The following is a 70,882-nucleotide window of genomic DNA, read 5'->3' on the forward strand; positions in this document are numbered from 1 at the left end:
AATAATATAAGGTTATACTGCGTATTTAATTTATTTTTTATCAGACACTGGTTTTTTTTGTAATGTAATGTAAAAAATAAATTAAATACGCAGTATAATCTTATAGACACAATGAACCTCTTTGAATCAATATAAGGTTAATTTTGGATTTATTAGACTACTCAGAATACATTGATTCTGAAGCACTCATTCTTTTTTTAGACTTTTACAAAGCCTTTGACACTGTAGAACATCCCTTTCTCTATAATGCATTGAAATTATTTGGCTTTGGGGAAAATTTCATATCTATCGCTAAAATGTTTTATAAAGACATTAGCAGCTCTATTCTTCTTTATCCTAATACATCCCAAAGATTCTCCATAAATAGATCAGTACGCCAGTGTTGTCCAATTTCTCCATTTTTCTTTTTAATTGTTGCAGAACTACTTTCATTTAGAATAAAAAATTGTCCAAACTTATAAGGTTTATCTATATTTCAGAAAGAAATCAAAATAACACAACTAGCAGATGATACTGCATTATTCTGAAAAGGCAGAAACCAAATTGACCTTGCTATAAGCACAATTAACTCCTTTTCAAATGCTTCCGGATTACATCTTAACTTAGGAAAATGTGAAATATTAAGTATTAAAAACGTAAAATATGAAAAAAATCATATTATCCTGATTAAAGATTTAGTTAGGTATTAGTATAACTAAAGACATTAAATCTAGACAAAAACAAAACTTCTTGAGGATTAAAAAAATGCAGGATGTTATGAATATGTGGCTTCAAAGAGATCTATCTAGGATCCTCTTGACTAAAGCAGAAGGGATCTCAAGAGTAGTTTATCCTGCCTTATCTTTATTTGTTCCTGATTCAACTTCCAAAGAAATAAACAACATCTGAGTTAACTTTGCATGGAAAAATAAATGTAAATATCTCCAGAAAGAACAACTTTATGCCCCCTCATGTAAAGGAGGAAATGATCTCATAAATTTTTCTGATTTGAATTATACATTTAAATTTAACTGGATTAAAAAATGCCTTCAACACTCGAATTCAATTTGGTACGTCATCCCTTTCAATATTTATAATAAAATTGGTGGCCTTCAATTTCTATTAAAATGTAACTATAACATCAAAAAGATTCCCGTCAATCTCTCAAATTTTTTATCAGCAGGCTCTTCTTGCTTGGAAGTTATGTTATAGTCACAATTACTCACCACACAAAAGTGTAATTTGGAACAATGAAGACATAACAATACAGAATAAATCTTTGTTTAAACAAAACTGGATTGACAAAAAAATAATTTATGTTTCGGATCTTTTTGATGAGAATGGTACGATTTTGGATTAGGGCAGGTTTCTAAATAAAATCTGGTTTCCAGTAACTACCAAAGAATTTAACATGTAATGAAAGCTCTCCCCTCAGGATTAATGTAGCTAATGACCTCTCACCTTAAATATCAACAAGCCTCTAAAATTGACTCTCCTTTCATAATTAATGGCATTGATATTATCAATAAAAAGTGCAACAACATATATATTCGTAATACTTTAAGTGAAAAATAAACATTACACAGAAAGGAGAAATCTTTTGGAACAATATTCTAAATCATATAAATTGGAAAAAAGCATGGCTACTGCCAGATACATTTAGTATGAATAACAAAGTTAAAGAAATACACAAAAAAATTCTACATAACATTTACCCCACAAATATGGTTATATCCAAATTCTCAAATATAGAAAATAATTTTAGTTTTTTGTATTGATTTCCCTGAATAAGTTCTTCACCTTTTCTACTTTTGTAAATTTTCCCGTGAATTTTGGAACCAATTAGAACGCTTTGTAAACATCAAATTTAACTGTAACATTATTTTAAATTTGAAACAAATCGTCACATATTTTCATTCGGACAATAAAAAAGTAGAAAAAAGTATTAATTTGTTACTTCTCCAATCCAAATTTTACATGCATAAGTGCAGAATAAAAAAAACAACTCCCAATTTTACTGTATTTAAGATCGAGATGCTTCAGTTTTATGAATGTATTAAAAAAAATTAACACACCCAAAGCAAGTAACACTGGAACAATTTGTGCTTTTTTGTTTGATAGGTAATTCCCTCCTCTAAGAAAATTTTGTATTGTAAACATTATTATTATTATTTTGTAATCCCCTTTTATATATTTTAAGAGACTTTATTTTCCTATCAGCAAGTTCTATTTTTGATATATTTCTGATAATTTTTTTACTCGAGATGATTTAATAAGCTTGGAATGATGGCATTGATTACCACTGCTGATGATCTGTCTGATTCCTTGATGTTGGAATTTGTATGTTCAATAAAGCTATGTTCAAAAAAAAAAAAAGTAAAAAAAAATTCAGACTATGAGTTTCTCCTTTTTCTTTTTGTTTTTTGGAGGCCTGTGTGCCGCAGGATTTTTTTCAAGGTTAAAGTGTGCCTTGGCTCAAAAAAGGTTGAAAAACACTGCCGTAACTCAAGTTTAAGACTTCATTTTCTCTCATTAAATTTAAAAACATGGTGTATGCCACAGAAACCTCCTCCACACCTCCTGCATGCACGTGAGCAGGAGGAGAAGCGCATTTCCATGGCTTTTTCAGACTCAGTGTGAGATTCTGTTCGCCTCTGTGATCCGGTTTCCAAAAAGAAATAAGCAGAAATCTGAAGTTCCGGGGCCTGTTTCAGAAAGGAGGTTAAGTGTAAAGTCTGAGTGCGTTAACCCTGGAATCAGGGAAACCCTGGGTTTTCCGTTTCAGAATGGGAGGTTTGTTAAACCAGAGAAAGCAGAATAAATCAAACCCGTTTCTGAAAGAGAGGTAACTTATACTCGGAGTCATTATCCATGGTTACTTATGCTGTGAACCTAACCTGGTCGGGAGCAGGTTTTATTCTCTAAACTCAAAGTTTTTGCCGGTCCCCTCCCCTTTTTAAAGACGAAGCGGTATTTTTCGCTTTAACCTTCATTGTCCAGATTTCCGTCACACAGAGACAAGTGACAAGAATGGCTTGTCCTTTTTTGGAGGACCCAATAGACGAGGAGGCTGCATTAATTCCTAGAGAATTATATTTACCTCGTGCGAGGATTTTGAGAAGACTCTATTTCTTGTCATTTCCCCATACGTTTTTATTTGAGCGTTACCGTTTTTCGTTGCAGTCAATTACATATATACAATGAAAACAACATTAGATATGTATTGCTATGTAGATGTTTCATATGTCAAATATTGTCAACAAAGCCGACATCCATGACATGCTCACATTTGACCTGATTGAATTATGTTTTTATATTTCATTTTTAGCTGCTGCCGTTCTTTTAATTCCTGCAGGATTGCATCTAAATGAAAATGAAATCAGGGACATTGAATAAGATTAATGTAACAATTACTTTTTGGAAACACAATTTGCTAGCACTGCTTACTTTCTTAATCCCACATACACCTATACCACTTGATCAATACAAGGGTAGTGTTGCAGTGTGTGTGTGCTCAGCGGGGTGCGATCCACGAGAGAGAAGGGGAGGGGCGAGTGCAGGTGCAGATGGGGGGGGGGGGGGTAGAGCGTGGTATATATTGTGTGTTCGGAGGACGGAGCACTTAGTTAAATAAAGAGAAGGTGTCATTCCCAGAATAATTGCTTTGGAGTCATTCTTAATCCGCTCTGGAGGTTAAGGGTTTCCAACGGGAAGTGAACCCCGAAGGAGAATTCCCTTCGGCCCTGAAGGAAATCTCCCCTGCGCTTCTGACCACGGTCGGTCGGAAAGACGAGAGAAAAGAAAGGAGAAGTCATCGCGCAGCGAAAGGTTCAACAGTAGACAAAAGTTCACTTTTAAAAACACAATTGCATGTATTAATATTAAACTGACCAACGTTTGCAAGAGGGGAAGGTTAACAAAAAAGTCCTCTAAACATTACCGACGTTAAATGCATTTTCCCCCAGATTGGTTCTGTACACTATGCAGCATTTCATGCATTTACACCAGGAATAACTCTTCAAAAGTACACCTAAATATCACCATTTATTTATTTCACACCTTACGCTATTTAAAAATTTATTACAGCCAATATTTTATAACAATGATTTAAATGCAAACTTAGGCATTAACTTGAGCAGCTATGTTTTTCCACGCTAACTGTCTCTGTTTTGCAGATGCAGCGGTGTTGCTTTTCTTCCTGAACATGTGCTCAAATTCACTGTAACTCTGCAGCAGCACGTCAAGTTCAGCTGGAGAAAAATACGCAGACCTCTTTGTTTTCACGGTTGCCATGGTGACTCGTGATATCTGCGCTCCTTTGATAATGGCTTCTTATAGTCGCGGTGCGCACGCTTACCTCCGAATCAGTCCACTCAGAGTTGATTGATCTAACTCGGATCAGCTTCTCTGAAACAGAAAACTCAGAGTTGTTAATCTCCCGATTGACCAACTCAGAGTTCAAGTTTAACCTCAGAGTTGGTTGAACCTCCTTTCTGAAACAGGCCCCAGAACTCACCTGTGGTGAGCGGACCCAATCACAGCCACCCCTCTCCTCCCCCTCAGCATTAATTGAGATTGAATGATGATCGACACAACCTTTGGCCAATCAGCACGCGCTCTGAGACACTTTCTGTGATTCCAGCTCACCTGGACCAATCACAGCACGAGCTGAGAGAACGTTCCCTTTTATGGAGAAGGCAAGCAGCCGCGTGCGCACATAAAGAGGCGCGCGGCGCGTTCAGCAGTGTCAGTGATCAGCACAGCTGGGCAGAGTAACTGTTAGACACACCGGAACTCACCTGCAACAGGTAAACGTTTGTCCGCGGCTCACTTTGTTTTGACTTATCAGATATGATTTTAAAGTATGAGCCCTTGCAGACCCTCATGTCCTCTGATACAAACCTCTTGTTTTTCCCAAAAGTTAGAACATACGGCGAGGTGTCATTGATTCAGTTATTACGGATCTCGCCTGTGGAACCGCCTCCCAGAGAGCCTCAGGGCCGCAGACTGTTGATGTTTTAGAGGAAGGCTTGAGCCCTACCTTTTTAATGTAGCTTTTAGTGGGTTTTAGGAATTTATTTGACATTTAATTATCTATGTTGTCTTTTTACTTGTATGTGTTTGCATAGACATTTAATTATTTGTATTTTTTATATTTTTACTTTTAGTCACCCTTACCATTTCATGTCTAAGGTTTATTTAATTTTGGCTGGCATTGTTTGCCATTTTGTTTTTAGATTTGATTGTAATTTTGTCATTTATGCAAAGCACTTTGAGTGATATGTGTTGGGAAAGTGCTGTATAAATAAAGTTTGATTTGATTTATCTCACATGGAAGACGACGATGATGCCCCAGGGCTGATGATGTTGGCATCACGTGCCTTTTTGGCATTAGTAATGCCCACACTGTGCCCTCCAAACACTTTTCTCCTCTTTTCCACCTCGCCAACGATAACTTCTACTTCACATTGAGTGAAGTTACGTTTTTTTGATTTCCTCTCTGTGTTTTCCATGGTTTCCCAATCAATGAATATTCATTTGTGGGCGTTTCACGGACTATTTATGGGCAACTATGGGCGTGTCATGAAGCCGCAAAAGCTGCGCTGCATTTAGAATTGGTTGTGATTTATTAAGAGAAAGATGCGTAGGATGTGCGTGCGCACGGTTTTATAAATCCGAATATTTCTGTGCGTACGCACGTCCTATGTTTCATCCGTACGCCATTTCTGACGCAAATCCTACGCAAAGTTTTATAAATGAGGCCCCTGGTCTTTGCTCTAAAGTGCTCTCCATTCCTCAGATCTGGCATCACACATTCTACAATGAGCTGAGAGTCGCACCTGAAGAGCATCCAGTCCTGCTGACCGAGGCTCCCCTCAACCCCAAAGCCAACAGGAAGAATCATTCATTGATGCACACAGATGTCCGTGGAGGGTTTCGGCCAACGAGGTCTTTGCATGAATTCCGTTTTGAGCTGTTTGTTTTTTTGGTGGGTTGAAAATTAAGCAGTTCATGCGTATTTAACATAGTTTATGTGCAACTATACATAAATCTTATGCAGATGAGCGTAATTTTTACAAGATGCATAAACAAATTTGTGTCTTTCCCCGACTGTTCCATGCATGTTTAACAGACTCTTCATGCATGAACCACCGATGTTTAACTTTTTATATCACATATACGGTGCATATATCACACAAGTACATGATTCACGGACAAACCACTAATGAATTGCACATAAAAACAGCGCAGTAATCACGGACCGTTTATGTTCTACGTTGGTTTACATGTTCTTTGCGTGGTTTATTCGTACTCCTTCTGTGGTTTTAACATGGTTCTTATTTGATAAATCTCTGAAAATGTAACATATAGTCCACACACATTTGTTTTTTTCTAGGAATATTCACATATGACCAATTCTCATCAGTGCACTGTGCGCAAAATGTTACAGGCTATGTGACACGGCCTTAATATGCATTTACCTGCAGGGTGACAGCTACTCTCACCACCATGAAGTTCCTCAAAATTCAAAAGGCTTTATTTTTTTAAATGGAAGCCTTTTATAAACATTTACGCTAAAAATCAATTAGCTTCCGAGCTTGAAATCAGCATTCCTCCTTGCAGAAATGACGCCTCAGTGTGACGTGGATTCTTGTTTTTCTGACCTACTTAAGGTCTGTGATTCTGTGATTCCAGCTCACCTGGACCAATCACAGCACGAACTGAGAGAACGCTCCCTTTTATGGAGAAGGCAAGCAGCCGCGTGCACAGATGAAAAAGCGCGTTCAGCAGTGTCAGTGATCAGCACAGCTGGGGCAGAGTAACTGTTAGACACACCGGAACTCACCTGCAACAGGTAAATGTTTGTCCGCGGCTCACCCGAGTTTGACACGGTTTGTCACGTTTATGACCTTTTTTTTTTTTTTTTTTTTTTAGTTCAATTTATTCTTATTGGCTGCTGTGTTTACCTCAAGGGAAATGTCTGTGATAGTTGCATCTGAGCTGTGGTGCGGTGTCTGTCTGTCATTGGGTGTGGCTTCATATGTCATACAGTGGGGTCAAGTGTTTGATCACCCTGTGATTTATCAAGTTCTCCCACTTAGAAAACATGGAGGGTCTAAATTTTTCATTCTAGGTGCATTTCCACAGTGAGAGACAGAATCTGAAGAAACATTCAGAAATCGAGTTGTTTTTTTTATTTATTTTTTTAAAACTATATATTAATGTGACAAATTTGATCACTTGAGTTAAACAACTTTAATATTTGGTATAGAAGCTTTTGTTATCAATTACAGAGGTCAAACGGTTCCTTTAGTTCTTCCCTAGGTTTCTGCACACTGCAACAGGGATTTTGGCCCACTCCTCCATACAGATCTTTAGATCTGTCATGGTTCGGGGCTGTTGCTCAGCAACAGAGTTTCAGCTCCCTCCAAAGATTCTCTATTGGATTTAGATCTGGAGACTGGCTAGGCCACTCCAGAACCTTGATATGCTTCTTACAGAGCCACTCCTTTTCTTTTTTTCTTGGTTTTCTTGGCTGTGTGCTTCGGGTCATTGTCATGCTGAAAGACCAGCCACGACCCATCTTCAACGCTCTGACAGAGGTAAGGAGGTTTTTGCCCAATATCTCACAATACAGAGCCCCGTTCATCCTCTCCTTAATACAGTGCAGTCGTCCTGTCCCCTGTGCAGGAAAAACACCCCCAGCGCATGATGCTTCCACCCCCGTGCTTCACTGTAGGTATGGTGTTCTTGGGATGATGCTCCTCCTCCTTCTTCCTCCAAACACGCCAAATGGATTGAAGACAAAAAAGTTCTATTCTGGTCTCATCTGACCATGACTCCTCTGGATCATCAAGATACTCATTGGCAAACTTCAGACAGGCCTTGACATGGGCTGACCTCAGCAGGGGAACCTTCCCTGTGATACATGATTTTAAACCATGACGTTTTAATGTATTACTTATAGTAGCCTTGGAAACGGTGGTCCCAGCTCTCTTCAGGTCATTGATCAGCTCCTTCCGTGTAGTCCTGGGCTGATTCTTCACCTTCCTTAGAGATCTTGCGAGGGGCCCCAGTCCGAGGGACATTGAAAGTCATCAATTGTTCCAACAGTTGTTCTTTTCTCACCAAGCTGCTTGGCAATTGCCCCATAGCCACTTCCAGCTTTGTGAATGTCGACAATTTTGTCTTTTGTGTCTTTTGACAGCTCTTTGGTTTTGCCCATGTTGGTAGTTAGACTTCTGACTGATTGGGGGGGGGGCACAGGTGCTTTTATGCAAGCTAACCACCTCAAACAGGTGCCACTAATTTAGAATCATGAGCAGAGTGGAGTTTAATATTTAAAAGCAGAACAGCAGGTCTTTGCTGGTCAGAAATCTATCTGATAATCAAGTGATTAAATACTAATTTGTCACAGTAATATACAAATAAATTGTTTAAAAAAAAAAAGTACATGATTTCTGAATGTTTATTCAGATTCTGTCTCTCACTGTGGAAATGCACCTATGATGAAAATGTTAGACCCCTCCATGTTTTCTAAGGGGGAGAACTTGCTAAATCACAGGGTGATCAAATACTTATTGACTTCACTGTAACTCGCTCTTCCTCATTTACTGAAATCCCTGACTCGTTTATCTGCATGCCTGCTTGTTCCTGATGCTGAGAGTTGGTGGTTTGATTCCTTTCAGACATGGAAGACGGCGTCTCTGCCCTCGTTGTTGATATTGGATCTGGCATGTGCAAGGCTGGCTTTGCTGGGGATTTTGCCCCCCGGGCTGTCTTCCCCTCCATCGTGGGCTGCCCCAGACAGGTACGGTCACCCCTGAGGACTTCACCTGTCGTGGTAGACGGTGCAGCCTGTGGCCCATGGTGTTTGTGTGCAGAGTGGGATGGTGGGAATGAGGGATAGCTACGTTGGAGATGAGGCTCAGAGCAAGAGGGGCATCCTGACCCTGAAGTACCCCATCGAGCACGGCATCGTCACCAACTGGGATGACATGGAGAAGGTGCTCTCTCATAGACCTGCATAGTTGAAGGGAAAGGTCCTGGTCTTTGCTCTAAAGTGCTCTCCATTCCTCAGATCTGGCATCATACCTTCTACAATGAGCTGAGAGTCGCACCTGAAGAGCATCCAGTCCTGCTGACCGAGGCTCCCCTCAACCCCAAAGCCAACAGGGAGAAGATGGCACAGGTGAGTTCAGCCGGATCACCTCAGTTGTAGTTAATTGGTTTTCGAACTCCAGATCTCAACTTGACCACCCATCTTTCTCCAATTTTAGATCATGTTTGAAACTTTCAACTCTCCTGCCATGTATGTGGCCATCCAGGCTGTGCTGTCCCTGTATGCCTCTGGTCGTATCACAGGTGAGAACCTGAAACTGGAGTTTGGGATGGATGGATCACATTTTCACCTCCTTCTTCATGAAGGCTCCACATGATGACTGTGAAAGTTTCTTCTTTTCGTGGTCTCCACAGTGAGGACGCTCCACCTCCATCCACTCCTCTCCTCTACATCCTCATCACTAACACCATCCATCCTTGTGTTCTCCTTCTATCAATATGGAATTACATGTCTGCCATAAATTGAAAGGGCGTAAAGACAACTGAGCGGGCGTATTTAGGAACTGAGTGAGTGAACCTTACAACCTCGCTGGCGCAATTCTAACTAAGAGACCCCGTATTTTACAATTGCACAGCTGCAATCCTAACTGAGCAGTGATCCTGCGCTGTCAGATCCTTTTTGCGCGCTCACCTGGGTTTACGCTCAGTGTTAAGGGGGCGTTTTTGTCACTTGGGGGGGGGGGGGGGGGGTGTTCAGGGGTGTGTAACTTTTCTGGTTGATTGGCCAAAATCTGCATGTCTTATCGGCGAGGCAGTGGGGCGGGACTTTTATTTTTCAGAGCGGGGGGGGGGCTAACAGGCGGCTCTTTAGCTGAATGCGGCTCTCTGCATTTTATCATATTTTCTATGACCAGGGTCTCTTGGGAATAGAAAGAGGTTGCAGAAGTCCCGCTGGGCGTGGATGGGATGGCTTATGTTGGCAACAGACAGGGCAGGCAGACACAAATTCCCGTACATCTTTTGCCAGTGTGGGCCACCAGAACCTGTGTTGAAGGAACTTGAGGGTGCGGTGAACGCCTGGGTGACATGTGAGCCGAGAGAAGTGAGCCCACTGGAGAACCTCTGAACAGAGGTGAGCAGGCACAAATAGCAACCCGTCAGGGAAAGAACTCTGACCTGGATGTGCTTGTGAGGCAGCCTTCACACCTTCCTCTATGAGCCAGGAAACAGCTCCAACCAGACAACATGAGGAAAGAATAGACTCAGATCTTGTAAAGTTCCCATCTCCGACTCCTGAAACTGTTGTGAGAGTGTCTGGTTTTGTGATCCAGGACGGTATGAAAGGGTGAAATTGAAACATGTGAAGAACAAGGACCAGTGGGCTTGACGAGAGTTCAGGTGTCTCGCGGAGCAAATATGCTGCAGGTTTTTATGGTCAGTCCATACCAGAAAAGGTTGGTATGCTCCTTCTAACCAGTGATGCCACTCTTGCAAGGCCAGCTTGTTTCCTAGTAGTTCTTGGTTGCCGATATCATAATTCCTTTCTGCTGGAGAAAGGCGACGGGAGAAGAAGGTGCAGGGGAGTAACTTCGGGTCAGACGATGAACGCTGAGAAACTCCAGCTACGACCCCAACCTCTGAAGCATATACTTCCACCACGAATTGTCTTGAGGTACCTGGGATGGTAAGAACCGGAGCCGAAGCAAACTTGGTCTTTAGGTCAGTGAAAGCGATCGCGATCCTTGTTTAAGCTGTAGAAGAGTTTGTGCTGCCTCTGAGTCACTGTTGGTAGCATTGAATATGTGCCACAGTTCAACAAAGACTGAGAGGTGGAGCAGGCTGGTGTTCTCCTTTCCCACTCTGCAGTTCCCCAAAAATGAGCCCGGCCAGTGAGATGATTGCTTGTAAAAGATACATTGGCAGCCTAGTGGAAACTTTGCTAGGTTGAAGCGCAAAAGAAAATCAAGCAGTTGATTAAGTATGGGTTGCAACCACCAGGTTCTCCACCATAGCGTTCTGGGGCACCTAATCTGGGCTCCAGAGGAGGTAGGTTACGTTGGACCATCGGTTCCCATGGAACAGGAGCTGCAGAAGAGGCAGTAGGTGGGAGGAGTCTGGATAATCGTTCAGACAGGAACTGGATCTGCTCACTCATGGACTTGAAGGCGGAGTCCTGCTGGGTAGCGAATCGGCGTGCGTCAGATGAGACTGAATCCATCCAGGCATCATGACACTGCAATCTGTCCTCAATAGAAGCAGAGCTTGGCTTGAGAGCTGGAGCAGAAATGGGACTGAGAGCAGAGCTGAAGCTGAATGTGGCCAGTGAGCAGGATCCGATCTGAAACAGAAGATTGTCTGGCAGAGGAGTTTTGGATAGGCAGCAGCAGCAAAGGGTCTCGCATTGGGACCTACATTAGATTAATTTTTTGCTCGTTGCACGCCCTGGTTTCCTGCACAGCAGCCCTACATCCAGCAACTAACAAACTTGCTTTAACTAACCCACCTAATTGAAAACAAAAGGGCAACAGGCATAGTTGCTGATCAGACCACCAGACCCAAATAGTTAAAAATAAATTATAATAGAAATATATAGGAAAAATTATTAAGACCAGTACCAGCTACTAAACTCTTGAAACGCACAAAACGTACATGTTTACTTCATAGTACTTTAATGAGAAAAAATGTACTTGAAATTAAAGGAAAATCAATTTTCAAAACTGAGTACACCCCTCACCCCCTGTCCCCGGGCAGTGGTAAAATCTGGAAGGTTTTGTGTAACTAACATTAATGGACTCTCAACCTGATCATGATACTTGCAGGAATAGTGATGGAGTCTGGTGACGGTGTCAGCCAGATTGTGCCCATCTATGAGGGCTATGCTCTGACTCATGCCATACTCCGTCTGAATCTGGCTGGCAGAGATTTGACAGATTACCTGATGAAGATCCTGATGGAGAGGGGCTACAGCTTCACCACCACAGGTATGACAGAAATGTTGAACTTCTCATCAAGCTGGTTGTTGAAGTTTTTAACTGACTCTGATCTCTGTAGCTGAGCATGAAATCGTGCATGACATCAAGGAGAAGCTCTGCTATGTGGCGCTGGACTTTGAGCAGGAGATGCAGACCGCTGCCTCCTCTTCCTCCCTGGAGAAGAGCTACGAGCTTCCTGATGGGCAGGTCATCACAATCGGCAACGAGAGGTTCCGCTGTCCTGAGGCGCTCTTCCAGCCCTCATTCCTCGGTTTGTATGCTCTTCTCCATCGCATTCACACATTACTGGACAAAAAAGATGAATCAATCCATCTGCACTCACACACAAAAAGGTGATTCAAGCCCCTCTTTCATGTAATCAAATTCTGTTTGTTTTATTTAAATATGTATTTTAAAATGAGGTATCTACATTTAATTGACCTAACACAAAATGTATTAATAGTTTCACCTATAAACTCCAGTAATCCAAAATAAATGATTTCAAGTAAGGGGCATGCTGGCGCATGTTGTATGCTGTTTTCCTGTTTCTCTATTTATTCTTTTTATAGTATCTTCTGCCGTTTTACGGCTACAATTTTTCACTTATTTTAACCATTCAACTATTAAAATGTTCAGCTTTTTCGTCTAATGCCTGCTATGACTGCTGGTCCTTCAAATCCTTCGACTTTTCGAAGAGAAAACTTTCGTTCTTGTTTTTCCACGTAAAAAACGTACTGTGGCTTGGAATTGTTTCAACTCGGCTTTGGCACAACAAACCTCATTTATAGAAAAAATGATTCTGTTTCTACTGGCGGCTGTAAATTGCCACAAAAGTGTTAGCTCAGTGGATCAGTCAGCGGGATTAGCATGCTGAGGTTCAAGACCGGCAAAAGACTGGTCTCCGATAACTTTGTTTTTTTTTTGGCCTTGCCTTTCTTGATAAAATTGAGTTCGACTAACTCAATTATATCTCGTTACATGGAAGAATTTTCTTTTAAGGTGGGGCTACTCATATATATTGGATGGTAATCCTTCACACAATTAAATTGAGTTCATTCAATGAGTTATATTTTTTGAGTTCACACGGCCTTAAAATTTGCTCTCTTTCAAATAAATATTTTATTCTGAATGAGTTCATTTTAGATTGCCTTTTTTTTTTGTAACTGAGATCTGGCTTGGTCCTGATGCTCCTGTTGTTCTCACTGAGGCTTCCCCACTAAATTTTAAGTTTCTAGGGGGAAATAAAAAAAGGCGGTAGCACTGCATCGATTGCTTGTGACTCATTTGCAACAAAAACAATTGCGCTAACTAGCTACTCCTCTGAGCATCATGCATTTTCTTTTAACAGCCTGCCTAATTTGTTACTGTTTACAGACCGCCAAAGCCTCCCTCCTGTTTTAGTCAAGAATTTTCACACTGTAAATGTAGTAGAATTCTAATAACTGGTGATTTTAACCTACATGTGGATGAAGATAGTGATGCACATGGATATGAGTTTCTTAACCTTTTGCACTGCATGGATTTTACACAGCATGTCATACAGTCTACCCACAGCAGGCGGCGCAATCTAGACCTGGTCATAACCCATGGTCTGTCTTGCACTGTGTCCTCTGTTGTTAACATGGCTGTGTCAGATCACTATTGCGTATTTTTTAATATCACCAGTTTTGCTCGACAGGAAGCTCCAGCAAGAACTGTGAGGAAACGATACATAACTCCTGACATGGCCGCAAATTTTATCAACATTTAACATCAAACTCCCGCTCAGATTTTACCTGCAGCATGTGATTTTATGGTAGAACATTTTAATAACTAACTTCAGTCAGCCATTGATGCTCTAGCTCCAAATAAAACCAAAATGGTGAAAACTAAAGCTACAGGACCCTGGAGAAACGAATCGAACATAGCCGTGATACTCGAAGGCAGGAGAGTGGAGAGGAGGTGGAGAGAAAAGGAAATTAACTGTACATCACAAAATTTTCAAAGAAATCAAATCAAATTTATAAAATAGCGCTTCTCATGCATTTTGTGCAGCTCGAAGCACTTCAATATTAAAAAAAGAAAACACACAATATTACAGTAAAAACCCAACCCACCCTTCACCCTTCCCACTCCCCTCCGTTAAAACGTATGACCCATGGCCCCCACGTACAAAAAATAGTGACTATGTAGCTTAAATAAATACATAAATAAGCAAACAAGCATGGCTTGGTTCTGCTGTGAGAAAACTATTTGGGAATCCTTTCATACCAGGAGCCAGCCCGGCCATGGGAGCATCGCCACAGCGCCCACCCAAACCGGGACAACACTGGGGTCCACTTCACAGCCGTGAAGCTGCAAAATTAGACCCCAGCTGCCCCAGCAAGGGCAACAACTGCAGCAACAACCGCTGACCAAGCCGGCAAGCCCTGGCAGAAAAGATCCCCACAAGAAACACTGGGGCTAAAATCATAAGATACTAAAATTAAAAACATGAGATGTATATAAAAACACAAAATTGAGAATAAGATGCATACAATAAAAATAAATACCTAAAATAGCCTATACTAAAACTAATATAATAAATTAGCAGTTAAAATCAACTAAAAGCTAAATTAAAAAGGTGGGTCTTGAGTTTCTTCTTAAAAACCTCTACAGTCTCTGCGGCCCTGAGGTTCTCCGGCAGGCTTTTCCACAGGCGAGGACCATAATGGCAGAACGAAGCCTCACCATAAGTTTTGGGCCTCACCTTCGGAACAACTAAGAGGCCAGCACCAGATTTTAAAATATCATTTAAATAAAAAGGCCCAAGACCATTAAAACATTTATAAACCATTAAAAGAATTTTAAAATCAATCCTGAAACGCACAGGGAGCCAATGCAGCGATTTTAAAACCAGTGTAATGTGTTCCCGCCTCCTGGTCCTCGTCAGAACTCGTGCCGCTGAGTTCTGCAATAGTTGTAGATTTGAAATAGACTTTTTGGCTAAACCAGAGAGCAGGGCATTACAATAATCTAAATGACTGAAAATAAAAGCATGCATCAGCACCTCTGTGCTGGCAAGAGAGAGGAACAGGCGGACTCTGGCAATGTTTTTAAGATGATAAAATCCTGTCGTTACGTCATTTTTAATGTGTGGGATAAAATTTGGCTCGGAGTCAAAAAGTACGCCCAGGTTTCTCACACATTGAGAAGGTTTAAAAATATGAAAATGTGGTAAAATCATCTCTCGTCTTCAGAACCGATGATTAGAACTTCAGTTTTGTCCTGGTTGAGCTTTAAGAAATTTTCTGCCATCCACAACTTTATATCTAAAATACAGTTTAAAAGAGTGTTGACAGGTTCAAGGTCATCAGGAGACATGGGGATGTAAAGCTGTGTATCATCAGCATAGCTGTGAAAGTCAACGCCATGTTTCCTGATGACCTCCCCAAGAGGCAACATATATAAATTAAACAGTATTGGCCCTAAAATTGACCCTTGGGGAACCCCACAGCTTATTTCGTGGATTCCTGAAGAGCACGTATCCATACTTGCATAAAAGTGTCAATCTGTAAGGTAAGAGTAAAACCACTTAAGAACATTTCCAGAGAGGCCCACCAGACTCCTAAGTCTGTCTAATAAAATCTGGTGATCTACTGTATCAAAAGCGGCACTAAGATCCAGCAGCACCAGAACAGAAAGTTTCTGTGAGTCATAGTTTATTCTAAGAACATTAACGATCTTTAAAAGAGCCGTCTCTGTACTATGGTTTGTCCTAAAACCAGACTGATATTTTTCTAAAATTTTTGGGGCATTTAAAAACTCATGCAGTTGAGTGGCAGCACTTTTCTTTAATTTTACTTAAAAATGGTAAGTTGGATACAGGTCTATAGTTATCCAGATTTTTTGGATCTAATTGACTCTTCTTCAGAAGGGGCCTCACCCCCGCCGTCTTGCAGGCAGAGGGGAAGACCCCCGTCTGAAGAGAGCAGTTAACTATGTTTAAAGCTCTGACTCAAAGAATCCATAAAATGTTTTAAAAAGTGAAGTGGGAATGGGATCTAAAAGGCAGGTTGTAATGATTACTTGGGATACAACTCGACCAAGGATCTCCGCATCAACCAGGACAAAACTCCCCAGTGTTTCTTCTGGTAAAAACAATGCTGGTGGTCTGTTAAGATCAGTGTACTGCATGGCTGAAATGTTTGATCTTATAGCATTGATTTTACCCATGAAGTGGTCTGCAAAGTCCTCACATGCAGCATTAGATGATGGCATGGAGGACTTGTTGAAGTCTTTGTTTATTAAAATATCCATTGTTTTAAAAAGAAATTTGGGTTTTTTTATTTTCTGAAATGATTTTTGAAAAATAGGAGGTTCTGGCCTGTTTAACTGAGTTATTGTAGATTTTGAGTTGTTCTTGTAAAATGTCTTTATGAATTATTATTTTCGTCTTCCTGTATCTTCTCTCTGCTCTCCTGCAGTTCTGCTTCAGACCCTTAATGATATCAGTCTTCCATGGGATTTTAGGAGCGGTTCTTAATGTTTTTGTCTTGAATGGAGCCACTGCATCTATGGAAGACTGCAGTCTGTTATTAAAATTATCAACAATAAAATCACAGGGTGCAGGTAAAATCTGAGCTGGAGTTTGCGTAAAAATATCAATAAAACTTGCAGCCACTTCAGGAGTTAAATACCGTTTCCTCACAGTTCTCACTGAGGCTTCCTGCTGGATTTCACTGGTGACATTAAAAAACACACAATAATGGTCTGATATGGCCAAGTCAACAACAGAGGACACCCCGGTGGACAGACGGTAGGTAATGACAAGGTCCAGGCTGTGTCCTGTATTGTGAGTTGGCTGTGTGACATGCTGCTGAAAATCCATGCTGTTTAGAAGATTTAAAAACTCACAGGCACAGATATCGTCATTCTTATCAACATGCAGATTAAAATCACCAGTAATTAAAACCATATTGTCCCTAATATGAAGGGATGATAAAAATTCAGAAAATTATTCGATAAAACGGGCAGGAGGGGTTGGTGGTCTGTATACTGGGACAGTTAAAACAGGTGGGTCTCCAAAGAGAAAAGTATGATGCTCAAATGAAAAATACTTACTAAGTAAAATATTTTCTGATAATATTGTTTTGTGAGCAATCGATGCTGTACCTCCACCTTTCTTTCCTCCCCTGATTGAAAATAAAAAGTTAAAATTATAGGTGGAGAAGCCTCAGTGAGAATAGCTCACAGTGCCAAGCCAGGTTTCAGTTAAAAACAAACAGGTTAAATCAGGGTCTAAATCAGATCATTAATGATGAAAGACTTATTTAAAAGTGATCTGACACTTAAAAGAGCCATCTTCATGGTTGTGGGTACAATCTGATGTGTGCATGTCATGGGTTTTGTGACTGATGTTTGAATTGGGTGGCCATATCTAACATGCGAGGCACGTGGATATGAATGGAAATGATTTGAATGTCTATTGGTGATGCGAACTGGAATATGATGCTGTGTGGCAGAGAATGATGAGTCAGGGGTGTGGGTGTCCTGGTTCCACCGTCAGCTGGGAATGGTTTTGAAAGAACGGAGGGTAAGATCAGTATTCATGCTGAGAAGACGGAAACCACTATTGTAGGGGTGTAAACCGTCTGATTTGAAGAGGTATGGTCTATTGTAAAAAGTTGTGAAATTATCAACGTATGGAATGACAGTATGTTTTTAACCAAATGTGAAGCTGACGGACGCGTGAGAACATGATGTCTCCATAACGGAGTGCAGGCAGTGCTCCAGATATGATGCAGTTTATGTTTAACTGTTGGATAGTATAAATCGGATGGATGAAGTCCATTTTCAGAGTCTCTGATTGCTGCAGTTTCAGGTTGTTTGTGCCTGGATTTATGAAGAAAGTCCCCGCAGAGGGGCAGGGCTCCAGACGGCGACCATCTGGTCGCATTTTGCGACCAAAATTTGAGAGCGTGCGACTGAATTTTACATCCAGTCGCACATGTGCGACCAGTAAATTTGCCTCCCCCACCCTTCGTATTTTTTATATATTAAACGTGGAAGGGGCACATCAATGATCAATGAAAAAATCAATGAGACGCGAGCAAACACACGCAAACTCGCACACATACTCATGAGACGAAAGCACACACTCGTGTAAGTGGCTTAAATGCGTGGAAGGGGAGGGGCCTAGAGATAATCGAGCGTGCGTGAACATCTGTGGGAAGGAAACGGAGACAAATATCATCACAACCTGATATGTGCATCTGAGCTATGAGGAAGCGAACCATTGATTCGTTCTTCCGACCTGCGGCTAGTGTACCAGTGCCAGAGTGTACAGCAGGCGTCTCAAACTCGTGGCCCGCGGGCTATTTGTGGCCCCCACCTTGAAAAGAAAGTTTCATTTTAAAGCGTCCTGCCAGTTTGTATGAATGACACCTTTTCATTGTCGTGTGCGGAGCTGACAAACCAACCAATCACAGTGGAGTAAATACTATTAGGGGCGTGACAATGACCGGGCTTGAAAGCAGGAAACCTGACAGCCCCCTCCCCAGACCACATGAAGGAGTTCCTTACTTTCCTTTAGAACGTATCTATTCGCTAGTAATTTTCTAAATGCATGCAGTCCGTGCTGAACTTTTCTCTGGGCCGCACAGACCCGGAGGTTACGGGGGTTACGGTTAAGCGCGCGGCGTCGCATCCCCCCAACCAAACGGTTTATGCACGACTGTTACGGCAGCACACCGCTCCCGCGGGAGTCGGGTCAGCTGAGGAGAATAAATTTCCCACACCTACATGCGTGACAGCTAACAGGGCTTGAACATTAAACACGTGTGAGCGACAACACGATTTAGTCCGAGACGCACTTAAAACACGTGGTGAAAATGCAAGGATAGAAGTGTTTGAGATGAACCAGCAGTTGGGGAGACCAGGCCCTACGGGGGGGGGGGGGGGGGGGGGGGGGTGATGGCGAATCTGCAGCGACACTGAAGGAGAACAGGAAGTTGAAGTTCAATTCAGTTCAATTTAGTTTTAATATTCCTCTCCCCCTTAGTATGATCCAGTGACATGCGGTGAAGTTAATGGCTGGTGAGGCACTGACGTCATCAGTCAGATTTACAAACATATGAACCATACTGAGTAACTTATTCACCATTTGACAACAGTTAACCTGTTTTGTTTAAAATATCATTTCAACGTGTTTTTTTTCATATACAAACTGCAGCATAGAAAAAAGCACAAACCTTATTATCGTCTTACCTTTACTTGTAAATAAAGTCCATACGCCGCTCCTTCTGAAGAAATTGTCTTGCCGCTTGCTATCACTTCTTCTATTATTTTTTAGCGTCATAATCTCAGGGCTCACCGGCGCCCCCTAACATGAGGCATGAGAACTGCTGGCCTCACCCAGCGGCTTTTTTGCCGGCGTTTAGTGCTCAGCACAAGAAACACGTCCCTCACGTACAGTTATTTATAAAAACAAACACTGTACATCATATACATCTGCTAAATTATGTAAACTCAGCTCATATGTTACAAGTGATTGACCCCACATACAGAGAGACAGCAGTACCGTCTGACTGCATAGGTATTGCGCAATCCAAGGTGAGGCTCAGCGGGCTGGTGCCTCATCGCACGTAACTTCTTATTATCTGAACGGCAAATGCGGAAATTCAGCGATTTAAAAAAAAAAAAACACCCATAAATGGTACATTTAAATGGAAAATGACTGCAAAGCACAAATTACTGATTATATATAATAATTGAATTTATTTTTTCTCTTTTCTTCCCATAATGACAGGTGAGGCACAGCCTCACCTGCCTCTCCTGACTGCACGTCACTGGTGTGATCTGTGTTATTATATATTTTATATTTATTTGAATGTTTTGTAATGGATGTAGCCTATTTTTAATCAATTGGTAGTTTAAATTGTTTCACTTTCTCACTTAACTACAAAAACCATCAGGACACATGCCCCATAATGCATTGTTTTGTAGTCATAGGGCAGCTTTCAGTCAGTTCAGTAGTAAATTTCCAGCTGCGTTCGGTAGGTTGGGGCCTTGCTGCTCCCCCCTCTTTCTCCTGATATTTTTGTGATGATTGACAGGTCATGTTGGAGCAAAAACATATGTCTCACACCAGGTGATCAGCGCAGCGTTGCGTCCACCTGGGTGATCTCAAACACGCTTATTGTGCGTCTTGGCTGCACTTATTTGGTGTCACCAAGATAAATTTCCATCAGTTTTGAGCCTCTCTCTGATCTCAGGTATCTGTATCGATTGTTCTGATCTCCAGTGAACATCGCCCATTCTTTTACAGTTTACCTTCTTCGGTCAGTTTACCTGTTGTTGCATCTTCAAAAGTGCAGATTAAAATGTGACACTGCATTTGAAACAGCACATTGTAATTTCTGCATCTATTATTAAAGTATTTATTAGTAATACAGTGGAAATTAGTAGATTTGGTTGGCATGTTGATTTACGGTATGCGCCCCTAAATTTTCTGGTTGTGCCCCTAAAATTTTCAGTTGGGGGCCACTGTGCTCCTAGTGAAAAAGTTAGTCTGGAGCCCTGAGGGGTGTTTAACAGAGAGTTGGTGGGCAGAGTTTTTAATGTCATTGACGACCGCTCCAGAGAGAGAGTGTGTGTGGCACCTACTGACCCGGACATGCCGGACAACGGAGTCTCCCATGATGAGTCCGGGCTGGTGCATAGGTCCGGGTCTCTCAGCGGGGTGATGAGCAGTGGCCTCGGCTCCAGCGGGATCAGGTGGAGAAATGGGGGCAGGCAGGCAGCGGGCGGGCGGGCAGGCAGGCCTCTTTGACATGTAATTTTTTTTTTTTTTAAGAAAGCCCAATAGGTATATTTAATATTATTAATATTAAATATTAATAATAAATAAATCAATAGTAAGTCAATAATAATAAATCAATTTTTTTACGTCAGCCAACAAGGGAAGAACAACCATCTGTAGTGGTCAATGGGGAGTGATTGGAAGTTGTAGAACAATTCAAATGTCTTGGCGTAATCTTCAATTCAAACTTAACTTTTAAAGATCATGTAAAGAATATATCCAATATTGTTAAATTGTATCTGTTAATTTTTAAGCAAATAAGGTATTCTCTGATTACTGAGGCAGCAAAGGTTTATATGCATTCATTGATTTTTAGTCATATAACTTCTTGTCTTACTACATGGTCCCAGACAAACAAAAGCACTTTGAAATCCCTCAAGTCTCTGTTTAAGAGAAGCCTGAAAGTTTTAGACAAAAAGCCTCAGCGTTATCATCACTGTGGCATAAGGGATTTTGAAAGTTACAAAATGTGCTTTAAAGTTTTGAATGGGCTGGCCCCTACCCCCCTTGTTAGATTTTATAAGTAAAAAAACAAATGTTGGAAAAGGCACCAAGGCTTTAACTCAAGGGGACTGTAATGTTCATCCATCCATCCATCCATCTTCCTCCGCTTATGCGGGACCGGGTCACAGGGGCAGCAGTATAAGCAGAGATGCCCAGACTTCCCTCGCCCCAGCCACTTCCTCCAGCTCCTCTGGGGGGGCCCCGAGGCGTTTCCAGGCCAGCCGAGAGACGTAGTCTCTCCAACATGTCCTGGGTCTTCACCGGGGCCTCCGCCCAGTGGGACATGCCCGGAACACCTCTCCAGGGAGGCGTCCAGGAGGCATCCGGACTAGATGCCCGAGCCACCTCAACTGGCTCCTTTCAATGTGGAGGAGCAGCAGTTCTACTCCGAGCTCTCCGGGGGTGGCCGAGCTTCTCACCCAATCTCTAAGGGAGCCCAGCCCCCCTTACGGAGGAAGCTCATTTCAAAGGCGCAGGACTAAATTCAGCCAAACAGTGGTGTCAGAGGCACACAGTTATGGAATACGTTGCCACAGCATATTAGAAACTGTGAAAACTTACCCTGCCTTCCAAACAACTCTTAAACAATGGCTGAAAACAAACTAGTCCTGCAGACATTCCTATCTTTTATTACTTGAGGTTTTGTTCTTTGTGTCGTAAACTCCTTTTGAACTCTAAAAGCTTATTCTCCTGTGACATTCCTTTTTGGTTTATGGCTGCAGCAGGCAAACTTTCCCCTGTAAACCTCTTTGAAGAGACGTCAGACCTTCCTGTAGGATCAGGAAATTGCACTGGCCAGAGTTTTACTATCTGATCAAAAGATTCAAGCCCTGGGAACCGGATCATAAAAACTTTTCATGTGGGAGACCAAGTGGACTTATCACGTCAGTGCATACCAGTGGGATATCTGTTGTCCAGTTGGACGGTAAGCAGACAGGGGCTTCACCTCCGCCTGGGTGCTGTGGGGTGAATCTCCACATATGGACTGATGGGGGCGGAGATTCGGCCGCCATTAAAGACTTTGCACGGAGGAATTATTTTGTCTCTCAGTCGGCCTGCATTCTAAGGCGCATGTAGTCTCTTGCGCATTTGCAGATAATATAGACTGAGAACCCAGATGATCCGTTTTAATTTGTTTTAGAACTTTTGTTAGGGAAATAAACTGTGTATTTTGGCAGTTGAAACCCACACAACGAACTGGCATTTTGCAAAAAAATTTGTTCACATGCATGCACTCCAGCAGTGACTTGACCTCACCAAGATGGCGGTTCTCTCCTTCCATGAGGAATCATGTGATGTCTCCTCTAGCGATATAACTCATTGGGCAGACCACTTCAGGAGTAAAATCCATGCAATTAGATCTAGTCTTTTAACCAAAAAATGTGTTGATTTTTGTTTTTTTCATTTGTCCTGTCCAACAGCTGGGGGGTATTCCAGGAAGCATGTTTAAACTAGCCTGACTTTAAGCCTGAACTCTGGCTGAAATCCGACTGAACTCGCTTACTCTGGGTATGTCGGTTCCAAAAGACCGGGTATGAGTTGGCGTAATTGCGCTCGACTTGGTAACCCTGGGTTAATGCTCGTGTACGGAAGGTACATAAAGACATTCTCAATAGATCGCCGATTTCCGGAGTCACCATGGAAACGCGTGGAGAACCAAAGAGAGCGCAATACTTTAGTGAGACGGAGTCTGAGGTTTTAATGATGGCGAATGAAGATTATACGTCCATCAAAAAAGGAACACGGCTGCATCATCAGAAGAGTTTCTGCTTGTAGTAGAAGAACAGACGAAGTAAACGCACAAGTTTCTGATCTTATTTCCATTTTCCTTGTGACGCATATAACTTATTCAATTTTGCCACCTTAAATAAAATACTTCTATTGGTAACAAATAATTGAGTTAAATTTAATCAACCTAATTTCTTATGTCTATAAAACTCAATAATTGTTTATACAACTCAAATTTATGTATCTATCCAACTAAATGTCATATTACTCCAATTCAATTAATATTTTTTCCATCTTAATTAATTATAATTCTTGATCTCTCATATGTTTAAGTATGACCCGGCAGATATACTCACTTTTATAACAATAAAAAGGACGGGGGAAAAATGCTCGTTCTGCACAAATTCATTAAAGACTTGTCCGTCTTTATCATTACACTAAGCTACGGTAGGGGTGCTATATAAACTCATCATCCTCTCCTTCACTCTTACTCATGGTGCAGAGACATAAGCACAGTAGGACAAGATAACTCAGCAAAACATGGCAAAACACAGTAAAACAGCTAAACAACTAAAAAAATTTGGTCAAAAACCCACACTTAAACCAAAATCCGTCCAGACTGGCAGAGGAAATGGTATTCCACAATCCCTTGCGGTGCCGATCTAACAGCAGCACCAAAGTTACACCTACTTAATTGAATTAATTTGAATGAAAGTAAAATAACTGTTTGATAACTACGTGTTATTTTTAAACTGACTTAACAAACAAATAATTTATCTTAACTGAAGCAAATAACTAAGTTCAATCAAAGTAAAAAAGTTGAATTTTCCAACATCCATATGTGGTCTTATCACCCTCTCATGGTGGAAAAAGTATTATCTGAGCTTCTTCATCCACTAAATCCTCTTCAAATGGACACGCCATGCTGCTTCACCTCTCTGTAAACAAACTAGCCTTCAACTAAACCTGCTCCCGACCAGGTTATGTTCAGAGCATGCGTTGCTATGGCAACTTGACCTACCCTGAAACATACCTCCATTTCTGGAACCGAAAACTGAGGTTATCAACTTCCTTAGCCTCAAACTTACCGTGGGAGCTAGCATAACCTGCTTCCTGGAATACCCCCCTGGGCAGACAGATGAGAGCTGAAGGCCTCTTGTGTTGGACATATTTTACTTTAACAACAATTCAATTTTATTTGTATAGCCCAAAATCACAACAACAGTCGTCTCGATGGGCTTCGAAGTAAAACATGAACTCAAAAGGATCACGAATACAAAGAGTTCAATAGGAAAATACTAAAATGAACTAACAAACTGACTAAGCTATACTGGCATCCCTGCCCTTGGACCCCCCCAACTCCCAAAAAAACCGGATTCCGGAAAAAATGAAGAAACCTCAGGGGTGCCCACATGAAGGAGGGATCCTCCCCCAGGACGGACAGGCGATTTACCAGAACTCTTAGAGAAGAATTAACTTATCTAAATCTACAACTACATATATAAAATCCAGCAGACGAGCTTCATCCAGCCGTGGTTGTGGGGACAGTCAAAGGCGTGAGTCGAGCCGGAGACAGGAACCACAGCCAGGTGTAGGAGCAGAGACGAGGTACTCGGTCAGGTACAGAGCAGAGACGAGCCAGAGATGAGCCAGAGGCAGGATCCACAGCCAGGTGTAGGAGCAGGAGCAAAGGCGAGGTAAACGGTCAGGAACTAGAGCACGGATGAGCCAACAGGAGTCTGGAAGCACTCCCACTCCCCAGGAGGGGAGAGGAAAAGAGGGACAATACATGAATCGCACTGCACCAAACAGAGGCATGGAGAACTAAATGATAAATTATGATCAAGAATAGAGGAGAGGAAGGGTAGAAGTAGAAGAGAAAAGAGGACAGAACCCCGGAGCAACATAGTTACCCCAGCTTCAACTTCTAGCAGCCTTTTAAAAGAAATAGTTACTATTAAGTTTAATTTAAACACATTAACATTAAGTTAAATAATCTCTGAATACTAACTAGTCTGACAATAAGCCTGTCCAAAGAGGAATGTTTTCAGTCTAACTTTGAATGTAGAAACTGAGTCGGCCTCTCTTACATGAGCTGGGAGTTTATTCCATGAGACAGGGGCTTGGTGGCTAAACGCTCTACCTCCAACCGTACTTTTACTAATTCTAGGAACCACAAGCAGTCCTGCATTTTGCGAGAGAAGTGTTCTTATTGGATGGTAAGGGACTATGAGGTCCTTAATATAGGACGGGGCCATTCCATGTAAGGCCTTATAGGTTAACAGGAGGATCTTGAACTTGATTCTAGAATCAACTGGGAGCCAATGGAACGAAACTAACACAGGAGTGATGTGATCTCTTCTGGTAGTTCCAGCTAACAATCTAGCTGCTGCGTTCTGAACAAGCTAGAGAATTCTTAAGGAACTCTTAGGACACGCTGCTAACAAGGAGTTACAGCAATCCAGCCTCGACGTAACAAATGCATGGATGAGTTTTTCAGCATCATTCTTAGAAAGTATATTTCTGATCTTAGCAATATTCCGCAGTTGAAAAAAGGCAGTTCTACACATAAACTTTGATTTGATTTGATTCATGTTTAACTTTGCTTAGGGACAGGTGTCCTACTCCTCAAATATTTCAATACTGATCACCTGGATTGGATGTTTGGAAGCTGCGTGGTTGAAATGTGACAGTAGCTGTAAAAGCTCATGTACTGTAGAGGTTTCTGAACTCTGTTCTTCCTCAGGGATGGAGTCTGCTGGCATTCATGAGACGACCTACAACAGCATCATGAAGTGTAACGTAGACATCCATGAGAACCTGTATGCCAACACGGTGCTGTCTGGAGGCACCACCATGCTCTCTGGAATCGCTGACCGCATGCAAAAGGAGATCACTGCTCTGGCCCCACCCACCATGAACATTGATGTGCGTACATTGTGACGAATAAAAGCCTAAATTCATGGTTTTCTTTAAAATCAGCATTGATGGACTAATCTGCTGCCGCTTAAAAGGATTTTAGGACTCAGAATACAATCAAAATTCCTGCTTCAGCATAAAGTTTAAACGTTTCAAACCACATGTGATCTCAAGCCTGAGAAATGATAAACATGTACAAGGCTCCAGTCAAAACAAGAGTCTAAAGTGCTTAAACATTGTTCCACTGTCAGACTAGACGGTGTAAAGAGGAATCCTGCAGCTTTTGAGCTCTTAGTCACACATATGTCTTTAATGTTGGCTTAAGTTCACTTTCCTTCTGAAGTGAGGCTGTTCTAGTAGTAATCGTTTTTCTATCTGCTCCTCAGATCAGTGCTCCTCCAGAGAGGAAGTACTCTGTCTGGATTGGTGGCTCCATCTTGCCTACCCTGTCCACCTTCCAGCAGGTGTGGATCAGCAAGCAGGAGTACAATGAGTCCGGTCCCGGCATCGTCCACCGCAAATGTTTCTAAACTACCTCTGCCCCGGCAATGACGAGGCTTGAGTTGACTCTTTTCCAGACTTCTAATTCATCTTGAACAGAATTAAAGATGTCCAACAAGATGAACTTTACTCAACAACTGAACTGAAGAGTCTGGTTTGAGAGGAGCTGATGGCATCAGGTTTGGCCTGAAGGGTTTGAAAGCTCGATGTCGATCTAAATCCATCTTCCATGTTCTGTACAGGAACACTATTTGTCATCTCAAAACTGGTTGCAGTTGTGGAAAATAAATAGTTCTTGGTTAAATATTGTTGATCTCTGATTTACAGCTGCAGGTTTAGACTTGTCTCTGCTCTCTGGAGGAACAACTTTGAGTTTAGATCAGGGAGCTTATTACATCAATCGCGATTGATGACTGTACAGCGTGGGCCATCATAGAAATAAACCCCATAAAATTGAACAGATCAAGCTAGGCATTAAATGTCACTTGACATGCAGAACGGCCAAACGACCATCCTCTGAAACGTGCGTCACCCTGAACTAGCTATTTTAACTGCTAAAATCCAACACACTGCATTGTTTTAAAGAAGACTGACTGTTAACTCTCAATACTCCCCCAGAACCAATATCTGCAGTATCACAACAAAACTCTTTCCCCTCCTTCAAACCCCCCAGCCAGATATCCCACAAACCATCACCACCACTTGTCATCTCCACCATACCATCCATTATATCCACATCATCTACTTACTATAGGAAACGCAACTAGTCACCACCAATCCAGTCACAGCAATAAGACAACTGAACTGAATCTGGCACTCTTGAATGTTCAATCACTTTCAAACAAATCATTTCTTTTTCCTGACTTTATTTTAGATAACAATCTTAATGGTCTGTTTTTAACAAAGACTTGGAACTCTGGTGCACCAATCCCTCTGTCAGAGGCAACACCCCCCTCCCCCCTTTTTAACTTCACAAACAAGGACAGAAAACATGGCAGGGGTGGTGGGACCGCTGAAATTTTATCAGCAGGTATTGGTTTTAGAGACACCATGTTTAACGAATATTCTGTCATGGTGCCTCTGGCAGCCTACTCTCCCCGTCCCTTCTCCCCTCTGCTCTGCTGATTGGAACCAGCTGCCGATACTCACCTCATCACGTTCCTCCCTTCATAAGAAGATCCAACCCCAGCTTTCATCGCCAGTTCGTTACTCACTACGGTGCTTATGTCTGGTCGCCAAGTTAAGCTACGTTTGACTAACTTGCCTCGTTTTGTCGCTCGCTCCCAGGTTCAACACCACGAGTATCCCTGATTCCTCCTCGTCAAGAGCTCCTTGGTCCATCCAGCTCCTGCCACGACGATCCTGCCTCGTCACGCTCCGGTCTCGCTCTCTGCGGCCTGCCCAGGATTTCTGCCACGGACACAGTCGATCACGACGTCTTCGCCAACATCCAGCTTCTACGCCGACGGCAAGACTACAAGAAGTTACAAACCTTTAATACAAACTTTCTCTTATACCACGCTTGGAAGAGAAATAAAACTATTCAAAGATTTCCTGGTTTGAGCTTACTTCCGGGTTTCAGTGTCTGGGTCATATTCTTCTTTTGAACATCAGGCCATAGTATTTAATAATACTGTCACGTTATGTTAGTGTACAGACCTCCTAAATATAATTCATCTTTTATTTCTGATTTCTCTGAACTGCTTTCTTTTATTATTATTATTATTTATTAATAATATTACCATTATTATTTTAGAAAAATAATGGTTCTAGGTGATTTAATGTACATGTTGATGATCCTTCAGAAATGGATGTCCGTGATTTTGGGAACATTTTAACAGCTATGGATTTTGTTCAGCATGTGAACTTGCCCACCCACAACAGAGGTCATACTCTGGAGCTCATAATAACTCACGGCCTGAAGGCCTCAGTGACCTCTGTTGTGGATGTGGGCATTTCTGATCATTCATGTTTTGTTTTGTTTTTAATTCATGAATGCATAATGCTCCCTGAGAGAATTATTAGAAGGCGTTGTCTACACCCTGAAGTGGCTGCAAACTTTATCTCACATTTGGAAAATCATCAACCAACTCTTTCACATCTATCTATGGACTTATCGATTCAACATTTTAATAATAAACTCACCAGAGTTCCGGACAAAGTTGCAAAGTTGCCCCACTAAAACTACAAACTGTTAAAGAGAAAGCTCCACGTCCTTGGAGAACGGAAGATACCAAGAAACTTAAAAGAATGACAAGGAGGGCAGAACATTGGCGGAAAACAAAACTCACAATAAATCACCAAATTTTTAGAAACACACTAATGCATTACAATAACTCCATTAAAAAGAGAAGACAATAATATTTCTCAAAGTTCATTGCAGAAATGTAGTCAAAGCCAAAAATCCTCTTTGTCACAATTGACAAAATAATAAACCCAATTTTAGGCCCACCCTTCACTTTTAGCAGTAAAACCTGTGTGGAGTTTGCAGTCCACTTTACCACTAAGATGACATTAGATCATCTATCTTACAGGGGAGGGATCAACAACCCCCTGTTGACCTTTGCACTGCCTGTCCTATCAGTGAGAAAACACTCGATAGTTTGTTCTTGATTGATGCTGCAGCACTCCGACAAGTGATGTCCCAAATGAATACCAAAGACCTGTTCTCTTGATCCCATCCCCACCTCACTTTTTAAGTCAGTTTTCACATCCTGTGAGGAAGAGCTACTGAACATCTTGAACTGTAATCTTCCCTGCGTCCCTAAAGACTGCTATGGTGAGACCCATTCTGAAGAAGAAGAGTGGTTTAGACATGTACAATTTAAATAACTACCGCCGTTATACAACCTGTCATTTTTAAGTAAAATTTTAGAAAAGCTTGTTTTTGTTTCAGACCTCACCACTCAACAGAAATGGCACTTGTCAGGGTGTTAAATTATATCAGGTCCAATGAATGACATGAAGAAAGTATCTGTTTTAGTCTTACTGGACCTGAGTGCAGCCTTTGACACAGTTGACCATTCAATCCTTTTATACAGACTTCATGACATGGTTGGAATTACTGGGACAGCTTTTAATTGGTTTAAATCTTACCTCACAGATAGAGATTTTATTGTTAATTTAAATGATTTCTCATTTGAAAGGCAACTGACTTGTGGGGTGCCCCAAGGCTCCACCCTGGGTCCTACCCTTTTTTAATCTTTACATGCTTCTGCTTGGTGATGTGATCAGGAGACACGGCATTAACTTTCATAGCTATGGACCCATGAATAGCCTTTTAAATTTGTATTTTAGATATTAAAATGTGGATGGGAGAGAACTTTTTCCAGCTCAACCAGGACAAAACTGAGGTCTTGGAAATCGGTTCTGAAGCTGAGAGGGATAAGGTCCAATTTTGTCTGTCAACCAGTACATGACCATATGTGATAGAGTAAGGAACCTCAGTGTGATTCTAGATGCAGATCTGAGCTTTGACCAACATGTGAACCAAGTAACTAAAACTGCATTTTACCATCTGAGGAATGTCACTCGAGTGAGACCCTTTCTCTCTAGAGCAGTGCTGAAATCTTAATTCATGCTTTTATTACACCAAGATTAGATTATTGTAATGCCCTCCTTTCTGGTGTAAAGAAAACCACTCTCAATCCCGTGAAGCTAGTCCAGAACTCTGCTGCACGCCTTTTAACGAGAACTAGGAAGAGGGAGCACATTACACGGATCTTAAAGTGTGGGTGACATGGCCTATTTTAATAAGCCAAAATATAGTAAATAGTCTCTATTTCATGTTGCGATTGTATTTAATATTTTTCGAAAAAGAATAAATAGCGAAAAACGCGATATAAACAACGAGGACGGCCGCCGGCTTCACGCATTCCGCCGACTTCGCGCCGCCATGTTTGTGACGTAACGAAAGGCAGACAACATGGCTAGCACCGATAGCGAAGCACAGAGTGATGCTACCTATTAGCGATTTATCATCAGATGAACAGAAAGATGAAGAGGAAAGTTGCGGAGATTATCATGATGATGAGTCACTTTTGCAACCGTATCGATTCGAACCCTTTTGCGAAAGTGAGGAGGATATAGCAGAAAGTAGTAGGTCTAGTGATGCCGATGATGATAGCCAGCATGAAGATTCGGCTAGACTCTCCAGTAAGTCTAAAAAATGTATAAAATTAAATTACTCCACTTACCCTAAAATATACTCAAAATGTCCCCTTTTGGCCTAATCTAAACAAAGGTAAACACTGGTTTTCAACCCAATTTACAAAATAAATGTCACAAAATAAAAGTTTCCCAGATATTACTACTCTTTAGTTAACAAAGTCACTTATGTCCTAATAATAAAATGAGCCTCTCCTCAAAAAAAAGGTCCAGTAAAATGTGATTCTTTCGGGATTAAACTAACGGGTGAAATAAGTCTAATAAGTCTTTCAAATTTTCACATTTAAATGTAAGTTTATACTGACTTTGATTCCTAATCTGTGAGCTGTCCAAAAATACAAACATCTGCTCTGATCAGCTGCTGTGAACTCCAGAAAGACTAGATTATCTACAAAGTTCATGTCTTGTAAGGAAGACATTTTATGAAATAATTTTAACGATATATTGTAGACTACATTAAAAAAAAAATTCATATGATTTTAAATCCACTTAAAGTAAAGCGTTGGCATGTTAGCGACATTGATATGAAATATTTTAGAACCAACTAGAAAAATTCATATCAGATTTTTTTAACTCAGCTGTTTACTAGCATATAATTCTAACATCCAGCATTCCACCTTAACCCTTGTGCGGTCTTAGATGACCCCCCCCCCCCCCCCTTACATTGACGTGTTCTCCCTACCATGACAAAGGTGGATAAAGGTGGAAAGATTTCATGTAATCCATGGACACCATTGAAGATCACAAATCATTGAAGAAAAAAGGTTCAGTGTCTAGTGGGTCTAGATGACCCACTCCCAATGGTAAAGTACCTTGGACAGCACAAGGGTTAATATTGTTAACATTAGCCTACATAAAAGGAAAATGTCTCTGAAATATTGAATAGAACCATTTAGGATTAGTGCTGCATTCTAATCATCAGAATTGTTCCTGCAAGATAACAGAGTTGGAGTCAAAGTGGAGCTGTTAGAGGGGGCGTGGCCACACCCTGATGGGACTGATGGATCACGTTTTCACCTCCATCTTCACGACGACTGTCAAAGTTTCTTTTTTTAGGGTCTCCACAGTGAGGACGCTCCACCTCCACCCCCCCCTCTCCTCTGCATCCTCCTCACTAACACCATCCATCCTCATGTTCTCCTTCCATTCACTCCTTATTTGGTTTTCCTCTAGACTTCAATGGTAGCTCCATGTGGTGAACCGAGCTGGACCAGTTATCTGTCTGCTGATTAAAAGGTCTCTGGTGACTTGCATTCATTCTTGTGTCAAGACTGATTTAATGGTTCCAGCAGCAGCAGCAGCGGCGGCAGCGGCGGCGGCGGCAGCAGCAGTGGTCCTCTCAGCACCAAAACTCACACCAACATAACATCAGATTCCAGCTTTTTTCCATCACTTTGGTGGATTTCATGAGGCAGAAATGACATCCTCTAAACCACCTGGACATTTCTCCAAACCTCTTGGTGTTTGTTGACAAAAGATTCAATGTTTTTCATATGCTTTAGTAATCCTCAAAAGCGCCAGCGACACAAATGCTTTAGTGTATGTCTGCAAACATTCACCTCCAAAATCCAACAGTTTGAACAATTCTTTAAGTGAACAAGTCACTTCTCCGAGACGACTGTCGTTTCTCAGTCAGATAGTTTTACCCTCCAAAACACGTCAACGTTCTCTTCATGTTTCAGGCTTCCCAAGAAAAACCATTTCCTCAATCCTCAAAATGTGTTATGACTCAGAAAACATTCCTGTTGATAACTGGAATGTCCTTCAACATTAGCTGCATTTCTAAAATGGCTGTAATAGAATTTCAGGTGAATCTAGATCCACACTAATAAGGAATCTGGTCACAAATCTTAGATGACTGATCTCTGTTTAGGATGTTAGGACGCTGAATGTGTTCTTGCCACTGAAAACACCGTTCCTCAGCCCTATAGAGGAGCTTTTTCCAGCTTGGAGGTGGAAGGTCTACGAGTTTCAGGCTCAGGATCAAAGAATTCTCCAAGCAATGAATGCTGCTTGTAGAGATCACAGCAGAACATTTTCTTTCTGCTCTGAGACAATTACTTTACAGTAAAGACATGAAGAACATCAAGAACCACAACTATCTCCTTGTCAGTGTGACTGCATTATGTTTTCTTTTCTAGTTTCACTTTCAGTTTGATTCACTTTCTGTCTGCTGGTCAGAAAGGATCAGCATTTTCACACTGATGTGCCTCAATGACAAAATGTCTGAACATTTAGATCTGCAGGACCAACAGAACGCTAAAGGGACGATGTATTTTGAGGGCACTGACACTTTGAATGATCCTAGAACTTAGTTTTGGAGCAAAGATAAACTGTTTTAGGAGAGAAATGAGCTTTTGCTGCCGATCCAGAGACTTTTGCTGAACCATCTAGACCAGAGGTCACCAACCCTTTGCCTGCGGTTGCCCATGCGCCCCTGAGCACCCCTTGTGGCACCCGCAGGGAATGCTCCAAAAATAGCACTGCTCATACAGCAAATCAATATATTGTGGTGATCTGGGGGTTAGCCCCGCCTTCAGCTTTTAAGACTCATGGAAAGAGGGGAATCTTGGGTGTGTTAAATCGCTCACCATAAGTGAGGGAGCGGTGAGCAGAAGTGAGATTAATGTTATTTGGCTGGTGGTAGGTGTGTTCAAAATAAACGGACAGATATGATTGTCCACTAACTTATGTGATTGTTGTTCTGAACATACCGGGGTTGTGCTTTGCATGGGGCACGGGGAGCAGGTTCGGACATTACCAGTGGGGCCGGTACCAAGTAAGAGGACAGTGAATTAAGACTCGGGCGCAACGGTACTTGCCTGGATAGTAGAGGGTGGGGATTCAGTGCTTGCTATTAGTAATTGATGCACTTTAGTTCTGAAATATATGGCAGAGTATGGAACGGTGGATAAAGATGGAAAGATTTCATGTAATCCATGGACACCAGTGAAGATCACAAATCATTGAAGAAAAAATATTCAGCGCACTGTCTAGTGGGTCTAGATGACCCAACTCCCAATGTTAAAGTGCATAGGATAGCCCAAGGGTTAAAAGAACTGTTACAAACATTTACACTAAAAATCAATCAGCTTCCAGTCTTGAAATCAGCATTCCTCCTTGCAGACATAACACCTCAGTGTGACGTGGATTCTTTTGTTTTTCTGACCTACTTAAGCAACAGTTTCCCACAGAAACCTCCTCCACACCTCCTGCATGCACGTGAGCAGGAGGAGAAGCGCATTTCCATGGCTTTTTCAGATTCAGTGTGTGATTCTGTTCGCCTCTGTGATCCGGTTTCCAAAAAGAAAAAAGCAGAAATCCGAAGTTCCAAACTCACCTGTAGTGAGCGGACCCAATCACAGCCACCCCTCCCCTCCCCTCCCCCTCAGCATCAGATTGAATGATGATCGACACAACCTTTGGCCAATCAGCACGCGCTCTGAGACATTTTCTGTGATTCCAGCTCACCTGGACCAATCACAGCACGAGCTGAGAGAACGTTCCCTTTTATGGAGAATGCAAGCGGCCGCGTGCGCACATAAAGAGGCGCGCGGCGCGTTCAGCAGTGTCAGTGATCAGCACACCTGGGCAGAGTAACTGTGAGAGACACACCGGAACTCACCTGCAACAGGTAAACGTTTGTCCGCGGCTCACCCGAGTTTGACACGGTTTATGTTACGTTTATGACCTTATTTTTTTTTTTTAGTTCAATTTATTCTTATTGGCTGCTGTGTTTACCTCAAGGGAAATGTCTGTGATAGTTTTATCTGAACTGTGGTGCAGCGTCTGCCTGTTGGGTGTGGCTTCATATTTCATAACTCTTAAGTCTCTTCCACATTTACTGAAATTCCTCTGACTCGTTTATCTGCATGCCTGCTTGTTCCTGAAGATGAGAGTTGGTGGTTTGATTCCTTTCAGACATGGAAGATGACGTCTCTGCCCTCGTTTTTGATATTGGATCTAGCACCTTCAAGGCTGGCTTTGCTGGGGATGATGCCCCCCGGGCTGTCTTCCCCTCCATCGTGGGCCGCCCCAGACAGGTACGGTCACCCCTGAGGACTTCACCTGTCGTGGTAGACAGTGCAGCCTGTGGCCCATGGTGTTTGTGTGCAGAGTGTGCTGGTGGGAATGAGGGATAGCTACGTTGGAGATGAGGCTCAGAGCAATAAGTCCCTCCTGACCCTGAAGTACCCCATCGAGCACGGCATCGTCACCAACTGGGATGACATGGAGAAGGTGCTCTCTCATAGACCTGCATAGTTGAAGGGAAAGGTCCTGATCTTTGCTCTAAAGTGTTCTCCATTCCTCAGATCTGGCATCATACCTTCTACAATGAGCTGAGAGTCGCACCTGAAGAGCATCCAGTCCTGCTGACCGAGGCTCCCCTCAACCCCAAAGCCAACAGGGAGAAGATGACACAGGTGAGTTCAGCCGGATCACCTCAGTTCAGGCTAGTTGGTGATTTGTTTATTTAGAACTCTGGATTTTAACCTGACCATCCATTTTTCTCTAATTCAGGTCATGTTTGAAACCTTCAACTCTCCTGCCATGTATGTGGCCATCCAGGCTGTGCTGTCCCTGTACTCCTCTAGTCGTGTCACAGGTGAGAACCTGAAACTGGAGTTTGGGATGGATGGATCACATTTTCACCTCCTTCTTCATGAAGGCTCCACATGATGACTGTGAAAGTTTCTTCTTTTCGTGGTCTCTACAGTGAGGACGCTCCACCTCCATCCACTCCTCTCCTCTGCATCCTCATCACTAACACCATCCATCCTTGTGTTCTCCTTCTATTAACTTCTTGTTTGGTTTTCCTCCAGATATCTTTGTTAGCTCCATGTTGTGGACCAAGCTGGACAAGGCCTGAACAGCACAAGTAGAATCAAAATAATTCAATTTATTTTTTAAATAATTTCCCAATAAACAAGATGGGCCCCTAAAAGAGGTTGAAGTAACAAAAGAAAATTGAAGATTTAATTTTAACAGAGGACAGCTGAACAGACAAAGTAAATTACTTGAACTTTTTTTTTTTTATACCGTCTGTCTTCTGCCGTTAGAGGTCGCCGCAGTGAATCAGCGTTCACTGATTCACACTGGTGATTGGCAGAACCCTGTGTCTTTAAGGCACAGGGAGACCCAGATTGTAATGAGTGGTGTAGAACTCAGGCTTACAACAAAAGAGGTAGTTAAAGAGTGTCAGATAAATGCCTCTAGACATTAAAGTTCAATACAATAAGAAACAACAAACCACAACAAGAATCAAGTTTCTTATGCACAAGGGAGAAAAGCACGTGTGATGGAAGATATCCACCACCCTTCACTTCTCAAAGGTCTACTTCTCCCATGCTCCTTTTTATTAAGAACACAGGATTTCAGGATTTTCAGGAAACTTTATTGTCATTTTATCATGATAAAACGAAATTAGGCTCTCTGGTCCCGGGCCAGCCGTTTACATTCAGACATAAATAATATATATCAATAATAATGTCAGTAAAATATCAGTCTGTTATGGTGTGGTTCCTGATGAGTATTGCACAGAAGTATTTTTCAAATTGCACAGTATTTTATGTTAAGTATTGCACAGCCCTGTGATATTGCACTTGGGAATTAGCTTGTTGTCCATAGAGGGGGGGGGGGGGGGGGGGGTGCAGTGATCAACCGGAGTTAAGCAGTCTGACTGCTTCAGGAAAGAAACTGTTCCTCAGTCTGGTGGTCCTGCTCTTTATGCTCCTCAGTCTCCTGCCTGAGGGGAGCAGGGAGAACAGAGGGTGTGAGGGGTGGGTGGGGTCTTTCAGGATGCGAGAGGCCCGTTTCCTGCATCTGGTCGTATAGATGTCAGTGGTGGACGGCAGGCTGCAGCCCACAGTCCTCTGTGCAGCTTTGGTCACTCGTTGCAGAGCTTTCCTCTCTGCCGCAGAGCAGCTGCCGTGCCACACCGTGATGCAGGAGGTCATGACGCTCTCCACCACACACCTGTAGAAGGAGGTCAGGACTGGGATCCCCATCCCAGCTCGCTTGAGCCTCCTCAGGAAATAAAGGCGCTGGTGTGCCTTCTTGACCAGGCAGGAGGTGTTGGTGCTCCAGGTGAGGTCGCTGGAGATGTGCACGCCCAGATACCTGAAGCTGGAAACCACTTCCACCGCGTCCCCTCCGATGTGAATGGGGGGAGGGGGGCATCTGTCCTTCCTAAAATCCACGATCATCTCCTTGGTCTTCTTCCCATTGATGCAGAGGTTGTTGTCTCTGCACCAGCTCTCCAGATGTTCCACCTCCTGCCTGTAGTCAGACTCATCGTTGTTGGAGATGCGTCCAACCACAGCTGTGTCATCCGCAAACTTCACGATCAGACAGCTGGGGTGACTCGCTGTGCAGTCGTGCGTGAGCAGGGTGAACAGGAGGGGGCTCAGCACACAGCCCTGGGGGGAGCCCGTGATGAGGGTGATCGGGGAGGAGGAGACGTTGCGGATTTTTACAGACTGCGGTCTGTCTGTCAGGAAGTCCAAGACCCAGTTGCACAGAGTGGGGCTCAGTCCAAGTGTGTGTAGTTTCTGGGTGAGGGTCTGCGGGATGATGGTGTTAAAAGCTGATGTGAAGTCCACGAAGAGCAGTCGAACGTACGCGTTCTTGTTCTCTAGGTTACAAACACAATTTGGAGGTTACAATCTCCAAACAAAGAAAAAAGCGGTTTTAGGCACAGGTAATACAGGCAATTGCCCGGAGCTCAAATTTAACGGGGGGGCGGTGGTGACAGCGGCTCAGTGCTTGGAAAAAACATCTGCGCCACTGTTGGTTTACTATTATCTGTTCTATCACAGTTTGTAACTGCCTGAAACTGTGAACTGCCGTACCTGCAGCTGGTGTCTGTGAGAATGAAAGGGGAGGGGGCTCAAGCTGCAGGTGGTCGTGCACGTGGAGCACAGCCAAGATTGTGCAACACCAGGATCATCGTGTGCCTTTAGATCGGCACACTAGTGTGCCGTGGAGAAATTACCCTCATTAACTGATCTAATAACATTTACCATCTCCAGGATATCAGCTCTGTGTTCATCCAAACAGGCCCTGATAAAACACTGAGAAATTAGGAATATGAAAGATAATATAATACTTTATTCTTTGTTTATTTGATTCTATTAAAGACATTTTGATAAGAATGACGGTACCACAATTTAGCCGCAGCTTCAGCTGTTTTTGGAAAAGTCCCGCCCCTTTAACTGTCTCCGCCAATCATTCTTGAAGGCTTAATCACATGTCATCAGTCTGACCAATCAGAAGTGCTTAAAGTCTTCACTTCCTTGTTCTTAATTCTTCTGATAAAGTCGCTCAGTTCTAACATAAATACCAGCTAAAGCTTGTCTTTAGCGGTGTAGATTTCAGCAAAGTCCGGTGTCAGACCGTGGAACAAGTGAATAACACAATGAAGCTCAGAGACGCGAGTCTTTCTGCCCTTTTTCGGCAGTTTTCACACTACATCTCCCATGATGCATTGGCTTAGAGCGCACAATGAGTCGTCCTTGTGAAACGTCTTGAAACCACAACAAACAGCTTCTAAGTTTTTCTAATTTAACTTTCATTTCATCTCTTAGAAAAAAAGCCGCAACTTCCTGCTCTTTCTGCCACAATTATCACAAAGATCCACGTAAGATTGCGGGGGGGGGCTGTCGATCAATACAGACCATGAATTTCTGCTTTTTTTTTTTTTTTTTTTTTTTTGGATGCTGTTGTACCGCGGGATTTTTGTCAAGGTTAAAGTGTGCCGTGGCTCAAAAAAGGTTGAAAAACACTGATCTAGATGTCCCAACATTAAAGTGCCTAGGATAGCACAAGGGATACATAAGGCCTGACTGCTGTAGACTATAACAGGGTTTCTGTGTGACAAAATAGTTAATATTTGTTGAAAGTGGATTTATGTTGCTTTTTTCCTTCCATAAATGTTACAAATCAAGGTATAATTACACAATTTTCATAGATACTGATATTTATTGTCACTGCAGCGAGTGTGTGAGGGGGTGGGGGGCGCGAAACATTTTCTTTTTCCTGGGGGGGGCTTGCAAAAAAATAATTGAGAAGCACTGATCTAAGTTGGCATTTAAAATTCATTTAACCAAATACATATAAGCAATGATAAAACAATTTCTTTCAAATTGTCCTTCCTGTTTATCATTGATAAATGTTAAAATCTCACATCCAATATCTCTTTTCAGTTTTCTGTGACATCTTCATTTTCATAATACGTTTATGAATTTACACTCAGATTATGTTTTTTTTTTCTTCTCCATAGTCATTACAGTTTCAAAATCATTACAGTCATCCTGTTCTCCTTTTAATAACAAGTTGTATTCTTGATTCAGAAGACCACTTTGTACTCCACCATCCACTGCTCTGGAAATCACAGATTTAATAAAAGGTAAAATGCCCATAGTGAACACACAACATATGATCAGTACCATAAGAATAGGTGTCACTATTTTTAACAAAAGTTGCCACCAGGAACCAAAAGCAAACCAGGAGAAGAAATCCCAAGATTGGGGTTTTCAGTCATCCTGCATTGCCTGTTGAATCTTTTCTAGTTGATGTAATGCTTTAGTGATGCTGTGACCTTCATCTGTGTTTTAAGGAATGAATTTAACAGGTATCATTTAACATTTTACAAACGCCTTCCAGCTGAACGACCAGTAAGTCCAAAACCAATCTGTTCTGTAGAACCAGTCTTATGCTGGAAATTTCTTCATTATAGCCTTTAAATGCTTTAATTGTAGCGTTCGAATATAAACCTGATCGATAATCAATGGTCTCAATTCTGAGACTGTTTTTAGCAGTTCCCACCCAGGAAAAAAATGCCATAGTTACCTTTTCCCCAGTATTCCAGTGGTTATGGTCTTCAGGAACATCTGATGCCCAAATGGAATCATGTGGCTTGACATCAATAAGGTTACGTCTGTGGTGCAGGTGAGGCTCATGGACTGCAGAAACTATGAAAGTGTGACCTGTGACCTTTACGGGAGCACAAATCCCACTCCAGTCTCTAGGCAGACTGAGGTAGAGGGCCTGCCCACATAACCAAAACATTTGATCAACCAAATAAGTACCGTTGTTACCTGGCATTAAATCTGGATTAGATCCAACACAAGGTCCTCCGGGGCAGGGAACCACATAACCATGGGAAACTCTCATTGATTATCTGGACTGTGAGGGGAACCAGAAGTTCATGACACATCTTCGTCAGCAAAGTTCCTAAAATCTCTGTGCCATTGTTTGTTACGCAATGTGGAAACACAGTTCCTGGTTCCACACTAGCATATGGAGTTAATGATTATGTCAATTTCTGTTTGTTAAACTGATACAGACTCTTACAGCTCGGTCTTACAAGAGTACCATTTGAAGTGGTAACTGCTCCCGTACTAATATACCCTTTAGAACTATATTCGATAACAATTCTTTGTCCTAAAAGTGTAAGACTTGAATCAACTCTTCAGTGTTATGCGGAAGAGGTCTGGGTGGATCGTTATCATCCATGGGGTTCCAATTTCCCTTCACTTTTGCCTAGTCTGCTTTCATAGCAGTCATCCATGCTTGTTGACATTCAATGCCGTTCAGATGATAAGCTCTCTGAACTTCCATCATTTGCTCATGAAAATCCTGTGGATTTCCCGGTGAGGGATAACTCCCTCCCCTGCCTTCCTAACATCTTCTGTAGCTTCTGCCAAACCAACCCCCATAGTTTTGCTCCGCTCAATTTTTTCCCTTTTCCTCTCAATGTCATTTTTTTTTCTTTTTCTGGTTTACTTAAATCAGTCAGTGGTTAGTAATGACCCATCAACGGAGGAGCTGTGGGCTCCTGATAAGGGGGGGGGCAGAATCCAGTTGATCCCCCCCCCCCTTATCTTGTTTCAGCTCTGCTGCAGGGGTCTTGGTCTTATCACAACTGATTCATCATCTTTTTTTAGCAGTCAGACATGCTTCTTTGGTTTTACTTTTCGTTGCTTTATTTAACCACAGTTTTGCTCAAGTTAATTCTTCACTATTTAACTTAAATTTGTAATCGTTAAACTAATTCAGTACATGGTTGTACTCCAAGATTCCCCTTAAAATAATTTTAATCTTAATTTTTATCCCATTTCCCAAGAATGTAGTTGAACCTGGATGAACTCTTTCCATATATTTTGAATCCCCGGTTAATTCTACTATTCTATTTGTATTCCCTCTTTTGTCACAGAGTGTGATCAGAACCAACAGACAATGCCTCTCTGGCATCTCAACTTAATTTATCTCCTTTGTTTTTTCTTTTCTAGACCTTTTAGGGACTCTAACCCTGTCGCACATTTTAGGCTACAGCACCTTTATTTAGAATTCTGGACCTTTTTGGACTTCAAACCCACACGTGTTTTAGGCAACAGGACTTGAACCTGTCCCTGTCAGAATTCGGGGCCACTTTGAGGATTCGAACCCCTGAATAAGCACTTTACTTGCCATGTCGTTGTGGTCTGACTGTGGTTCACGGATAACATCAATCCGGACCCAGGGATCAGACCAGTTGGACTTTCTTCCGGAGACCTTTTCTCACGGGCTGTGCACAGACTTCAATCTCGGTGGTCCTCCCCCAAGGACGCAGGTATGTCATCCAGCTCTAATCGACCAAAGAATGTCAGATAAATGCATCTAGACAATGAAAACACAAGGAACCACAAAAAAAAAAAAAAAAAAAAAAAAAAAAAAAAAAAAGAGTTGTGATTCTTATGCACAAGGGAGAAAAGTAAGTGTGACGAAAGATAGTCCACCACTCTTATCTTCTCAAAGGTCTGCTTCTCCCAGTGCTCCTTTTATTAAGGATTAAAGTAGGAAGTTACAATTTCCAAACAAAGAAAAGTTCATTGGGGGTGTTGTATAATAAACTATTTGGGAGGATTCTCAGTTCAACCAGTACTCCTTATCAGCTAAGGTCAGTGTGTCGTTAAACCCTCATCCTAGCTGGGGATGAGAAGCAGATGAACAAACACAGGCCGTTTTCTAAAAAGATAAGGGTCAATCTAAGTCAACATTTAAACAATGATAATAAAAGCAATTTCCCTCCCAAAGAGTTTTTAGAGCTGACTTTGTAGTACTGGGAGATGGGCGGGGCCAAATCAGAAAACTGGAACCAGAGAGCAGGAGTGGATCTTTGTTTGGAGCCAAGCCAATGCTGGATTGAGGCAGAGCTGAGCCAGAGGGCTGGTGCAGAACTGAAGCAGAGCTTGGTCAGGAGCAGGACCGATGCAGGGCTGAGGCAGAACTTGACCGGAAGGCAGGGGCAGATCTGTAGCAGAGCTTGGCTTGAAAGCCGGAGCTGCACTGGGTCGCAGGGCTGGTCGCAGGGCTGGTCGCAGGGCTGGTCGCAGGGCTGGTCGCAGGGCTGGTCGCAGGGCTGGTCGCAGGGCTGGAGCAGGGCTGGAGCAGGGCTGGAGCAGGGCTGGAGCAGGGCTGGAGCAGGGCTGGAGCAGGGCTGGAGCAGGGCTGGAGCAGGGCTGGAGCAGGGCTGGAGCAGGGCTGGAGCAGGGCTGGAGCAGGGCTGGAGCAGGGCTGGAGCAGGGCTGGAGCAGGGCTGGAGCAGGGCTGGAGCAGGGCTGGAGCAGGGCTGGAGCAGGATGTGGCCAGTGAGCAGGAGCCGATCTGAAACAGAGCAGAAACAGAAGACCATCTGGCAGAGGAGTCTTGGCTGCTTTTATGCTGGGCTGATTGTGAGGAGCTGCAGGTGTAAGGACTGAAATGGAGAAGGAAGGAAAACCTGGGCTGGAATCCGGACCGTGACACAGATAGGCAGTAGCGTTAAGGGTCTCACCTATGGACCCACATTGGATTTATTTTTAGCTTGATGCACTCTGGTTTCCTGCATAACAGTTCTGCATCCAGCCAACAGAGCCATACAGCCACTAACAAACATGCTTTAACTAACCCACCTTATTTAAAACAACTAATAGCAGTCCAATAGGCTAAGGCAGCTTCGCTGTCACACCAATCATTTCAGGAGATCTTTCATACCTCACTCCTTTGGACTCTATACCTTGTGGTCCATGTGCAATAGATAAAGTCATTTATGGTCTGTCTGTTTTTCTCTCCTGATGTGGCACGCAATACAACTGTTCTTTTTCACTGATGTTTCTTTCTGATTGATTGTTCTGGTTCTCTGTTGTCGTCTATTGTGTGCATGTTTGTATCTTGAGCCTAACGCCGACGCTGCAACAACCCAATTTCCCAAGCTGGGATCAATAAAGTATCTTTATCTTTATTTTATCTTAAATGGGCAACAGGCATGTCTGATCAGACCACCAGACATAAATAATTACAAATAAATTATAATAGAAATACAGGAAAAATAATTAAGACTAATACCAGCTACAAAATACTACAAACAAACAAAATGTACATGTTTACTTCATAGTACTTTAATAGGTTTTTTTAACTTGAAATTAAAGCAAAATCAATTTTCTACAGAGAGTACAACTTTCACCCCACCCCCTGTCCCCGGGCAGTGGTAAGGCCTGGAAGTTTTAGTATAACTAACATTAAAGGACTCTCAACCTGATCATGATACTTGCAGGAATTGTGATGGAGTCTGGTGACGGTGTCAGCCAGATTGTGCCCATCTATGAGGGGAAAGTTCTGACTCATGCCACCATCCGTCTGGATCTGGCTGGCAGAGATTTGACTGATTATCTGATGAAGATCCTGACGGAGAGGGGCTACAGGTTCACCCCCACAGGTATGATTGACACGTTGAACTTCTCATCAAGATGGTTGCTGAAGTTGCTAACTGACTCTGATCTCTGTAGCTGAGCATGAAATTGTGCGTGAAATCAAGGAGAAGCTCTGCTATGTGGCGCTGGACTTTGAGCAGGAGATGCAGACCGCTGCCTCCTCTTCCTCTCTGGAGAAGAGCTACGAGCTTCCTGATGGGCAGGTCATCACAATCGGCAACGAGAGGTTCCGCTGTCCTGAGGCGCTCTTCCAGCCCCCATTCCTCGGTTTGTATGCTCTTCATTTTGAGCTTTGATTAGGGACAGGTGTCCTACTCCTCAAATATTCCAATACTGATCACATGATGTTTGGAAGCTGCATGGTTGAAATTTGACAGTCGCTCTAAAAGCTCAGGTTTCTGAACTCTGTTCTTCCTCAGGTATAGAGATTGCTGGCATTCATGAGATGACCTACAACAGCATCATGAAGTGTAACGTAGACATCCATGAGAACCTGTATGCCAACATGGTGCTGTCCGGTGGCACCACCATGCTCTCTGGACTTGCTGACCGCATGCAAAAGGAGATCACTGCTCTGGCCCCACCCACCATGAACATTGATGTACGTACATTGTGACTAATAAAACCCGAAGTTCAGGGTTTTCTTTACTTTTTTTTAAAAAAAATGAGCATTGATCAACTAATCTGCTGTCGCTTGAAAGGATTTAAGGTCTTAGAATACAATCAAAATTCCTGCTTCAGTATAAGGTTTAAACGTTTCAACCCACATGTGACATCAAGCCTGAGAAATGATCAACATTACTTCAGTCAAAACAAGAGTTTAAAGTGGTTAAACGTTGTTCCACTGTCTGACTAGACGGTGTAAAGAGGAATCTTGCAGCTTTTGAGCTCTTAGTCACACAAATGTTTTTAATGTTAGCTTAAGTTCACTTTCCTTCTGAAGTGAGGCTGTTCTAGTACTAATCTTTTTTCTATCTGCTCCTCAGATCAGTGCTCCTCCAGACAGGAAGTACTCTGTCTGGCTTGGTGGCTCCATCATGGCTTCCCTGCCCACCTTCCAGCAGATGTGGATCAGCAAGCAGGAGTACGAAGAGTCCGGTCCCGGCATCGTCCACCGCAAATGTGACTAAGCTTCAGTTGACCCATCCAGACTTCTGATTCCTCTTGAACAGAATTAAAGATGTCCAACAAGATGAACTTTACTCAACAGCCTGAATTGAAGATCCAAGAGTCTGGTTTGAGAGGAGCTGATGCTTTCAGGTTTGGCCTGAAGGATTTGAAAGCTCGATGTCAATCTGAATCCATCTTCCATGTTTTCTGCAGGAACACTATTTGTCATCTCAAAACCGGTTGCAGTTGTGGACAATACATTGTCATTTACAGCTGCAGGTTTGAAACTTTTCTTTGCTCTCTGGAGGTACAACTTTGAGTTTAACCCTTGTGCTATCCTATGACCCCACCCTTACTTTGATGTGTTCTCCCTACCATGACAAAGGTGGATAAAGGTGGAGAGGATTTCATGTAATCCATGGACACCAGTGAAGATCACAAATCATTGAAGAAAAAAGGTTCAGCGCACTGTCTAGTGGGTCTAGATGACCCAGCTCCCAATGGTAAAGTGCCAAGGATAGCCCAAGGGTTAGATTAGGGGTGCCTGTTAGATTGATAATGCTCCACGTCCATTCAATCCTCTCTGAATCCTCCCCACTCACCCCATCCATCCTCATGTTCTCCTTCCATTCACTCCTTATGTGGTTTTCTTCTAGACCTCTATGGTAGCTCCATGTGGTGAACCGAGCAGAACCAGACCTGGACAGCAGTCTAAATAATTGTATTCATTTTCAAAAAATGTCCTAGTAAACAAAATGGGTCAATAAAAGAGGTCGAATGAATACTATAATATGTAAGCCTTACATTTAACAGAGGACATTTGGACTAACTGAACAAACAAACTCACCTGAACTAACCCACCTAACTGAAAACCAAAGGACAACATATCTAGAGCTGATCAGACCACCAGACTCACAAGGGGAACATAAAACAGACTCAGACCGGCTACCAAAAATCCTACAAACACACAAAATCTCTATGTCCTCTTTATAGTACATTTAAAGACAAAAAGCGGGGGGGGCAATGGAGAAGACAAAGAAGTAGGCAGCATAGAAGACAAGCTCTGCTAAAAATTAAAGTAGTCTTTTCAGTCACTTTATGCCAGAAAAAAATGTCAGAAATCTATGTGTTGTCATCTTAATCTTTAAGAATACTGTGTATTAAAATCTAAAAAAATGGCCAACAATCTTCGAAAATTCAAATACTCCGGAATGGCGCCAACTAAAAGACCCAAAACATCAACTTGTGATGGTTCACCACCCAAAACTACCACATCACAACCTGGAGATCAAATAGCCACTCCAACATCTGCATACTTAATATCCCAGAGTCCACCGGCTCCAGCTCGCTGACAGCAGTGTCCAAACTTCTTAAAGAATCACTAAATATGGATAAGGAAATCCTGATAGACCAATCTCACCAGGATTACAAAAAAGAAGCCAAAACGACAAACCCAGAGTCATCGTTGCAAAAGTTCACTATCATCAGGACTGTGTTGAAATTCTCTGCCAGAGAGTCTGCTGGAAAGAAAAAGACATCTTCATCTTCCCCGATTACCCCCCAAGCATCGGGCAAACCCAGTCAGCCTTCGGTAAGGTGAGGCGGCTCCTCCGTCAAATACAGGCTTCTGTATCCAGCACAACTCCAGATGACGAATAACTGGACGGAAAAGGAAGAACGCAACGGTTTATGTGAAAACCAGGACCCCACCTGGAACATCAAATGACTGATTGTTGCTCTGAGGAAGTAAAAGCTGGAAAAATATGCATATAAGGTTTAATTAGTTACAGAAACATTTCTCTTAGTAATGACTGTACTATAAATGGTTAAAAACTTCCCACTCTGTTGTTGATCCTTTGACTGGTTTAATCCAGCTTTCTTTTTCAAAAAGCTGTATTATTTTCTCCCCGGGTCAGTTATGTTAACCAGTTTCAATCTGTAATAGAATCGATATGTTCTTATTAATACTTGCATTTACTTTTTAAATTGCAAACCAGCTTTCCCCAATCTTACTTTTACTTTTTGAGGAGTCAAGTACTACAGACTTCCTCCCCCTGACCATGCAACAATCAGTCATCTCTTTTATCCCCAAACAGGATAAAAATCTTCTCGATTGTGGGTTATATCGTCCCATTTGAACTTTAAAATGTGCACAACAAAATGTTTTCAAAAAGCAAGCTGCTTAGAACTGGCTCTGCCTTCAATAATAGCGGTTTATCAAACTAGTGTCATCATAGGCCGCCAATCATTTTATAATGTTAGGCGTCTATTTAATGAACACGAATGTGATCAATATTTGGATTTACAGCAGATACCTTCACATTTCTGTCTGTGTGTGTCTTATTACATTGCATTGAAGACACGGAGGATGTTTAGAGATCAGATTTATTTATTCTAAAAGCTCTACAAAAGCATCATACTAGTTAGCAGTCACTTTACATCCAAAGGCTAGTAGGCTACATGTTACGTGTCCCATCATGCATCACGCATCACGACCAGCCGATCATTTGTCTTGTTGTTATACAGTGTAACACTGTGACTGCTAACGAGTATGTTAATAAAAGACAACTCCCGACTATTATTATTCCTATTTGACCCTAAACTACAATATCCCATACCGGACTGGCCAGCCAGGTGACCGAATGACGGCAAGATAAGCTAAAGAGCTCTGCGGCGGAGCTGGGAGCTATATCCGGAGAATCCCTGCGGTGTGGCGAAGCAGCAAGCTTTGGCATCATAAATCTTATTATATTTTTCTTATATTAATTTAGACAAAGGAAAGGTGTACAAGACAGTGGTGAGACCAGCTCTGCTCTATGGGTTAGAGACGGTAGCAGTGAGACAGAGACAAGAGGCTGAGATGGAGGTAGCGGAGATGAAGATGTTGAGGTTCTCCTTAGGAGTGACCAGGTTAGACAGGATAAGGAACGAGTACATCAGAGGGACGGCTCATGTTGCCTGTGTTAGCGACAAAGTCAGAGAAGCCAGACTGAGATGGTTTGGACATGTTCAGAGGAGGGATAGTGGATATATTGGTAGAAGGATGTTGGAGATGGAGCTGCCTGGCAGGAGGGCAAGAGGACGGCCAAAGAGGAGATACATGGATGTCTTAACAGAGGACATGAAGTTGGCTAATGTTAGGGTAGAAGATGTCCATGATAGAGTGAGGTGGAAAACGATGATTCGCTGTGGCGACCCCTGATGGGAAAAACCGAAAGAGAAAGAAAATTGAGACAATAATAAATTGATCATTCTTGTTTTTCTTTTTCCGTTCTTGAACGTATATATTTGATTTTTCCATGTCAGGACACGGGCTCCGTACTATGGATTTCTTTCTTGAAGCAGAAATGACATTTTCAAAACCACCTGGACATTTCTCCAAACCTCTTGGTGTTTGTTGATAACATTCAATGTTTTTCATAGAACTCATGAGATTTCAATGCTTTAGAGTTTGTCTGCAAACATTTACCTACAAAATCCAACAGTTTGAACAATTTAAAATACAATTGTTCTTTTTTTATGAGATGGACAGTGGTTGAGGACAAGCAGTTCATGTTCTAAGCAAAGGTGGAAGTCGAGTCTATGTGGGCGAAAATGAAATTATAAACTTTAGCCCAGAGTTTAGTGGAAAAAGGACATTTCCAAAATAAACGTACAGCATCTACAGGGTGTTCTTGACTTAAGAGGCGGTTACATCAATGTTTATTTTGAATCTTTGAAGGTTTAGTCTGAATGGGTGGAATTTATGGATTTATTTAAAGTAGAATTCTTTCACTTCAGGGGTTAATAAGTATTTTTTTGGCAGATTCTAAATCTTTTTCCACTCTAACTGGTAAACTAGATTATTCCAATTAGGAAAAACATAGTGAATGGACACAACATCCTTCTGAAAGAGTGAGCCTATATGGCACTTTGTGTTGCATGAAGAGGAAAAACAAATTTGGCCAATTTCTGTTTTAGTTGGGTCAATTGGTAATAAAGTTGGACTCTGCAATGATGAGTTTTTGAATAACATTAACACATTTAGGGATTGCTTTTGGGACATTGGTAATCTCAGTTTTAGGTAGTTTGATGCTGTATTTTATGCAAAATTCTTCATGTGACATCAAAGATCAGTTTGAGTCAAACAGTTGATGAACCAGAAGGATGGTTTGAGTAAACCAAGATGGATAAAATAAAGATTTAGTCTGTATGTAATGTCTTTATTGTTCCATATGTGGTATCCGTGTGAAGAAAATTGTGTTTGTAAATGAGTGGCCAGGAGAAAAGCATTTGTTTATGGAAGAAGGAGAGTTTCAGTGGGATCTTTTCCACATTATAATTACAAAATAAAAGAAAACGTATGCCTCCTAATTTGGAAAAAATAAAATTTGGTATGAAATGCCAAACTGAAGTTGGATTCTTAATAAAATATCTCAACCAGTTTGTTTTAAAGGTTCATTCGTTCATTTTCTATACCGTTTTTCCCTTTCGGGGTCACGAGCTGCTGGAGCCTATCCCGGCCACTCATGGGCTAAGCAGGGGATGCCCTGGACAGGTCCCCAGTCTGTCGCAGGGTAGAATTTCTACAATCACACATCTATTCACTCTCACAGTCATACCTATGGTCAATTTAGAGTTCAACCTATGAAGCATGTTTTTGGACGGTGGGAGGAAGCTGGAGATCCCGGAGAGAACCCACGCATACACGGGGAGAACATGCAAACTCCACACAGAAAGGTCCCGCATTGATGTTGTTTTTCAGGTCCTTGGTTCAGCTTAATGTCTGTTTTTATTAATAACTGGAACAAAGTTTAAGTGGCCTCTGGCTTTTTTATCTTTAGAAATGATGAATCCTAGGTGGGTGATGGACTCTTTCACTGGAATATTGCAGATAGAGATGATGTCACAGTGTTCAAGAGCAAGTAAGTCACATTTTTTTGTTAAAGCAGAGTCCAGATTCAGCAGAGAAACTATTGATCAGATCAATAGCTAACGGTACCTGAGAATGATCTTTCAGAAACAGAGTGGTATCATCAGCCAGTTGATTGATAATGACTATATGGTTTGCTATTGAAAAAACTTTTGGTTGACTGAGTTTTATAGTCAGTAAGGAGTTGGGTACAGAGGAGGAATAACTGAGGAGAAATGGGGCATCCTTGCCTGACTCCTCTTTTTAGCAGAAATCGTGGAGAGGTCCTGGAATAAAGTTTGATAGAACAGTTTCACATTGCATGCCTCGTTTTAACAGCCCCTGTAAAATATGGGCCAAAACCAAATTTTTCCATTGCGTTGAGTATGAAGTTGTGTTCAATTGTGTCAAAAGCTTTGTAAAAGTCGAGAAAAAGGATGAAACTTTAGTCGGGCCAAGAGTCTGAATAATCAGTTTAATCAATCTGAAATTATTTGAGATTTGTCTGATTCTCATCTATTATATGATCCAAAACCTTTTTTATTTTTTCAGCAAAGATTAAGGAAAGTAATTTATAATTATTAGGGAGGCAGATTGGATTCAGTTGTCTATGAGGAGTAAATCATTTTTAGGTTTGGGTAATAATGTTATAAGGCCCTGGGTTAAAGCAGGAGGAAGGAAATTGTTGCCTAAGCTTTCTAGGAAAAGATGGAGAAGGAAAGCAGCGAGTTGTTTGGAGAACGTTTTGTATAACTGCTGGAGATTTATTGTTGTTTTATTTAAGGTGTTCAACAGCTGACATAACTTCTTGTATCAATAGTGTTTTATAGTGTATTTTATTCTTTCAAATCAGTATCAATGTCCTTAGTTTCTGTGAGAGATTCTAAAAAGAGATTGGTAGTTTCTTCACAATATTTAGATTCATAGAGTTGTTGTTGAAGTCAGAGTTCTAACTGGCTATTATCTTATGATTATCTGTAATATTCCCATGGATATTTAATTTTTGTATTGAATTACTCTTAGCATTAATCTTTCAAAATGAAAGAAATATGCAGTGTTCTGCTCCCCTTCCTCCAACCATCTCCTGCTTTCTCTCTTTACATGTCATCCAGTTTATTTTGCAGGTTGATGAAGTGTTTTTGTGTTAGATGTTATTTCTATAATCAAAAATTCCTCTTCAGATCTTATAGCTTTAACAAATGAGCTTCCGTATGTTCTAAAAGATTTAGACAATTCAATTTTTAGGAGTTCCCAATTTCTACCAAACAGTTTTTCTAGAGGCCTTTGCCAGACGCATTTAATTACTTAGCAGACGGTTTTGGACACATTATCATGTCGCAAGATAGAGTTATTTAATTTCCAGAATTAACTTCTGTTCATAAGGAGCCAGCACCAGGCAATCAGAGTCAGAACAGGGTCAGGAGATCAGGTCCAAATAAATCAATTCAATTCAGTTTTATTTGCACAGCCCAAATTCACAACAACAGTCGTTTCAATGAGCTTCATAGCGGTAATTGTAAAGTAAAAATCAAATCAAAAGGATGATGAATACATAGAATTCAATAGGAAAATAAACCAAAACTAAACTAAACAGACTAAACTAAACTGGGCATCCCTGCCCTTTGACCCTCCTTTATGGTATGGAGGTTGCAGCATTTCCCTGAAGATATTGTTCACGAAAGCCTGGAAAACTGAGGCGGCGCAACAGCGACCAAAGGGCATAACCATCACTCATAGTGTCCAGTGGTGGTTGAAAGGTGGTTTTCCATTCATTCCTATGCGGATGAGGTTGTAGGCACTCTTCAGATCCAGCTTTATGAAGAATCAAGCTGTGTGAAGCTGCTCCAGAGCTGCAGGAACCAATAGCATGCAGCACACAGGCTTTTGGCTGTTTGTTATCTGTGATTTTAACACGGGCTGCTCCATGTGTGTCTGTCGTTGTGTCGCTGTGACGTGGCGCTGTCCATGGTGCTTATGTCTGTTTGACAGTAAACCTGTCATTGTTTGTCTTTGTGGGTCTGCTTTCTTTGCTCTCTTTTTTGTCCATTGTGTCCTGTAGTTATGTGGCCTCAGAGTAGTGCTAATGATAAAAATGGACACATTCTTATTTGACTTTTTCTCTCAAGGAAACTTGGCACACTTCCCCAGCCTGAGAAAAGCGAATGTGGAGGTGGATAGGTTGCCAGAATATGGAGAACTTCTGAGCAACTAAAATAAGTTTGACTTTTGCTTTGTGGACTTCAAGAAGATGACATGGAGCTTTTTTCTCAGCCCTTCAGCGTGAGCCCCCATTCCGTTGATTAAGTTTAAATGTGATTTAGAGCTAAAAAGAAAATTTGCATCACTACCCCTGACAGATTTTTATCCACATCCCAACACAAAGGTACCCACAGATGAGAAAAAACACACAAGTAATGCTATCTCTGTTTGGCAGCAGCTACATTTGTGAGCAAACATTTAGTCTCATGAACCTGAACAACACCAAACTCAGGGGGACCCTCACAGACTCACACATTCAAGACATTTTAACCCTATCAGTGAGTAAGCTGCAGCCCAACATTCAGTCACTGATGAAGTCAAAAGACCAGCTCCACATCGCTCATTAAGGATCCCAGTTTGCTGTTTTCATGTTTGTTTTAGCTAAATCTTGTTTTTCAGTTAAAAACGGTCAGTGAGGCCTCACTGTTCTATTTACATGTTTCAAAGAAAAACGTTCCAACTTTTTGTGTGTTACCTTGATAAATACAGAATCAAAATACCGGTATATAAATTAAACCCTATTCTTTATCTTCTGCTTTTCATGTTATGTAAAAAAATATTTTATTTGGCCCACAGACCAGGGTCACATTCAGATTTTGGCCCTTTGAACAAAAAAGTTTGGACACCCCTGGTCTGAGGGGGCAGGGATGCCCAGTTTAGTTTAGTTTAGTTTATTTTAGTTTAGTTTAGTTTAGTTTAGTTTAGTTTAGTTTAGTTTAGTTTAGTTTAGTTTAGTTTAGTTTAGTTTAGTTTAGTTTAGTTTAGTTTAATTATTATCTATAGATTTCTATGTCTTTATGTTCATTATGATTGTGGAAGTGAAATGTTTTGCACTGTTGGTGTGTTTTCTTGTTTTGCTGCACGGTGGTTTAGTGGTTAGCCCTCTTGCCTCACAGCAAGAACGCCCCCGGTTCAAGTCCCAGCTGGGGGACCTGAACCAGAACATCAATGGGGGACCCTTCTGTGTGGAGTTTGCATGTTCTCCTCGTGCATGTGTGAGTTTTCTCTGGGATCTCCGGTTTCCTCCCACTGTCCAAAAACATGCTTCATTGGTTAATTGGTCACTCTAAATTGTCCCTAGGTGTGAGTGTGAGAGTGAATGGGTGTGTGATTGTGGACATTCCACCCTGTCACAGACTGGGGACCTGTCCAGGGTGACCCCTGCCTTTACCCACAAGTGGCCGGGATAGGCTCCAGCAGCCCGGTGACCCAGAAGGGGATAAAACAGCAGAAGAAGATGAATGAATGAAAGGTGAATCTACAATTACTGGTATAAAGCCCATTGAGGTGATTATTGTTGTAATATTAGGCTATATAAATAAATTTAAATTGGATTATCATCGATGATCAGCTTCATTCGTCTATCTGCGTCTTAAAATCCTTCCTGTTTTCATTTGTGTTGAAGATGATTTAATTACTGACCAGAACACAGTAAAAGTTGTGCCATAAAAAAGAAAAGATAAGTGTCAAATCCTCCTGAGAGTTCAAAGTTTAGGGCCCAGCAACCCACGTGATGCTCTGCACTTTTTTAATGTTTCTTCTTATGTAATAATTCCAGGTCTATTTTAGTCTCAGATTGTTCTGTAATCTCATGCTTCACCTTCAGGAAATTCAAAGTCTCACTTTGGTCACATAAAAACTCTTTTAATCTTCATCACTTTATGGTTCCAGCTTCCTCTGAGCTTTCTGCAGGATTTGACTGATGGTTTTTAGTACTTTTCCATTTTAAAGTATTTCTGTCTCTGCTTAGTGTGGTTCATTTGACTCAATCATAATAATACTAACAATAATCATTGTTTACTACATCCAGGTGAAGGTTTACTTTGATATTTTATAAAATGTCTGTATGTCCACAGATGACTCAGGAATATGATGATTAGAAACTGCTTTAGATTTTCTACTACTGTGTTTGTTTTCTACAAACATTTTTAAAGTAAATGTAATTTTATAGCATGTTCTCCTGTATTTAAGAGATAACCAAAGAACTACTTTACACATTCAGGTGACATGAGGCCTTGGAGCTGCTCTCTGCAGCAGCAGCTTGTTCCTCCTTCTCAGATGTAGAATTTGTTGTTTCTTTAAAGTAACAGGATGTTTGGAAAAACTGTTGATTGTCTTTTTCTGTGAGCTTCTCTGCTTCTGCTCTTTGAGGTTCTAATGTTGATTAAAAAAAGAAAAGGAAAGTTTGGAACTAAATGAACCTTCTGAACATTTTAGCCTGAACTGTCCATGAGAGATGAATGGACGCAGGAGGCAGGTCTGCAGCTGCAGATTTATTTGAAGAACCAGACTGCAGAACCAGACTGCAGGGGGTCCGGGTCAGTCTGAAGGACTCTGATGTTCTTGTCTTTGCAGAATCTCCAACAGCTTCTGGTCGTAGATCTGGGATCGTGGAGGTCTGTGAGAGTTCTGGACAGAAGGAGGGGGGGTCTGTGAGTTCTGAGGTTGCTTCCTCTCACAGGCTTTAGTCCTTCTCTGCTGCTGACCCCCCTTCGCAGCAGTGGGGGGGGTTTGACGCTGATGCTTCATGGGTGAGATAATAGACTTCCTGAAACGGCAGAGCAGAAAATTTCATGTGAAGGAAGGAAAGTTCCTGCAGCCGTTTGTTCCACAGAGAAGAGGAAAAACTGAAGTCTGATGATGTTCAGACTGAAGTTTTTCTGCTGGTTTTTATGACATGAAACTCTCAGAGATCCTTTCAGAAGGTTCTGGAACAATCTGTAACGTCTGCTTCATCCTTCAGGTCCATTTTGAAGAACCTTCAGGTCAGAATTAGAAGGTAGAACCAGAGGAGCATCCAGCCTCACAGCTCAGAGAGAAGATGGCTCCTCTGTCATGAAGGAGCTTTTTAGAGAACAAAGACACGGTTCATGAAGACAAACCTGGATTGTTATCAAGAACATGACAACTTCCAGACTGAAAGCTAAAGTCCAGGTGAGTCTTCATTTCCAGCTGCTGGTCATGTTCTGTCAGACTGCAGTCCTGCTTCTTCACAGATGTTCAAACATCCAGGAGTTCTGCTCTGACATCAGTAAAAGTTCATTAATGATTGTTTGGGACTTTTATCTTCTAAAGTGTTTTTCTGGATGTTCTTTTATTTTGATAAGTTTTTAATAACATTCAGAGGAGCTCTGTGATGTTGGATCAGAAAGTGTCAGAGTGGAGGAGCGTCAGTCTAACAGCTGTCATGAACTTCATGATAGTTTTTGTCCTGATGCAGCAAAAGTCTGTCTCTTCCAATAAAGTCATCTCCAAACATGTTTTATTTAAATGTAAATAAATTGTAGAAATAAAGAATAATTAACACACATGGATGCGTTTGTTTAAACTCAAACTTCTCCTAAGGCTAATCATAAACTAAAACTTTATGATCTTTTCTGACTTCAGCTGGAGAAGCTCAATCGTCTGTGAGGCCAAACAGAGAAATCTGCGGCAGCAGCAGGAGGTCCGTCTGGTACCTGGGGGCGTTCTTCAGCTGGAGCGCGCTCTGTGGCGTCCTGACCTCCTCCTCCGTCTGCAGCAGCTGCAGCCTCCTGCTCAGCTCCTCCACGTCCTGAAGGTGTAAAACGGGATGAGATGAAGCAGCAGCAGCTTCCTCCATCTTTGAGTCCTCAGACACAAACTCTCTAACTTCCAGCAGTGGTGGGACGGCCCTCCTTTGGCTCCGCCTCCAACAGCTGCTTAGAGATCCTGAAAAGCTTCAGTGGTTTAGTAAAGATGAGAGGTCCTCATACCTTTCTGAGACTGAGGATCTGCAGCGAGTCCTTCTTCATGTTGGCCTTCACTTCCTCCACCTCACTGCAGTAGTTCCTGAGAGAGACCTGAAGAACGCCTTTCTCCTTGAACAAAGCTTTGTTCTGCTGCAGCAGGAGCTCTGACTTCTCCTTCACCTCTCTGAGCTCCTCCTTCTTCTCCTCCATCATCTGTGCCAGCCGGCTCTCCAGGAGCCTGTTGAATGTCTCCGTCTCCTCTGCTTCATGTCTGTTGGAGGACAAAGAGTCAAAGCCTGCGGTCCATCCAACATGGACAGGCTTGGAGTATCTGTCAGCTTTACTGTTTGGGATCTGAACACAGCTGTAGCTTAGCAGATTGGACTTTAGATCTTCGTTGGAGCAGCTGCTGCTCCACGCCGGGCAGCTGCTGCTTAAGCTCCTCCTGCTGCTCCTTCATTCTAGCGGCTGGGAGGGAGGACAGATGAGGAGGAGAGGAGGTGTGCAGCTTTCCATGGAGGAGCATGTTGGATGCTCACCTTGCTGTGTGACCTCAGAGCTCAGCAGGTCCATCCTCTCCTGAAGCTGCAGCTTCTCCTGGTGGAGCTGCAGCTTCAGAGCCTGCAGCTCTGGTGTCTGGGCGAGCTGCTGCAGCTTCAGCCGCTCCTCCATGTCCTGGATCTGCTTGTCCAACTCAGCGGAGTGGTGCGGCAGGAACTGCTCCATGTCCTTCATGTCTTCCTCCAGCCTGCAGCTCTGAGCTGACAGCAGCCTGTTCTCAGACCTCAGCTTTTCACGTGGGAGTCTGCATCTGAAGCAGGAGGAGGAACACAGAAGACCACAACTTATTCTGCTTTCTCAAAGATTTCCTGCTAAGAGAGTTTGGAGTTTACCTCTGAAGCTCCTCCTCCAAACTTTGGATTTGAGCTAAAAAAATAGAAGTTTCTTTGTTGTTCATCATAACGGCAGACTTTTTTTCTTCTTCTCCTTCTGAAAATGTCCTGCTGTTCTCACTTCAACTGAAGTTTTGAAAAGCTGTTGTTGCCGTGGTGATGAGGCCTTCAGGGCCTTCACGGACTGTTGATCATATTCTTACTACAATTAAAAATAAATAAGCCTTTAATTTAACTTTAATCTGAAACATTTTCATCATTTTGTGAAAAACAAAGAGCTGCAGTTTAACTTCAAATAAAAAACACAAAAAACAAAACTATGTGTAAAGTGGAGCTGTGTAACATCAGTAATTTCCAGAATCAAATTCAATTTTTTATTGATACGGTTTATAGTAATTATAGTAATTATAGTAATTATATATTAATTATTAGTAATCTAATATGCTTTAAATATTTAATATTAATCAGATACAGTGCACATGCTGTATGATTTATTAGTGATATAATAAACCAACGCACAAATGATACTACAGATGTCCTGATCTGATCACATGATCAGAAGTTGGGTCTGATCACGTCGTTTCAGACTCCCTGTCATGACAGCAGCTGCCCTGCCCCCCCAGCTGCTGCTCGTCACCTCTGATTCACTCCACCTGTTCACTTGAGTATATATTGCTGCCATGCAGCTCCACTCACTGCTGGAACGTCAAGTCTTCTGCCTGATTCCCAGCTTACTCATGCTTTGTGGTTTCAGTCTGTCTGCAAGCCTGCTTTTTGCTCCACGCTCTCAGATTGCCTGCCTGCCTGCCTGCCTGCCTGCCTGCCTGCCTGCCTGCCTGCCTGCCTGCCTGCCTGCCTGCCTGCCTGCCTGCCTGCCTGCCTGCCTGCCTGCCTGAAGCTTCCAACAATCAACCTACCTGCCTGCGACCTCCAGTTTCTCACTGCCAAGTCCTCTCTCAAGATACCAAGCAGTAAGACATTCCTCATCTACAAAACTCTGTGTTCACGGACTTCCTCATTCCTAGACCGGCTCTGGACTCTGCTCCGTTCCCCTCCTCTCATTCCTCATCACCCACAAGTCTGCCTCAGCTCCCTCTGGTGTCAAGTTTCAGCCATCATCCTGCCTGCTCTGGTCCTCAAATAAACTCTGAAGTTCTTACTCCTGGGTCTGTCATATTTTGTTGGTCCTCAAGACCTGGTCCTGACACTCCCACTGTACATCAACAGAGACAGTGTGGAGAGGGTTCACTCTTTTAGCTACCTGGGCATGCAGATCACTGAGGATCTCTCCTGGACTGAAAACACCACAGCAGCAGTGGAGAAGGCCCAGCATCTCCACTTCCTAAGAAAACTCAGGAGGAACAACCTGGAAAGGAAGCTGCTGGTGACCTCAGGAAGTATGGAAGTGCAATAATGTTTATGTGTAACACATGTGTTTATCTATAAATGTATGTTTTATTACTTTACTTTTTCTTTTAAGTTTTTCGTTCTATATTTTTCTTGATTCTGTTTTCAACATTGACTTTTCTCATTCTTTGAACAGCTGGAGAGCACTGATGCATTGTTAGTGATTGCATCATTCCTATTCTGTCCTCAGAAAAAAGCTCCGTTGCCTAGCAACATGACATAATGACTCTAAGTCATCATCAAGGCCATTTGATGATGCCTTAGAGTCATGTTGCTAGGCAACATGACACACAGCATGTGACCAACGGCTTTATGACATCATGATGACTATACCAACCGAATGCTCTTATAGAGGTGCTAACCCAGTCAGGTTGACTCCCCTGAGCCTTCACTGAGAGAGGAAGACCTTTGTTGTCTTTTTAAAGACTGAAATTCTTCTTCTCAGTGTTAAAGCTTTATGAAAACCATGTTTCAAAATCAGGGCAGTTTTCTTAGGAAAGTCGCTTTCCTTGGAAGCAAACATCAAAATCCTCCATTTCACAGTGACCCACTAAAAGTCATTGTTCAATTTCATGATGATGCTAAACTCAAGCAAAGATGCGCCAAAAGGAAAATCTCTGAGTATGACAAAGAATCTGTAACACCGACAAAGAAAAGAAGGGACCTTGAGTTTCCTTCCCTAAAGGATGAATCTGCATTCTATATTCCTGACCATAACAGAGAGAAAAGCAAGCTATCTGGAACAACCTCTGGGCAAAAGATTCAGAGGAAACACAGCTGAAGAAGACAACCCAAAGCTTAGATTTGAGGCTAAATATGTAGAACTGCATCCACTCGGTGAAGGAGGTTGTGGATCTGTGTTTGCTGGCTATCGCAGATCAGATCATTTGGACATTGCCATCAAACACGTCCCCAATAAATACCAGTACTGCAAACACGTGGATGAAGAGGGAAGACAGTTATCTGGGGAAGTGGCTGTGATGCTGAAACTCAGGAGTGGAACATCACACTCCCCCAGCAGCAGAGCACCAATCGCCTTGCTAGACTGGTATGTGCTGCCACATGAGCTGATCCTGGTTTTGGAGAGACCAATGCCAGCCGTGGATCTTCAGACTTACGTTGAAGACTGTAGAGATACATTTGGAGAAAAAGAAGCCAAGATGATCCTAAAACAACTAGTAAAAGCAGCCATTTCCCTTCAGGACAAAAAGATTTTCCACAGAGACATCAAAGTGGAAAACATCTTGATAGACATGAGTTCAGGCGCCCCACAAGTCCGTTTAATTGACTTTGGAGTCAGCTGCTTCACAGAGACACATTCAGAATACACCACCTTTTATGGAACAGAGATTCACGCCCCTCCAGAATGGTGGTATGAACACACGTACAGCGCTAGACCCACAACAGTGTGGCAGCTGGGAATTGTCCTGTTTGAATGCCTCCACAACAAAAACTTCAGTTCAACTAAACTCATGGAGAAAAAGCTCCAACTCAGGCAAAACCTTTCCAAAGACTGCAAAGACTTTATGAAGCAATGCTTCATCCAAAACCCAAGAAGGCGCCCCAGTCTGGAACAGATTCTGCTTCACCCTTGGCTCAAGTAAATTTTTTTGGTTTTTTTTGGCTCAAGTAAATTCTAGAATCAACTCCTCAGCCCAGAGCCACGTATGTTCAAGTTACTGTAAAATACTGTAAGATACTGTTAGAAAATAAATAGGACTTTGATCCCCAGAAGGAGGTGATGATACAGCATCATGATAGGATGCCAAACATAGTAGAATGTACTTTAGTATTAGTAATTGAAATGTTTAAATGTAGAATAGTATAAAAAGTAGAAAAAAACTGTAATATATAAAGAATGGGAATAAAGTCACTGACAGTACAATGTACTTTAATATTAGTAACTGAAAAGTTAAACAAAAAAATAAATTATAGACTATATTATTAACAGAATGGAAACGAGCTCGTCCACATAGTACATTGTACTTCTGTATTTTAGTGACAGGTCAGCTAAAAATAAACTAATCCAAACAAGACAAAAACAATAAGACAATGATGTAAAAAACTGCAAACACATAGTTTTAAATTAGCGAGCTCTTCCATTCATTAGTGGGTTTTTCTCCGGGTGCTCCGGCTTCCCACACAAAAAAAGTAACTCCGCCAGAGTGTCTTTCTACAAGCACTCTGCCGGTCCCAAGCCGATAAGGTAAAGGAGGAGGGTTGAACTGTAAGAAAACTGAAAGTTAACATGAAAACAATCATTGGTGGTTCTCAACAAGTTGAGGTTGTTTTGCTAAAAACCCAAAGAGTTGAGGTCACAGCATCTCTGTGAAACAGAAATGGCTCCAATCTCAGAAACAACCAAACCGTTTTTTGAGAAAGCCCTTCTAAAGTAATGTCCTTGGACCTGCACACAAATGAACACAAAGAGGTTAGTGCAGCGACTACAGATGTCCTGATCTGATCACATGATCAGAAGTTTGGTCTGATCGCGTGGTTTCAGACCAAAGAGTTATATTGCCTGAGGAGACATCACGTAATTCTTTGTGGGAGGAGAACACCTCCATCTTGGTGAGGTTGAGTCACTGCTGCAGTGCATGGATGTGAACACATTTTTTGCAAAATGCATGTTGTGGTTCTGTTGAGCATGCCTCCTCTTGGGGCACCACACCTGCTGCTCACTGCCACAATCAGCACCTGCCTGCCGTCACAGACTCTATTTATTCCTGAGGAGGACCTCCAGCCAGCACCAGATTATTGTTCACCCTGTGCCAACAGTCCTTGGCTACTGATAATCTCAGTGCATCAAAGAGCAACTGAACTAACTTTTGCAATTCTTTCCACAAAGTTCTGCCTGCCCTCCAGTTTGCCCGCCTGTCTGTGTAACCACCTGCAAGTCCCTGTATGAAGGTAAATATTAGGGGTTGGAATATAAGCCCCATAAAGCTTCCTTGGGGGTTCATGTAATTGTGCCGGAAAAATGAACCACCCATTCAGGGCTTAGAAACAACACAGAACAGCGGCATCTGGTGGCGGACTAGACGTATATCGACATATGCTTCTGCTAAGCTCCTTGTAACACTTCAATGTGGAAATAATGATGAAAAAATGTAAAACAAAACAAAGTTAATGATGGTTAAAAAAAAACAACGTAAAATAACACAACGTGACGTTTTCTGTGAGAAGTGCTTGACACAGCAAAACACATCACATGAAGAAAATAAACGCAAAGCAAATAAAACATTTTTTGTTGGATACAAGTCTTAAACCCAGGATGCATATCTCATCAACTTTTCCACTGGACCATTGCTACTGTTATTGATTCACTGTGCCATTGTACATTTATCTAAGTATTTTGTTTTTTTTTATACAAAATGTTCATAGTGTATCGTTTTATTAGGAGAAAACGAGTAGAAACGATCCTGAGCCACAGTACATTTTTTACCAGAAACCATGGTAAAGTGCAATGAACTGAAGAAATTGTGGTCATCACTCACAAAAAAAACACAGGTAACGCGCTGTCTTTACTTATGACTATCGAACAGACACTGAAAGTAACCATAGTCCTGAATAGACTCAACTAACTAATCAAATGCTAACTAGTATTAATAATCAAAATCAATAGTTTATCAATAGACTGTAAACAAAATCAAATACCAGTAACCTTACAACATGACTGAAATATAAAACCCCTTAGTACGCAACCTCTCAACATGTACATAACATGTTTTTTCCTTTTCACTCCTGATAACACTGAGGCATTCTTACAGGCCGACCAAAGCGTGGTGTTTTCACAGGGCTGTTGGTACATTCAGTGTTGCCAGTCATTAGTTCTTGTCTCTGTGGTCCAGTGAAACCATCTTGAGTGGAGCTGGGTGAATCAACACTTGGAACTGTATCTGATTCCACCTCACAGGCGTTCTCTGACAAAGTATACTGTGATGTCCTTGGAAATGAAGTCTCTTTGGTCTGAAGCAAGTGTCTGCGGTTCCTCCTGTACACTTTTCCACATGGGTTTTTAACTATGTAGGCAACTATGTATCTTGGCAGGTTTTGTTTATTTATCACAGTGGCTGGTTCCCACTTGCTGCCTTGCCTAATCCTCACATTTTCCCCATCTTGGAGTTCAGACAGTGTCCTGGTTCTTTGGTCAAAGGATTGTTTCTGTCTTTCCTGTCTCCTCACAAAGTCACTCCTGCCATTTTCATGAAGAACAGGTTGTAACAATGCTTTGACACAGGTAGTTTTGATTTGAGTCTTCTCCTAAGGGGCAATTGTGCCGGTGAAGGGCCAGTCCCATCTAGTGGCGTATTCTGGTATTCCAGCAGGGCTAAGTATGGGTCACCACCACTGTCTTGTGCATTTTTCAACATATTTGTTACCGTCTGGACCACCCTCTCAGCCTGTCCATTTGATTGTGGGAAAGTGGGACTGGAGGTGGTGTGTTTGAAACCACATGCTGTGCTGAAAACCTCCATCTCCTGGCTCACCAGCTGTCTGCCAATGTCTGAGAATAACTCATCTGGCACCCCAAGTCTTGCAAAAATGGACTTGAGTGCAATGATGATGTGTTTGCTTGTGGTTCCACTCAGTTTGACGATCTCTCAAAACTTTGAAAATTAGTCCACACACAATAAGAACTCAGTATCATTGAAGTGAAACAAATCCACACCTACTTTTTCCCATGCTCTCTCAGGAACTGAATGTGGCATGAGTGGCATGGGATTGTTGTCAGTGTGTGTTACATACAGCACATTGAGCCACAACGTCCTCTATCTGTTTAGCCATGCCTGGCCAGTACAGTACATCACAGGCTCTATCCTTACATTTAACTCTTCCCAGGTGTGATTCATGGACTTTTCTGAGCATTTCAATTCTCATTGTGTGTGGTACTACCAACCTTGAGTTCTTGAATATGAGTCCATGTTTCTATGAGTTCTTTCAGAAATGCTCTGCTTAAAGTGTCTGCAACATGCATCTCCTTGCCTGGTTTGTTTCTGGCCTCCAGACTGTACTTTTGCAGCCTCATGATCATTCTTTTCAGTCTAGCTGGAGCACTGAGGAATAATTGTTTCAATATCACTTCCAGTGGCTTATGATCACTTTCTACATGGACATGTCTTTCATATACGTAGATATTGATGGAATGTCTCGCAGCCAAATACTATAGCCAGCAATTCTTTCTCAATTTGGGTATAACGATTTTGACAGTCATGTAGTGCCCTGGAGCCATATGCTACCAGCTGTCCTTCCTGAAGTAGCACCGCTCCCAAACCCTCTGTTCTTGCATCCACAGACAATGTAACTCAGGGGTGTCAAACACACGGCCCGCGGGCCGGATACGGTGGTAAGTCCGGCGGTAAAGTCCGGCCCACACATGAAGAGTAAAAATCATAAGGATGGTTAAAAAAGAAAGCAAGTTTCTAGTCCATTCCTGTGGAGAGTTATGACTTTTTAAAGAAATAACCGAAATGCACAATTCCGCCACTGGGGGAGCAAAGGAAAGGCAAAACAGATGAAACATCATATCTCTGCATGTGCCAAAAGTGAAACCTAACAGCTCTGTGTCTGGGTAAGATGCACTTTGGTTCCCCATGAGCCTCACCGCTGTTATCTTGATATAAGGATGATCAGTAGTGACACCCTAACGACCAAAATGTTGTCAAAGTGGAGTGAAGTGAAGAGCTTTCCAGGAAAAATTGACAGGTTTTTTTTTTTCTTTCATGATGCTGAATGCAAACCTGCATGCTTGGTATGTCATCAACATCGCTGTGCTGAAAGAATATAAAATTCAGCACCACTGTGAGACTCACCATAAAGAAAAGTTTCTGGATTGCTTCAGTGTCAGATGTTAAATATTTAGTCTGTATGAAATTAAATAGACCAACTTTTTTTAATTGAAATTAATTTAATTCGAGGTCCATTGGCCCCAAGTGATTAAGATACTATGTTGGTTGAGGCATTTTTTCAAATTGAGTAATAAACTAAGACAAAGCTGTTGTTTTGCTTTTACGTTACTGGTCCAGCCCACTTGAGATCAGACGGGCTGAATGTGGCCCCCGAACCAAAATGAGTTTGACACCCCTGATGTAACTGGTTTGTTCACATCATAGTACTTCAGAACTGGTGCTTGGCTGACTAGTGTTTTTAGTTTGTCAAAACTCTGTTGCTGCTCTGTTCCCCAGTGCCATTCCATGATTCCTTCCAACTTCCTCAGAGGGGCACTGATGTCTGGAAGGTTAGGCATGAATTTAGAGAGGTATTGCAAGAATCCTGTGAACCTCTGGAGCGCGGCTTTATCCTCTGGTGCAGGCATGTTTTGTATGGCTTGGACCTATCCTGGAGCTGGTTTGAGTCCCTGCTCACTGAGGTTTGAGGTTTGGTTGTTACTCACAAGTTTTGCATTCTTTTCAGCTCTGTTTCAATTGTGTCCTTCAGAGCAACAGGCACCTTCCTGGCTGCATGGATGACTGGACTGACATCTGGATCTGTCTTGATGTGATATAGTCCAGGTAAACAGCCTCATTCAGTGAAGAGATCCTCATATTCATCACGTATGTCACTCTCTGTTTCAAGCACATGCAGTCTTTTGACAAGACCCATTTCCTCACATGACTCTCCTCCCAGAATCGCAGGTGCCTTGTTATTTATGACTTCAAACTCCATATCATAGTTTTTATCTTTGTACTGACATGTCAACATGATTTTTCCTTTAGTTTGAATTTTTTGACCTAAATAAGCAACAAGCTTGGAATGAGATCTGCTCACCTTTTTGTCCAATCTCAGCTTTCTGAGGTCCCTCATGGAAATGACATTACAGTCAGCTCCAGTATCCAGCCTGACTCTGAAAACTTTCTCATTGACGATCAGACTTTTGTAACCCTGATTAAGTTTAGATGTTCAATCATACATCTTATGTACAGTACCTTTACTCAGACACTAGGGGGAGACACCCTTTTTGAGAGACGTTTCCTAAAGTGTCAAGGAAGGAGGAAGTTTCTTCTCATTGTTTTTCTTTGATCTGCGACGACACTGCTAGATGACGAGACATCGTGCTTCTTGAAAAAATCAAATGCAGCTTTGCAGTGATCCAGACACTGGAAAATCGTTTTAAGGATTCAAGACAGAGTGTGTTTGAATGAAAAGATATCTTGGTGAGTTTAAAGTTGCTTTCAGTTGATGTTGAATAAGCTGGCCGAGTTAGCAAGCTTACAAGCTAGCAAGCTAGCGTGCGTACACGGAGCCAAGAAGAGAAATGTTTATTTTATGTTCTGTGTTTACTTTAATGAGAATTTCTATTTAAAAAAAAGCACAATTGCATTGTTAATGTTGAGGAGTAGGAATGTGCAAGATATTATTTTTGAGGATACAGCAAGAAGAAAAACTTGAGTTGGCTAACTACCTTACACGTGTGTGTAGGCTGTTTTTTTCCACATGCTTCAAGGAGTGGACACGTGCTTCAATGAGTGGACCGAATTCCTCCGGATCTACGCGGAATTCACGCTTTTGCTGTGGCTCCACCTGAACTCAAGCTTACCTGATTTTCCCAGACTTACAGCTTCGAAACCAAAGGAGTGGTAAAGCTTCATTTCCCGTCTCAGGACGTGCAAGTATTATTTTTTCCAATTTTTCTAAGTGCACTTCTTTTTTCCCCCCACCTCCATTACTGGAGTCTTTTTCAGTTTTTTCTATTTTTTTCTTCTGAGATCTCAGAATTTAAGGACTTTACTCCATAAAGGATATTTGTTTTCAGTTACCATTTAAGGTGTTGTTGGATCCAACGGTGATTTATTAAGAAATACTGAATATTATTCTATGTTGTGATTGATTGATTTTTCGGTTCTTTCATTGTATCTTGTTTTTTTAATTAATTTAACTTTTGTTCTCAATTTATATGTTGATGTCAACATTTTATTTCCATGAAAGGATGTGTACTGAATAACTTGAAAAAATCTGAATATAGATTATTTTTCCTTTCTACAATTTGATCTGTGTCAAGTGTGTTATTGTGGGTCGGAAGGGTAATTAGTATCTACTACCGCATTCCTCCTGTACAAACCTTGAGTATAAAGAAAGAAGTTCACATTGCGAGCTTAGTTGACCTCCCACCTAGGGTTATCCAGGTAGGCAGGGTTACATAAAAGTGGCGAGCCAGCCAGGAGGAATGCAATAGCTAGTTGCTTTACCTACCCACAATTCACTCTTTTCTCTGTTTCGGAAGTAGACGGATAATGGATCTGTGTGACCGTTTTAGCGTGGATGGGCAGAAAACCCTCTTAGTCACTGGCATTGAAGACATTTACACTGATGAGGAAGTCGAACAAGTATTTTCTGTCAATGGCAATATTTCTCGTGTTGTCAGGATCTCAGATGAGGAGAACGGGGTGCGGGGAAGAGTCTTGATAGAATATTCAACTGACAGCGCCATCACCAAGATTGATCCAATAGTTTTGGGTAAGATACCCAGCCCAAATGACCCAAATGTGGCATGGCATGTTAGAACTGTACGAGGAATATATGAAGAAGAGGTGGGGAGGCGGTTAGCTAAACGCTATTTGGATGAACTTGAGGCGGTTGCAGGAAACAGCCGAGCAGGTTTCCTAAAAGCACTTCAGGATGAGCTACAAGGAAGCAGAGGTACTGAATACACCTCACCTACCACCTCCAATGCTCCGAGTGTGACAGCTACACCCATGTCAGTTCCACATGTTTCTAGTGCACCTTCACCTAGCTTTCAAGCTAGCTCTGTCCCCATTGATGAAGGTATTGTGAATCCTCCACACCTTCAAAAAGTGATTGTTGAGCATGTCATTCGCAGTGAGTCAGCCCCACTACATTCCTCTTCTCATCCCAGACTTCGGACTTTTTCTGGGCGCATACCCCGGCCAAACGGAGAAGTTGACTATGAAACCTGGCGCACTCAGGTTGATCTTTTAATTAGTGATCCGTACTTAACCAACAACCAGAAAGTGCGAAAGATACTTGAGAGCTTATTAACTCCTGCTACTGATGTAGTAAAGCCTCTCGGCATAGACTCACTTCCCAGCGCATATATTGCACAGCTCGAGTCTGCATTTGGAGTTGTTGAGGATGGGGAAGATTTGTTTGCTGCCTTTCTGAACTGTAGCCAAAATAATGGTGAAAAACCTTCTGTGTATCTCACAAGACTGCACACACTTCTCACCAAAGCTATTTCTAGAGGGGGAGCCTCCCTTAATGATGCAAGTAAACTGCTGCTTCGTCAGTTTTGTAGAGGCTGTTGGGATCAGAGCCTCATCACAAGTTTGCAGCTAGAACTTAAGAAAGACCACCCACCTTTTTTCCTGACCTGCTCCTCATGCTGAGGACAGAGGAAGACCGCAGGTCTGCAAAATATGACCGTATGAAGAAGCACTTGGGGTCCACTAGAGCTGCAGTACATGCCCATTCTATTCTTGGTATGCCTGCTCATGATGCAGACCCTGTCGTGACGCACAACTACAATCAAAGCGTGAACTTAAAGCCTGCAAAACAACCAAATAAGTTGAACAGAGACAAAAATCAAGAAGACACCACTGAACTGAAAAGACAGATAGAGGCATTGACAAAACAAGTAGAAAGACTGTCACATCAAACACAAAATGCTAGAGAGGATTGTAACATTGAAACTAGTGGGTGTCTAGCAGCCAGCACCACTTTCCAGAGAACCTTTGTGCCCTCTGGAATGCCAAGGGCATGGTTTTGCTTTAAGTGTGGCGGAGATGGCCACATAGCTATTAGATGTTCACAAGACGCCAACCCATCCCTGGTACAGGAGAAGAAAGCTGAACTGAGAGAAAGGCAAAATAACTTCAGACGTCAGCAAAATTACTCCCAGTCATCTTTAAACTACTGAAGGCTCCTGCTGCGGGACACGCAGGAGCTGAGAGTTCAAACTTTAACTGTCCCACAGTAGCTGACTGTAAGGTTATCACACCCGAAAGCGGTGGGGGGAGTTACCATGTTATTCCACCCTTACCTCCAGGACTTGTTGGTCCTCGTTGTGTAGCGTCAGTTTTTATTGAAGGTGTTCCTTGTGAATCCATACTTGATACTGGTTCACAGGTTACCACCATTTCTGAGTCCTTTCATAAAAAGTATCTGTCTGCTGTTACTATTCAGTCTATTCAGGCTCTTCTTGAAGTTGAAGGTGCAGGTGGCCAGATTGTGCCCTATCTTGGCTACATTGAAGCCTGCATTTCTTTTCCTCAGATTGTAACAGGAAAAAAAGAAGAATTGATGGCTCTGGTGCTTGTGGTTCCAGAACATCATCTCAACAGTAAGATTCCCCTATTGATTGGCACCAATGTCCTTGACAGACTTTATAAACGTGGTAAGGGGCGAGATGGTCTTACGTCTTTTTTCCGAGCTAATGAAAATGGTGGCTATGCTCAGCTTTTCCAGCATATTGCCCAGGTTCATGAGACCAATAAGTGCTCCCACTCTGTTAAACTGCGAGGGCGGAAACCTCTCATCATTCCTGCTCAACAGAAACTTTGTACTACCGGCATTGTTAGGGTGGGAAAAGCTCTGCAGCATGCTGGCTTTGTACTTGAGCCGCATGAATGTTATTCGCTGCCAGGTAGTGTGCTTCTCGAACCTGCCCTGGTGAATGTTGCATGTGAAGCTAGTTGTAAGGTTCCCATTGTTCTGCGTAACGTGAGCAAACATGATGTAACACTTCATCCGCAGAGGATTCTTGCTCAAATATCAGCAGCTCAATGTGTCTCACCACTTGGCTCTGATAAGCATGCTCCCAGAGGAACCTTTCCTAGTCAGCTTAAGGTTAACTTGGAGGATTCCCCTGTCTCTGAACAGTGGAAAGTACGCATCACAGAGAAGCTGAACAGCATTTCTGAGGTTTTCGCGATGGAAGATCTGACTCATGGACACACTACCGCAGTCAAACATCACATTAGGTTGCAAGATGAAACCCCATTTAAAGAAAGGTCTAGACCCATTCACCCATGTGATAGGGAAGCTGTAAAGCAGCATCTGAGAGAACTACTTGACTCAGGGATTATCAGAGAGTCTGAGAGCCCATTTGCTTCTCCCATCGTAGTGGTACGGAAAAAGAACGGAGCAATCCGACTTTGTGTCGACTATAGAAAGTTGAACTCACGCACTGTTAAAGATGCGTATGCCCTCCCAAATATTGAGGAGACTTTCACTGCTTTAAATGGAGCAAAGTGGTTTTCAGTGATGGACCTTAAGTCTGGATATTACCAGGTTGAAGTTGCTGAAGAGGACAAGCACAAAACAGCATTTGTGTGCCCTCTAGGCTTCTTTGAATTTAACCGAATGCCCCAGGGTGTAACTAATGCACCAAGTACGTTCCAGCGCCTCATGGAAAAGTGTGTTGGTGATTTGCATTTGAATGAGGTACTTGTCTTTCTTGATGATTTAATCGTTTTCTCTGAGACATTGGAGGAACATGAAGTTCGACTTATGAAAGTCCTCACTCGATTGAGAGACTATGGGTTGAAGTTGTCTCCCGAGAAGTGTCATTTTTTCAGAACATCAGTGAAGTACTTAGGTCATGTAGTGGACGCCCAGGGGGTCCATACAGATCCTGATAAGCTTTCTGCTCTGAAGACTTGGCCACGTCCTTTAAACCGGAAAGAGCTGAAGTGTTTTTTAGGCTTCGCAGGATACTATCGGCGTTTCGTCGAAGGGTATTCGAAGATAGCCAAACCATTAAACCAACTAACAGGCGGTTATCACCCAGCACGGAAAAGAGGCAAAATTTACAAAAGGCTCAGTGTGGGAGGTGATCCCAACTCAAAAGTTCCGTTTGGTGATGAGTGGACTCCTGAATGTGACAGTGCCTTTCAGACGCTGATTGAAAGATTAACATCTGCTCCGATCCTCGCCTTTGCCAATCCGACATTGCCATACATCCTTCATACAGATGCTTGTAGGCAAGGATTGGGCGCTGCTCTTTATCAGGAGCAAGAAGGGAGACTCAGAGTCATAGCTTATGCCAGCAGAGGATTGTCAAAAAGGGAACAAAACTATCCCACACTTAAGTTGGAGTTCTTGGCTCTCAAGTGGGCAGTCTGCGAAAAGTTTCATGACTATCTATACGGCTGCAAGTTCACTGTTTTAACAGACAACAATCCTCTTACATATGTTTTGACATCAGCTAAGTTGGATGCTGCTGGTCATAGGTGGCTAGCTGCCCTCTCCACTTATAGTTTTGACATCAAGTATAGGGCAGGGCAGGCGAATGGTGATGCTGATGGGTTGTCTAGGCGACCCCAAGCCTCTCCAGTTGAAGATGAGGTCTTCATTGAAGAGAGGGAGAGAATAGAGAACCTAAAAAACCGACTCATGGATGTAGCTGGAGCCAGCATTTCTTGTGAAGTCCTCTCAGCTATATGCCAGCGTCATGTGGCAGTTGGCATGAAGGAGTATTTTCCTGACACCCTCATTGCAGAGTCACTTGGAATCGATGCGTCATCAGTGCCTGATTCTTTTGGGCAAGACATTCTGCCATCAATGACTCTGACAGATTGGTGTGATGTTCAAAGAGGTGACCCACTCATTGGTCATGTTATTCGTCTTTTGGAAAAGTCAAAAAAACCGACTCCCAGGGAGATCCGGCTAGAACACCCTGAAGTGAAGCTCCTGCTGCGACAGTGGCATAAGCTGGGGCTTAGGGGTGGTGTACTGTACCGCCAGTGGGTTGATCATGGAAAACCTGTTTATCAACTGGTGCTTCCCCAATCATTTCGTCAGAGAGCTCTACAGGGCATACATGATGAGATTGGCCACCTGGGGGCTGAGCGTGCATTACATCTTGCTCGAAATCGTTTTTACTGGCCCGGAATGGCTAAGGACATTGAAGAAAAGTGTCAGAAGTGTGAACGGTGTTTCCGAAGGAAAGCTGTTGTTCAGAAAGCTGCTCCAATGGAGAATATAACTACAACATACCCTCTTGAGCTCATTTGCATGGACTACTTGTCTTTAGAACCAGACAGTCGTGATACACGCAACATATTGGTGATCACAGACCACTTCACTAAGTTCGCAGTAGCTGTACCAACCAGAGACCAAAAGGCAAAAACCATTGCCAAAGTTTTGTGGGAGAACTTTATAGTTCACTATGGGTTCCCTAGTCGTCTGTTGAGCGATCAAGGTAGGGATTTTGAGTCCAGGACCATTAAAGAACTTTGTTCAGTCATAGGAGCAATTAAAGTCCGCACA

General features: G+C 42.3%; 4 protein-coding genes across 11 annotated transcripts in view; 3 read left to right on the forward strand and 1 right to left on the reverse strand.

Moving 5' to 3' along the window:
- The first annotated feature begins 4,696 nt into the window (after positions 1-4,696).
- Positions 4,697-45,285, forward strand: LOC101155777 (actin-15A). Of its 3 annotated transcripts, none has more exons than XM_078952450.1 (9): positions 4,697-4,787; positions 34,576-34,697; positions 34,771-34,893; positions 34,968-35,078; positions 35,176-35,260; positions 43,229-43,390; positions 43,461-43,652; positions 43,805-43,986; positions 44,372-45,285. In XM_078952450.1, the coding sequence occupies exons 2-9, from the start codon at positions 34,578-34,580 to the stop codon at positions 44,513-44,515; spliced, it is 1,119 nt and encodes a 372-aa protein (XP_078808576.1). In that variant the 5' UTR covers positions 4,697-4,787; positions 34,576-34,577; the 3' UTR covers positions 44,516-45,285. The 3 variants fall into 3 exon arrangements, with proteins under 3 accessions (XP_078808576.1, XP_023814602.1, XP_004072874.1); XM_023958834.2 differs by lacking the exon at positions 4,697-4,787 and adding an exon at positions 6,763-6,835; XM_004072826.5 differs by lacking the exon at positions 4,697-4,787 and adding an exon at positions 34,153-34,288.
- Positions 4,710-26,791, forward strand: LOC101156021 (actin, cytoplasmic). Of its 6 annotated transcripts, none has more exons than XM_078952445.1 (11): positions 6,724-6,835; positions 7,549-7,583; positions 7,672-7,720; positions 8,670-8,791; positions 8,865-8,987; positions 9,062-9,172; positions 9,261-9,345; positions 11,862-12,023; positions 12,094-12,285; positions 25,814-25,995; positions 26,373-26,791. In XM_078952445.1, exons 3-11 carry the CDS (start codon positions 7,690-7,692, stop codon positions 26,514-26,516), a joined length of 1,152 nt encoding a protein of 383 aa, XP_078808571.1. In that variant the 5' UTR covers positions 6,724-6,835; positions 7,549-7,583; positions 7,672-7,689; the 3' UTR covers positions 26,517-26,791. The 6 variants fall into 6 exon arrangements, with proteins under 6 accessions (XP_078808575.1, XP_023814601.1, XP_078808573.1 ...); XM_078952446.1 differs by having other exon boundaries at positions 6,745-6,835; positions 7,554-7,583; XM_078952447.1 differs by lacking the exon at positions 7,672-7,720 and having other exon boundaries at positions 6,697-6,835.
- Positions 45,286-53,904: 8,619 nt separating the features above from the next.
- On the reverse strand, positions 53,905-56,408 carry LOC101155280 (uncharacterized). The gene is made up of 6 exons (XM_011479687.4): positions 56,249-56,408; positions 55,895-56,166; positions 55,700-55,823; positions 55,380-55,626; positions 55,104-55,198; positions 53,905-54,193 (listed from the first exon to the last, which is right to left on the reverse strand). The coding sequence occupies exons 1-6, from the start codon at positions 56,314-56,316 to the stop codon at positions 53,965-53,967; spliced, it is 1,035 nt and encodes a 344-aa protein (XP_011477989.3). The 5' UTR covers positions 56,317-56,408; the 3' UTR covers positions 53,905-53,964.
- An 8,133-nt stretch (positions 56,409-64,541) lies between these two features.
- The window catches only part of LOC144994375 (modulator of apoptosis 1-like), an 8,679-nt gene continuing 2,338 nt past the window's right edge, over positions 64,542-70,882 (forward strand). The window contains exons 1-2 of the mRNA XM_078952122.1: positions 64,542-64,809; positions 65,075-70,882. The exon at positions 65,075-70,882 is cut by the window's right edge and continues 2,338 nt beyond it. Coding sequence (XP_078808248.1) covers positions 65,887-66,999 — 1,113 coding nt within the window. The 5' untranslated portion in view covers positions 64,542-64,809; positions 65,075-65,886 and the 3' untranslated portion in view covers positions 67,000-70,882. The remainder of the gene's footprint in view (positions 64,810-65,074) is intronic.

The sequence above is a fragment of the Oryzias latipes genome, chromosome 9 (assembly GCF_053564925.1).
Source record: "Oryzias latipes strain Hd-rR chromosome 9, Olatipes_Hd-rR_3.1".
NCBI lineage: Eukaryota > Metazoa > Chordata > Actinopteri > Beloniformes > Adrianichthyidae > Oryzias > Oryzias latipes.

Bases quoted from the DNA above. Each gene is read 5' to 3' on its own strand.
- LOC101155280 (XM_011479687.4), bottom strand. From the start codon at position 56,316: ATGATGAACAACAAAGAAACTTCTATTTTTTTAGCTCAAATCCAAAGT. The intron at 56,167-56,248 runs GTAAACTCCAAA...CTCCTGCTTCAG, and splicing joins TTGGAGGAGGAGCTTCAGAG to ATGCAGACTCCCACGTGAAA. The intron at 55,824-55,894 runs GTGAGCATCCAA...CCTCCCTCCCAG, and splicing joins CTCTGAGGTCACACAGCAAG to CCGCTAGAATGAAGGAGCAG.
- LOC101155777 (XM_078952450.1), top strand. From the start codon at position 34,578: ATGGAAGATGACGTCTCTGCCCTCGTTTTTGATATTGGATCTAGCACC. The intron at 34,698-34,770 runs GTACGGTCACCC...GTTTGTGTGCAG, and splicing joins TCGTGGGCCGCCCCAGACAG to AGTGTGCTGGTGGGAATGAG. The intron at 43,653-43,804 runs GTTTGTATGCTC...GTTCTTCCTCAG, and splicing joins CTTCCAGCCCCCATTCCTCG to GTATAGAGATTGCTGGCATT.
- LOC101156021 (XM_078952445.1), top strand. From the start codon at position 7,690: ATGATGCTTCCACCCCCGTGCTTCACTGTAG. The intron at 12,024-12,093 runs GTATGACAGAAA...TGATCTCTGTAG, and splicing joins CTACAGCTTCACCACCACAG to CTGAGCATGAAATCGTGCAT. The intron at 25,996-26,372 runs GTGCGTACATTG...TCTGCTCCTCAG, and splicing joins CACCCACCATGAACATTGAT to ATCAGTGCTCCTCCAGAGAG.